The sequence below is a fragment of the Vigna umbellata genome, chromosome 9, assembly GCF_029865625.1.
Source record: "Vigna umbellata cultivar VRB3 chromosome 9, Vumbellata_1.0, whole genome shotgun sequence".
Taxonomy (NCBI): Eukaryota; Viridiplantae; Streptophyta; class Magnoliopsida; order Fabales; family Fabaceae; genus Vigna; species Vigna umbellata.
The window spans coordinates 49,429,443-49,501,531 of record NC_142173.1 but is presented as its reverse complement, the minus strand read 5'-3'; the positions used below and the strand labels follow the sequence as shown (position 1 = coordinate 49,501,531).

The window sequence follows — 72,089 nt, the reverse complement described above, 5'->3', positions numbered from 1 at the left end:
CCACAAAGATGTTAATCTTTGATAAGAAAAATACAATTTATTTTTGTTAACATATCGTTGGTCCCTAAGAAAATTTTTGTTGTTCCTAGGATTTTGACAAATCTCTTTGATGACCTTGCCCATCCGTCTCGACTTTTTTAAACTTTACTTATGGTTCATAAGACAAAGATGGAAACGCCACAGTATAGGTATAAATGTTTAAGACACCTAACAAACCCTAAATTAAATATTTGCCACAAAGATGTTAATCTTTGATAAGAATTAGAGAACCAAGAACCAAAAGAATCCTCTCTCAACATTGCCAAGTCCCTAAGAAACCCTAAATGCTTAAGGCATCTTTGGTCTTATTCTCCAAACATTCATTTTGGGTCAACTAATCTCCACCGTCAAACTTAATCTGCCTTAATTTTCGAACCAAACCATTCTGCTTAATTTTTGGTCTAGATCTGTCTGACTATTCTCCATACACGCGGTCTCTTCTCGATATTTGACATGGTATGATGCATCTATGTTGTTAACTTGTCTAAATATTTTTGGATAATTATACTTTGACAACTTTTTTTTAACAACATTTTTTTCTAACTGACCTATCTTCATTTTTGTCCAAAATGTTCTGTCTTAACACCTTTAGTTTATCAGTCAACTTATTTTTTCTCAAACTTATGGTATTATAATTTAAAAATGAATCAAAGTCTTTTAGTATAATCATACTTATATTTAACCTAAAACATTCATTTCAAATTACTTTAAATAATATAATAATATTTATTACTATTTTAATTATTGTGATCTATAACTAAATTCAATTCTCATAAAATATTATTATTAATTTCCATATGAAATTAAATTAATATTTTAAACAAATAAAATGTTATTCTCTTTAAATTTAACCGACAAAAGCACAGAAAAAGAAGAAAACCTCGAATATCGGTAACGTTGCATTTCTAATGGGAGGTTATCTTAAAATGTAAATATTATATTGAAATATAATGGTAATGGGAGGTTATGAGCGGTTTTATAAAGGAAAAAAGGAAAATAAGATGGCCGGAGGATGAAAAAGAAAACGTCGAATACACTAAACTTCAACTTCTTTTTCTAATGTCTTATGGCCTCCAATTTGTACGTCGATGACCTTTATAATTCGACATCTCATTTGTATTTTTTAAGCAGAGAAGTTATGAAGTTAAGAAGTCGAGATTGTGAAAAAGGTTCCTAGAATTCTATTCAGAAATGCTTCTTCATCGTCATCATCAAGAGGAAAAGAGAAGGTTGCCCGGATTACAAGAAATGCAAGCCCATCTTGATGGATAAGTGATCGAGACACGCGAGCAAAGTTTTTATACTGGTCACATATCAAAAATGTAGTTCCTCGCAAGTATTTGGACCTGCAATTGTTCAAGAACGAAAGGTTCCTTTTTCAAGAATGGATTGCATATCAAGGGCTTATTGATTTTGTGCATATGAAATGACATTGCTATCCAGATTTGGTAAAGGTTTTCTACACAAACTTGAGGGTTGTAAATGGGGTCATTCACTCAAGGGTCAAAGGAGTTAACATTACTATTGACGATAATGTTTGGTCAATTATTGTTGGACTAAAAGCTGAAGGTTTTGATTGTCATATCTGTGATTCTGAGTCAAACAGATTTTTAACAAAGAGAGCTATATATATAAACTACTTAAGATATCCAGGATGGTACAGGGTTGGTAAGTAGTACCTACATGATGGCTTAAACAAGGAAGAGAAAATGATTGCTTATGTCCTGACTTGGCTACTACTGCCTGGAAGATTGAACAAGGAAAAAATTTCAACAGAAGATGTATTTCTGTTGAATGCTATCAAGACTAGAATCCCAACCAACTGGGTTGCGGTACTAAAACACCACATGATCGTTGTAGGAGATGATTATGCACGCAAATTGCCATATGGAGTATTTATCAGCAAGGTGCTGGAACTCCAAGGAGTAGATGTATTTGAAGAAGAAAGAATTGTGTGCAAAAGGTTAGAAGAAATTGGTATACAAAGTTTGTCATCTATTAGGCTGAAAAAGACTGTGAATGGATGGTTCTTCATTGATGAGAAAACTGTTGGAAGTCCACCTACTCTTGATCAAGGTCATACTGAAGATTCTGATAATGAAGATTCATTGGAATCTTCTTGATAATTATTGTAGACCCTACTTTTCTATGTTTTTTGTTTTTTATTTTGTAATCATGGCTAGCAAGCCACCCATGTTTTTGTATTTCTTTCGGTTTTAGATTGAAATGAAATGAAGATTATTTTAGTAAACGATCTGTGAATTGTGAATGTTGATTGCATTGTATGTGGACTAACCCTCAATCTAGTTGAGAATAGAAGATTATGTTGTTCCGATATTGATCAAAAATTGATCACTGGTTAAAAGTGCAAATTTTAGTACCCTAGTAACTTGAATCAATTAAGGAAGAAGTAAAAAGAAAAAATTTCATGTTTGATATTAAAGAAAAAAGAATCATAAGAGCGCCACCTTTTGCTATTGCAGAAGAAGAAAACGTCGAAGCCTATCGAATAAGACATTCTATTAATGTGAAGTTAAGAGCTCACCATTAATGCTCCCATTATATTGCAATTCCCTTCACGTCACTGCCCCGCTGCCTTCGACGTTCTTTGAGAGGGGAAAAACAAAATATATCCAAATATACTTCACCGAAATGTACTTTTTGATCGAGCGAAATGCCGCATTCGATGTTAAAACATCATTTAGTGAAAAAGTAATAAATATCTTTAAATTCATTTTAGATGTTGTGTTTAAGGGGGTATAGGACGTCGATTATCACAAAAAATGGATGTGAACAATGAATCAACTCCAGCTCTTTGCGTCGAGGGTACTCAACATTCGACGTCAACTATGTAAATTGATTCCAAATTTAAATTGTCCATAAGTTGCACCCTCTCTCAACATTTTTATATAATTATTTTAGATCTCAAAATTGTTTCAGCATTAAACATATTGTGAATCATATTCTTTTTCCTAAGCACTTCCCTTTCAGTAAGATATGTTAACCATTTCTGTACTACAAAAACATTTTGTTAACTTGAACTTGAAAGGGCTCCTTCATATGAAATGACGATGAATGAACCACTTTTAAGTTCAAGTTATCAAATTGCAATATGAAGAACAAAAATGCTTAGATATCTAAGGAAAATAAAATGCAAAGGAGATAAAAAAACATGAATCCTAATATGTTCAATATGGAAACAAGAGTCAGGGATTATGTGAAATGCAAGCTATATTTATAGATGAACTGATGACGTACATCGTGTAATTATGCTTAGTAACTGCCACACTTCACCTTCTTGTATGAACGTCGAAGCCCCGCCGAATTCGATGTTCAAACATCATTCAGAAAAAAATCAATAAATTTCGTTTGATTCATTTAAAAACAAAATGACGTCTCGCTCCCAGAAATTGTCTACTTTTCAATCACCCGCGAAGATGGGGAGATTTGGAGGGCTTGAAGTTAAAAAGTTTGATGTGACACTGTATATTCATATAATTCCACTCTCAATTTTGCTAAGTTAATATAATCCATTCTAAGTAATAAAGAATCGATTCAAAGCGTTATAAATTAAGAAATGCAAATGAGTTTTTAATGATTATTTATGGTCATATTAATGACAATGTGGCTGGATATTGATCACACGTTTGTTAAAATACTAAAAAGCAAAGAAATAATGCATGAGAGGGGTCAAATTTGTTTTTCTAATAATGTTAATCATAGTATTTTTTGATATCATAATCATTTATACTAATATAACTAATTATAATTGTCAAATTATTCAAAATAATTTATTTCAATGTGGCCAATAAAAGTTTTTCTAAGAGTTCGTTTGATCATTGATCGTCGTCGACTTTTTAAATTCGAGTTTTTTATAAACGCTTATGTGGTAGTCGTGATCGGCCCGTTTTAAATATACAGATCCATCTCTTTCATGTTCTGGCCCGTCCGTCTCGAGTTTTTTAAATTTTTTCTGGAGGTTCATTAGACAAAGATGGAAACCCCACAATATAGGTATAAATGTTTAAGGCAACCTAAGAAATCCTAAAAGAAATATATTCCACAAAGATGTTAATCTTTGATAAGAATTAGAGTTGTAAACGAAGAACCAAAAGAATCCTCTCTCAACGTTGCAAATGCATAGCTCGTGGACCTAACACTGATGTGATCACTTTCGGCGGCTATTACATAAACAATTACTTGTTCTATTCAAAGGAGGAAGACGATAAAAGTAGAGTTCAAAATAGTGGAGTTACCCTATAAGCTAAGGCTGTATACTTTTCCATTTCCAAGGATAAGAATCCAATTACAGCATGAATAAGTTATTTTGGAATAATACAAGAAATTTGGGAAATTGATTATGTCACTTTTAGAGTTCCAGTTTTCAAGTGTAAATGGGTTGACAATAATTCTGGTGTGGTGACAGAAGACCTCGGATTCACTTTGGTGGATCTTAACAAAATGAGTTACACAGATGAACCATTTATTATGGCTAGTCAAGCAAGACAAATATTCTATGTAACTAACCAAGTGAATCATAAATGGTCAGTGGTATTGGAAGGCAGAGCCATGCACACAACTGATGATGAAGACTCTCTAGATATACTTAAGACAAGCTCATTCTCATCAAGAACCATTGAAAATAAGGTCGATGATGTACCCGATGAAATACATGCAACTCGATGTGATCACAACGAAGGCATATGGGATAAATAGGTGTCTTATCATTGTTTTAATTACTTATACAATTTATTTATTTTGTCTGTTCTAACTATAATGTACTAACACTTTGTAAACAGGTATGACGAGATCTAGATTAGGTCCGACGGGAGGAGGGGGTAGATCTGTGACTCGGATGCCTGATGTCACATCCCGTCGGGTTAATGAGAGACCAGTGACAGTGGAGTTTGATCCCCAAACATTTGTGCCTATTGGGGCACATGCAACATCGTTCAAAAGTTACTTGGACGTGATGGTAAAAGCACATGTCTCTATTGTCGCTACCTGTTGGGATAATGTCCCACAAGTTGACAAAAGTCTACTATGGCAGGATATTTTGGTATGTTTAAGATGTTTTACTTCCATCATTGACTTATTTTTGTTGATCATGCTTTAACATTAATTTTGTTTTTAACAAGAAAATTGGAATATCCCTAATGATGAGAGGATAAGGAAGAAAATTTTATCCCACATTGCAGTCCGGTGGAGGGACTTCAAGACGAGAATGACACCTCAATACGTCTTTGGCTCTAAACAGAACGACACTTCTTCTACAAAATATAAAATAACTGAGGAGGAGTGGGTGTAGTTTAAAGAATCTAGACTTAGTCCTGAGTGGCAGGTATGTTTTTTAATATTTTTCTCTAGTCACACAAGATGTTAATTTGTGATTTATGCTTAATGATTTTCATTTTTTCATAGGTGAAAAGGATAGCCGCCCAGCAGAGGCAGAAGCTTAATGATACACCACACATACTGTCACGTGGTGGTTATGCGTTATTAGAGAAAAAGATGAGAAAACGTCGCGCTGAGGAGTTAGGTCTTTAGCCACATGATCTAGCACCTCCACCAGCCAGACATGAATTGTGGAAGGCTGCACAGACAAAGTCTAATGGCCAGTTTACATCTCAGTTTGCTCAGGAGATATCCCAGAGAATTGTAAGTGGAAACTTTTAATTGATTACCATAGTTCATAAAAAATTATGTAACAAACTTTTTAATGTGTCAAGCTTCATTATGATATGCAGGATGACTTGGTTTACCAACAGAGTCAAGGCACATTTGTGGCACAAGGTAGGGAGGACCTCCTAGTAGCAGCCACAGGTCGGCTAGACCGTCCAGGTCGTGTGCGTGGTGTTGGAGGAGCTATTGGATTGCAGGACTACTTTGGCCCTAAACCAAGAAGCACAAAAGTCGTGACTCAGGAAATGGTTAGTAGCATCAGGCAACAGGTGCAAGTCGAATTAGAGGAAAGCATGGGTGAACGTTTCAGAATGCTCGAAGAAAAACTTACGATGATCACCCAACAACAGCAACAGCAACAACAAGAGCAACAACAACAACAAGAGCAACAACAACAGTCACGGCAGGAGGACGCCCCTACAGATGATCCTACTGCACCTCGTGTGAGCACCAAATGCTTATGCTATACTACAGATCGTACTTATTACAATATTCAGTATCAGTTTTTGGTTGATGCGGATCCTCCGAGCGTAGTGGCCGTGGGACGACAAATTGCAGGAGGCCAGACCATTCATGGTGCTCCTTTATTGCCCACTCACGCGCGGGTAATGATTGATGATCCAAGAGACCCCCAGGCTCGAGTGCCATTGCCTACATCTGAAATCTAATTCGTGGGGGAGGCCTTAGGCACATTTATAGCTTGGCCTAAGGCTATGATCATGCCATATTTTGGCCCACCAGCGGTATTATATTCTTCTTTTTATTATCTTAAATCTTCAAGTTATAATTAAACGATTCCTAACTTTTGTAAATGTGAGTTGTAGGTCTACCGTCCTGAAAAACAACCAATTGCTCAACCTGTGAACGAGGGTCGTGAGGAAGCAGAAGACCATGATGCTATATCCATATTGACCTCCAGATTAAATAAGTTGAGAAAAGGACTGGTAGAGATGTTATGGGAGTTAAGAACATTTAGCCTCGAGTGTCATATTCCATTGTATATTAATTTCGGTGATGCTTATGAGATCATTGGTGGAGAAAAAATGCTCAACATTTCATGCATACAACTATGGTGCATGTAAGTTTTTTATTTGTTATTTTCCAATTTGTATATTAGTATTATTACTTTTTAATAAATATACTTAACTTTATTCTTACAGGTACATGGACACCATCGTAGTTGAATCAGGTCGGGCGTCAGTTTATGGCTTTCTTGAACCTCAGACCATTCAACCATCTGGAAACACATTAGATTTCAGAAAATCATATATTCAAACATGGATGATTGAGTCTAACAGAGAGATATATACCGCGCCATACATTGATGCGTATGTGTTTTCCAATATTGTTAACTTTTATCAAATTTTAATCAATAAACTAACTCACTAGTTGTTGGTACATGACAGGGGCCATTAGCAACTCATGATGATCATTCCAAAAAAAGCACAAGCTGTATGGTTTTGTTCTCTTCATAGGAAGATTGAAGCAGAGTTGAAGTCCTTGATACAAACGTAAGTATTCCATTCATTCTTATCAATTCATTATGATATTAATATATTAAATTATGTTTCTAATGTTTCAAATTTGTTTAGAGTTGTGACTAGGACAAGAGGACAACAACTTGAAATTATATATCCTAAGGTTGGAATTCGTTGATTTTAAACCTTTAATTTTCGTAGTCAAATTTAAACCATTACATTTGACTAAGTTCTTTCACATGTTTAGTGTAATAAGCAGAATGATTCCTGGCCATGTCGCTACTACATCATGTCATGGATGAAGGCAATCATCCGAGCAGAAATAAGAGGGGAATGGACTGAGGTAAAAATTTACATTTGAAAATCTTACAAATATCAATAAACTTTTGACATTAAAATGAATATAATAGTTAAGTTTCATTGATTATGCAACGGTTCAACACTACCTCTCCATTGTCCACTTCAGTAATAACGACGACAAGAGAGGATTGGGCATGATATTTGAATAAACATTTTAAATAACTATAGCTTTAGGATTTTCCTTTCATGATAGTAGCATTTGCTTACTTGTGCATCTTTTAAACTGTTAATAGATTATTGTGAATAGATTAATACTGTGAATAGATGAATGGAAAATTGGGTTCTTTAAAGTTTTGATGATAGCATTAGCGTCTTTTAGTTTTACTATTTAATTGGAATTGATGAATTGATGATAGCATGGTTTAAATTAATTAATTTTGTGAATATATTTGAATTGGAAAACTGGTTTATGTATTTCAGGTTTGGTTGAATGAGCTAAACCGAATCAAATCCAAAAAAAAAACACTGAAGGTAACGTCGAAGTATACACCATTTAACGTTCAAACATCGACAGTAACGTCCCATATAGAAAAATTCGACGTTAACCTTACATACATCCCCTTATACTTGACGTCAAATATTCCTTTAAATATAAATATTTATTCAAATATTACTCAAAAAATGACGTCCTCTTTGAACTTCGACGTGAACATCACTTCCCTCGTATATAAGACCACAAATCTTACTATAAATATAAATATTTATTCAAATATTGAACGTCAATCTCTTTACTAACTGACGTAACCTCACGTCGTTGCACAATGTTGACGTTAGGTTTACGTCAGATCTCGATATAATCGACGTCAAATTGTCCTATTAACGTCGCCTCGTGATATTTGACGTAAAAGTTACGTCACCCGCTTTCGTCGTTAAAAGTCAAAAATAACCGACGTAATACGATGTTTTTACACTAGTGACTCCTTGGAAGATCAACTATAAAGGTAATGAGAATGTCCAACTAAGGAAAGTTGCCACACTAACACAATGGTATGAATCTTTCACCATGAAGGATGGTGAGAGACCATGAGTGATATATTTGGAAAGATGGAAATCCTCATTAATAAGCCCAAACCATGGGATAGATCTTCTCAAAGCTCCGATCAACTTGAAGTTAGCGGACAATATGCCAAAGGTGTAAGAGCCTAAAACAATTATCATTATAAAGGTTGATGGAATCCTGCCTGATGTGTTTTCTCAATGTTCTCTTTTTGTAGTTTTCACATTTTATTGTGCACGTATTTTAGCTTGTAAGGAGCATGGGTTACTATAAATACCCAGCTCTTCTCTTGTATTGGGACTTTTGAGATTAATGAGAATTGAGTTTTCTAAATCAGAAACTATTCTCTCTTGAAAGTCATAGGCTAGAGAGTCCAAAGACTCCCTCTAGCCATCGTCCAAGCACCTTTCTCACTTTCATTTTCCAAATTTCACGGTGCTTCTCTCCTCCACGCTACCTCTCCTTTGCTGCCACCTCGTTAGAGCATGCGTCAGCGCTCTCCATTTCCTTCTTCAACCACGCGTTAGCTCCTCCATTCCACGTCATTGGTTTTTCCTCTCACGCATCAGAAAAGCCACTTCATTTCGCAATTCACTCTCGCGCATCCCTTGCACATCACAGAGCATCTCACTCTCGAGAGAGAGCTCTCTTCGTCATGAGGCATTGCTTCCATCACGGTAATTCTCTTTTTCCTCACAGATCCATCTTCTTCCACCATTTCTTCTGATTTCCACCTATTAAAACCTTGTTTCACCTTCGATCCAGACTTTCCACCGTTTGTTTTCCCTTTTCTACCGTTTAACCCACTTTCCACTGAGCAATCTAGCTTTCCCACCGTTCAATCTTGAGTTTGAACCGATTAATCGGTTCATTTTGAGCTTTCCCCCTTTTCTAGGATTTCCTTCGTGTCTCTAGGGTTATTTACCGATTAAACCTTAGCTCTTAGGGTTTTCTTGAGTCTGTTCATAGTTTAGTAGTTTTCCTTCGAGTCAGCTCCCGATTTAGAGCTTCGTCTACATTTCCGCTGCGTATTACTCGTCGGAGGAAGCCTCGAGGAGTCCGAATCGTGCTCGCACAACTTCTATCGTCATCACCTCGGGTGTTCTTCCATCAGAGGTTTAACCTGAAGAAGCTCATGTGGCATGAGCTTTTAGGAATCTTAAGTTTGCATGAGGTGCATTCCTAATATTGTGAATAGAAAACTGTTGAATAAAACAAAAACGGGTCCTACCGCTTTTGCATATTAAGGGAATCGTCTACCACTTTTGCACATAGTTTCGAAATTCCTTGTTGAATTTCCGTAAAGCTTTGTGCACCATCACACCAATGTTTCCTTTGAATTTTTATGCTTTCTCACTTCATAAATTAACAAGTCAGGTAGCGTGAAAGAACACACCAACAGAGAAGGAGAAAACCATTGTGAGAGAAGTGAAGCTACGGTGAAGGATGAGGAAAGAAAGATAGAGAAATTGTGAGAGAAAAATAGAGTCTGTTTTGTGAGTGTGTAATACAAAGAGAGTTTTTTGTATACCATCCGAGAGGGTGAGATTTATTGAGAGATCCTCAGAGGGTGAGAGAAACACTATAATTCCACTTAATTTTTTGGACAAGGTCCCGTGGTTTTTCCTAAGAGGGTTTTCCACGTAAAAATTTTCGGTGTTATTTTTTCCCTATGCTTTCAATTTATATGTTTCTGCATAGTGCCCGTTTTGGGTTAACAAGGGAACAAATATCGTTGTTTCCCAACAAAAACGACCTCAACATCATCTCACCAAAGTCTTCATTCAAAATATACTTCAAAGTATACCTAACTCAAACGAAAAGGAACTAGAACATAAAAAACTCTAGAGAAAGAAAACAATATACTTTCATAGTTAGGTCTAAAAGTTCAACTGATTAGGAAATATCCAAGCTATCAAGGAAGTTTAAGTGGATGCTTAACAATAGGATCAATACAATGGAAGATCATTAAAAGGTTAAATGTTATAACTTATAAGTGTAAATGACTAGACATAATGGAAAAGTGCCCTAAGCTAAAGAGAAAGTCATGTCCCAAAAAGAATAGTATACTTAGAAAAATTCATACTCTAGCTCTAACTTTATATTATATGCAGAGTAGGTCAATTTGTGTCTCGTAGCAGGTGTAGAAAATCAGGTACAATCTAACAATAATACTTCTTCAATTGAAACCTTAGGCGCATTATATTCATCGACTGATGAAGATAATCTACATTATGAAGATTCTCCCATTGACTACAATAAGATCTCTTGGCAGTAATTGAAATTAAAACAAAATTTTTGTTTTCAAAAAATGAGAAGTTCAAGCTAAGTAAAGCTGAACCTAATGAGAAGATGTCGTATTTTGAACAGACTCATATATTTGATGTTTTAAAAATTAAAAATATGAAGGAAAAAAATCAAATGTTGTAAGCATGACTTTGAAAATTTGACGAGAGCTTGAAAGCTTTAAACCTCGTCTCTTTAAATGATAGACAAAAATCATATAGGTTTGGTTTTGGCTATGACTAAATAGGTAAACACACGTATTCATGTTAAAGTTGTTTGTTATGATTGTGATAAGTCTAGACACTCAAGTGTCAGAAACAAACACAAAAAGTAATATCATTAGACACGAAAAGTAATATCAATCTAATCTTATAGTGTTTATCACTTATCAAGTATGCTAGATACTTTTATATCATTAGACACTCTTGTATCATTTAGACATTTAAAGAATAGCGTCTAACGCTTCTAATTATTTGGCTTAGACCATTAAGCACCGTTCATTTTAAAAATTATGTTAAACTTCAAAACAATATTTATTTAAATAATTTTGTTTTAATAATTTAAAAAAAAAAATAAGATAACAAATTCTTATCTATGAAAGGTAGGAACCAATTTTAATATTTATTCATTATTTTTTGTATTATATTTATAATATTTCACTTCAAAAATATAATAACACATGTAACATCCCAGATTATATAGTAGCATATAATATAGTAAGTCCACATTATAATAAAGGAGAACAGTGAGAGTAGACTCTAAATAAAGTTGTTAAGCTTACAGTCATCCCGAAACCAGTCGTAATTTAAAACTTTAAGTACTAAATAACAATTCAAAATACAAGAAATACTGAGAGAATCCTAAGTAGACTAAGCAATGGCATCGTCTTCCTCCAAAGCCTGCTCCAGAGGCACCTCGTCCGCCTCTACTCATTGCAAACGAAAAGCATACCCGAGCAAACACAAACACACAAGCAAGGGTGAGCTAGATATAAAAATCATGTTATATTAGTCACAGGCAACATGCAAGTAAAGACAGATACATTACACTACACACACATGACTTGTTGCACTTAAACTTGACTCGTCCGGACTTAGAATGATTATCGAGCTATGGCGGGTCATGCACTCGTGGTGGCCTCTACTGCTTTGCAAAGTCATTGCCAATGGGTTTCACCCTACCACACTCACATGGTTAGTCCGTTATCACTCACCTTGGGCCATACTGGAAGAACCCAAGACTAGGACCTCCTACTACTACTCACGACATGATTCAATCGTCTCTACTTGAGAATGATCGACCATTGTAGTTCCAGGATAACCCCCAAGACTGAGCTACCATGCAAATCATTTTAAACACTGAGCGCACCACCATGTATCCCCCTTGAGGATCATGGAATTACATCCAATACTGATACTTTTCACTTTAACACCAACATGATAATGCACACATAAGCTCTTAAAGCAACTGGAACAATTAAGTAAAATAGCATACTGGAATAAATAGGAATATAGGCCGAACGAAAAACATCAACACATAATGAGCAAGACTGAACACCCTGTGAATGGTGGAGACCGAACGATATCTCTCTTCCCAAAGACAGGACCGAACGGTCCATAAAAGGTAAGACTGAAGAAGTGGTCAAACACTATTTAGGACCGACCGTTAAGAGAGACGGAATGCTACTACGACCGAACGCTACTTAAGACCACTCACTAAGATCGAACGCTACTTAAGAGACCGAACGCTACTTAAGAGACCAAACGCTACCTAAGAGACCGAATGCTACCTAAGAGACCGAATGCTACTAAGACCACCCACTAAGACCGAACGTTACTTAAGACCACCCACTAAGACCGAACGCTACTTAAGACCACCCACTAAGACCGAACGCTACTTAAGACCACCCACTAAGACCGAACGCTACTTAAGACCACCCACTAAGACCGAGCGCTACTTAAGACCACCCACTAAGACCGAAGGCTACTTAAGACCACCCACTAAGACCGAACGCTACTTAAGACCACCCACTAAGACCGAACGCTACTTAAGACCACTCACTAAGACCGAACGCTACTTAAGACCACCCACTAAGACCGAACGCTACTTAAGACCACCCACTAAGACCGAACGCTACTTAAGACCACCCACTAAGATCGAACGCTACTTAAGACCATCCACTAAGACCGAACGCTACTTAAGACCACCCACTAAGACTAAACACTTATCAGTTCACGTTCGACGAAACTACATAATTCTTTAGAATTTCTACAGAATTTTGAACAACACCTAACATAACCATTTTTACTAACTTCTAACACCCTTAATTCTTATTTTTTACTTGATTAAACTTATCTAAATGATTCTAAACATTCCTACTACTATTCTAACGTGATTAAAAGCCAATTTCAACTCTGAAACACCAATTTTCCCCAACTTAGGGACCTAGAATCCAATCCCACTTCTTTGCAACTATTTTGATCAATTTAGTGACTCAAACAAGTCACAATCCACTTGTTAAGACTGCCCCAACAGCCCAATTATACCCAGAACCCCTAACTCTCAAATTCACCACCTCACTTCCTCTCAAAATGACCTAAAAACTACTAAAACTCCAAGATTTTTATCCAACCAAAGTTATAACAGATTCCACACTTCAATCACCTCCAATTAATCAATTATAGTGGTTCAACTCATCCAAAACAATTCCAACATTACAACACAGATTCATGGATTTCACTTTTAGCATAAACCACACCATATACATAAGACCCAAAATACCACTCTAAAACAGCACACCAAGTCAAATTTCAGTATACATACATACATACATATATATATATATGTATGTATGTATGTATACATACATATGTATGTATGTATGTATACATACATACATATATATATATATATATATATATATATATCATACCACAAATTTAAAGAGTATTCTAGCTCCCCTTACCTTGGAGTTGAATAGTAAAGCTCACTGGAACTCTTCCATCGTACCTTGAGTTGTGAGAACTCAACAAACCCTACAGGACACCACTTTGGTGACAGAAAGCAGCTCTTAAAGCTAAAATGGAGTGCAAAATTGAAGAAAATGAAGGCACAAGACACATGCAAATAACATATTGCATGTGATAGGTTCAAGAACAAAGATGAACTTGCATGGAGGGACTTACCAGCTCGGAACCCAAAAATGATCGGATGGTTTTGAAGCCCTCTACGTTGCGGACGTTTGAGCACCACCTAAACAGAAATATATTGGTTCAATGTAAAGAGATTGAAGAGAGAAGGAGGTGGGGTTGTAGAGAAAAGACAGAGAAAAAAGGAACTGAGTTCTTAGAAAGAGAGTAGTGTGCTGGAGTTAATGGACCAGGAGATTTGAAAAGTCTTTTTATTTAAAGTGTGGTACAATTAACTTAAGGCACCCCTTAAGCCCTATTTTTAGGTCCTCACAACACATATATATCAAATAACAAATTTAAAGATTAAATATATATTTATAAAATATAACTGAGTTAGTTCAATGATTAATCTTTACTCATCTAAAAAATTTAAACAACCTATTTTATATACCATAAAAATATATATAATAAATTAAAAAAAAAACTAAATATCATTAAATAAATCTGTTCATTAATTCATAATAAATCGAATCGCACTATAGATTTCTTTTCTCTTCAAAAAATAACTCTTCAAAAAAAATAACCAAATTAACCTGACATATTTTTAAATACTAACTCTTGACTCATGATAACATTCCTATTTCTCATATTACTGCTAACCTATAAAATATACAAAAATATTTAAAATATCAATTGACTTATAATTTGTTTTCACAGTTAAAGAAGTGATTAATTTTGTATACTAAAACCTGAACGGTTCACCTTTCCATAATTAGAAAATAGAAGAAAACATTAAAAATAAATATTTTATTAATTAAATTATGAAATCCAATAAACACACCGTAAATTTTACATGAAATAAAAAAATGTATTTGCGTTCTGAGTGCTTTCATTTTCCTTGGTTAAAATATTAATTTAAGTTATATTTTTTTTTAATTTTATCAATTTAGTATTAATATATATATATATATATATATATATATATATATATATATATTTTTCCAATAAGTCAGTATTAATGATAAGTGAATAAAATATATGTTACTCGTTAATTTATGATATTTTAATAAAAAATATAATTGTTCACATATCAATATTATTTATATCAATTTCTTTTTCTATATTTATTAGTTTTGTTAAATTGAGTTCTAATTCTTTCTTTCAAAATAGAGTTATTTTATTTTATTTTTCAACTCGAGACCAAATTTCAATTTTATAAAAATATTATATTAATATTTTAATTAAAATTCACCTTTTTATTAAATATTTATGAAATTATTAAATTCACATTTTTATTAAGATTAAATTTATTTAAAAAATTCACAATTTTATTAAAATTGACATTTTAACTATATTATTATAATTTTAATAAAAATTTAAATTTTAATGAAAATGTTAATTTTAATAAATTTAATGCTATGATAAAAATATGAATTTTAACAAAAATGTGAATTTTAGAAATTGTGAACTTTAAAAAAATGTAAATATAAGTTAATAGAAATATTAATATAATATTTATATAAAAAATAAATTATCTCTAAGTTGAAAAAATTAAAATTACTCAATTTTATTAAAAAATACGAAACTTAATTGAATAAAAACAATAAGTATAGAATCAAATAATGATACGTGATGTCTCGCCACCATGACATGTATAATAATTATATTTTTAATTAAAAAATAAAAAGCTTTAAAAATAATGAAAAAACTACCAAAACATATACTTTTCAACTGCAATTAATTAGTTAAACACCACTAGAAAACCTAAATTAAAAAATTTAACAAAAATCAAAATCTCATAAATAAAATTAAAACTAAATTAACAAAACTAAAGAAGAATAAAGATTAAATTAATATTTTAACCCTATATGCATTCACCGAATATTGTTACGAACTTTTTATTTGTGTGATACCAGTAGTGATGTGACAAATACATACAAGAGGACAAACTTTGAAAAGCATAAAAATAGTTCTTTAATTTATAGAAACTTCATGAAAATGACAATTTATATAATACAACAGACTTTTTAAATTTTAGTGAACGTATACAAAAAGGGAAATTTGAAAATTATGCATAATATTATTCAAAGAACCTTATTCGTGTTTGGTTCTATGGTGTAGTGGTTAGCACTCTGGACTTTGAATCCAGCGACCTGGGTTCGACTCCCGGTAGGACCTAGGACCTCTTTTCTTTTTTGTTACTTTACACTTTTTCTATAATTTGATGACATTTATAAACCATTTTAAAATAATGACTAAATTTTTGGACAGAAAGAATTAAACAACTTATAATAATTTTTTAATAGATATAATTTAAAGAATGAAACTAAAATTTAAAATACAAAGAAGATAATAGTTTAGCCGAATTAAAGAAGTTATTGTTGAAAAATCAAACTCAACTAAACAAAAAAGGTTTGACTGGTTTTTCCGAGTTTCTTTTTCATATCTATCAGAGTCAATTGAGTTTACTTGTTGAGAACCTTCTCTAGCCAACACCTCGATAATGGTCCAATTTTTGTTATAAAAAAAAAGCACTCCACCACCTACTTAATATCCTACACTTTTAATCGTTTTAGTAATAATTTTAAAAAATAAAAATATTCTTATTTAAATTTACAGTGTGTTTGGATAGAAAATTTTAATTAATAAAGTAATTTATTTTTTTAAAAGAATTTGAAATATTTTGTTTAAAAAAAATTAATTCGAATACGAATCATTTTAAAAAGTAAGAAATTAAAATTTGTCACATTCTGAAATTTATATTTTTTCTATCTTTATTTTGTTTTAGTTCGATTTTGGTTTTTGTACAATATGTTTGTACGGGTAAGAGAAACATCGACCAAACTGAACAAGATGGATAAACGGTCTCGAACCATATACATAATTAAGTATAACCTCTAATCAAGTTTATTGATAAGCTTTACTCATTAAGGATTGCGCTATGATTATGGTTTTGTTAATCATAAGGTACACCTTGAAACCTATAAATACAATTTTAAGTTGAGGAGGTAGGTGATTATATTTATTGTGAATTCAAGATTTTACTGTGAGCCTACGAGAAAAGTGTAAAAGATGTTAGATAGAGATTCCCGACCCTACACCCAAAACATTTTGGCGCTCACTGTGAGCCCATGGGATCTAGAAGTAAACTCAATGCTGACCACAAGAAACATGAACTCATAAGACTCAACCGAGATGATTAAAGCCTTACAACAACAGATGTTGGAAATGCAGCAACGCTACGAATGAGAGTTGGCTACCCTAAGGGCTAAGAATGTAGCTAGGACCACTAGAGAGAAAGCCACCGAAGATGAAGATAGGATTATTCGTGTAGAGCAGACAACCCAACACTCTAGGCCGGTGGAAACCGACCAGCTCGCTACTACTAAAGTTAAAGACGATTTTTCGGCCCTACACCCGAAATTATTTCTAACGTTATTGGTTTGACTAAAATCAATACATTGTTAGAATATTATTCAGATTTTTCTTAATAAAAATTGTTTTGTAATTTAAATTTTTATAATAGTTTTTAGACAACTATTACTTCTTAGTTAATATTAGTTAAGATTTTTTATAAGATGATTTTAAAAGCAAATTTTTCCTACTCGTGTCTCAATCATGTAGAATGTTTAAAATCTTTGTAATAAGGTATAATGGGAAGGGCTATAAGCTACTTTAGTTAAAGGTTAGAAAGTGATGACCATGCTCTAGCTAGGACAAGCCAAATCTAGAAGCAACCAAGTCATGTTCATGGTGCTCACGGTTTTGATGAAGGAGTGCAGAATTTGTGGTGGTGTGAATCAATGAAAGTGTCACGGTTTTGGATGGTTATACGGTGAAAGATTAAGTGTTTAAGGGTTCTATAAGAGAGGTTGGACCAACTCTTGGAGGAAGGGGGCAAGAGGAGGTCACTTAGGTTGCTCTAGGTTACCTTAAAAAAGTAGTATGACACAAAAATGACAGCATGACTTTACTCTAAATCAAAGGTGATTACATGATGGAGAACATCTCTATTTATAGGCTAAGGTGTCTCAAAATGGACTGAAACTTTAACCTAAAAGACCCACCTTGGTTGGCTTAGAGAGCAAGGAGAAATCCTCTCCAATAGGACGGAGACAAGTGGCAAAAATCCCCTCAAATGAGATAGTGACAAGTGGCCACTACCTATGGAAAATCTCTTCATTCCTAGAGCGACACATGGCCATTAACTAGGAGAAAAACTCTCCAATGGGAAGCCTTCACATGTCTAGAAAGAAATCTTGCTCCCTTGTTCTCCAAGCTTAGCAAAAATGTTGACCCCATGGTCAATACACCCATTTTGGACGTCCAAGCATAGTCAACTTTGGGCCTTGGCCCTTTGTTGACTTGTTTGGTCAAAATCTTATTCTACTTGGTCCAAAATACAAAGCCCAATTGAAATCCTACACTACTAGGCCCATAATACAAAGCCCAAATAAAATCTAGACTACTTAACCTAAAATACAAGGCCCAAATTTATTCTTACTCTACTAAATCTTCATGATGGCTTAAGATGCCCCAAGAGAAAGAGTCTAGGCTCATCTTTCATAGATGTCTCCAACTCTTCATGAATGTGTTAGGTCATGGCTAGGGGTATGCCATCATCCCCTCCCTCTTGAAAAGATTTGCCCTCAAATCTTCAACATGGGCTAAAGGCAACTTCTTTTTCTTCATAATCTTCAATTATTTCTTATTTTTACACCTGGGTCAAATACCCATTTTATAACACAAGTTAGAATAAGTGTTATAATAGTGAGTAGGTCAAGGATATAGCTCTCAATAAGGATTCATCTTAAATCAAATGAATTATTAAAGTCTTGGAAAGAATGAGCACTTTTCTTGAAAATTTTATTTCCCACACAAGCATGCTTTGGTTTTTTCTTGCCATGCTTCTAGAGGAAGATGACAAGGAGACCTTTACACTTTTACACAAGCTTTTTGCCCTTAACATCATAATTTTCTTGTTGGGGCATTCTTTTGAATTGTGCATCATGTTTTAACACTTAGAACAAAAGGTGTTTTATTATCTTTTTACCTTCTTCTTTTCCTCTTTCTTTTTCTTTTCTTTCTCATTTGTGCTTGGTCCTCTTCCACTTGAGAAGGTGTGAGAGGATGAAGTACAAAATTTCTTTTATTGTGGGTGATGATTATCTCATTAGTGTGGTCATTATGTAGACATTCTCTATCAAAAAGCCAAGGTCTTCCCAATAAAATGTGACAAGCATCCATAGGTACTATATCACATAACACACTATTTTCATAATTCCCTATGGATAGCTTGACCATCACTTTTTGATTAACTTTCAATTCCTTGTCCTCATTGATCCATTAAAGATTATAAGATTGAGGATGACAATGTAGTTAATCCAAACTTATTAATCAACCTAGTGCTACAACAATTTGAACATGAGCCATTATCCACAACAAGGGAACATGTTTTGTCTAAGATTTTACATCTAGTATGGAAGATGTTATCTTTTTGTGTGTGCTCTTGTGAACTAGGTTGATTATGAAGAATCCTTCTTAGCATAAGAAGTTCTCCTTCACAATGATGGACATCCTCACTTGCGCTTCTTGTTTCTTTGTGCCACTTCTCTCACTCTCACTCTCACTTTCCTCATCTTGGCTACTATATACATCAATACCTCTTAAGATCATGGTATTTTTGGTGGGGCATTGTGATGCAATGTGACCTCTACCAATACACTTGAAACACTTAATTTCACTAGTGCGAGTGTAAGATGATGTACCACCCTTGGCCTATCTTTTTCTTTCTCTTCTCTCTTCTCGCTCCCTAGATTCCTAGAGGGTTCTTCTTCTACCACTTGCTTACCCTCCCTCTTGTAGTATTTCTTAACACTAGAGTTAGAGTGGAAAATTTTCAAACCTTTACTTAAGAGTTGTTGTTCTACCCTAATGCAAATTTGTACAAAGTCATTTAAGTCTTGGTAGGGCAACAATTTCACTCTATCCTTAATCTAAAGATTAAGACCACTTAGAAACCTAGAATAGTGGTCTATTCTTCCTCTCTAATCCATGCCCTCATCATGTAGAGCTTCATCTTTTGCCTATGGCTCTCTATGCTCATGTCTCTTTGTTGGAGCCTTTGGAGTTTGTCCATTAGCTCCCTATGATAGTATGGGGGAATGTGCCTTCTTCTCATGACACTTTTCAATTCATTCCAATAGGTAACTTGGACAGCCTTCTTTCTCTCATAAGGGAGGTCCACCAATACATGGCATTCCTTTGGAAACTCAATGTGGCCAATGTGACCTTTCTATCCTTACTCACTTGATGACACTCAAAGAGTTGTTTAACTTTCATCTCCCAATCTAAGTATGCCTCAACATCTTCTTTACCATGGAAATGGATCTCTTGGAGTGTTCTCTCTATCATGAATTTTATGTGGGTAAGTTTGATAGTATTGGTTTGCAAGCCTATTATCTACCTCATGGTGTGTGAGTTGAGTTGGAGTTTTAAAACTCCTCCTTGTATGACTCTTACTTATCTTTATTTACTCTTGGCCTTTTTGTTGTTTCTCATTAAGGACTCTAAGTTCTTCTTACAACTTATCAAGATACTCTTCTCTTTTAATTCTTTATTTTTCTTTGAGAAGAGTTTCTTGCCTTTGCCAAATTTTAAGTGACTTTTGCTAAATTTTTCAAAGTGGGTTTTATATCCTCACTAGAGTCACTTCCAGTTTCACAGGAATTAGTCTTAAACATCCTTAAAGGTTTTCAAAAGGATGCAATGCAACAAACAAATACTTAAATTTCAAATAAAGTTCCTTAAAGACTTAAGGAGACAAAAAACACCCACGTTCACTTCTAGAAAAGGGAGGTGAATCACAATGGATTTCTTAATATCAAACATTTCCTAGCCAAAGTTTACTTTAGGCACACTTGAACCAAATTTCTCAAAGGGAACTAAAGTTGAAATTAAAGTTGATACATACTAAGCTATCACAATTAAAGAAAGCAAATAAACTAGTTATACAGCCTAATGATTAAGTTAGAAGAACTTTGGTTCCTCCAACCAACCAACCAACTAAAAACACAATTTACTAAGAAATAAAGGTTCTTGTTAGGAAATGGGATTGAGCACCAAAGACTACTCCAAAACACCTAACAAGGCCGTGAGTTACAAGAGAAAAAAAGAGAAAGATTACAAAACTAAAAATTACAACCAAATCAAAGTTTCCTCCCAAGGTGTTTCTCTCCTTTCTTTTTGGCTACCACTCTAGACTTCAAGCTCTCTTTGGGTCTCCATCACCTAGAAGACTACCTCTAAGATATTGAATCACCTCTTAAAGAGAACCTACACCACACAAAGTAACTAAAACTGAAATTATGCATGAAGAAAGAGGAAACAAAAGCAATAAAAAGGTCCAAAAACAAGAAAGGTTTTGCAAAAGAAATTTAATTATAAAAAACTAAGAAATCCGAGAAGACAAGCAAGAAATTAAAAAGAAAGGTTAGTACTCAAAAGAAATCTTACTGAAAGGAGCTAGAATAGATTCACAAAACAAAAATTACTAGAAGAAAAGTGGGTGATTCTTGTCTTTTGGCAACTTTGAGCAAAAGGGACACTAAGGTCACTCTTTTAATTTCATAGCCAAGACTTTTAGCCACTGTAAAGTGAAGAGAAAAGCCCAAAATAGTGAAGAAAAACGTTTCAAAATAGATTGCACAAAAACAGTGGTAGTGGTCTAAGCACACAAAATTTTCAGCACTTTTTAAGCTCTCTATTGGTACTTTTTTGAGACCTTTTTGCTTAAAAGCTTTTAGCACTTCTTTTCCACTCTTTTAAGGTGAAAAATAAGACTACCACACACTTGGAACAAAGGTGATATATGGGTTTTAAAAGCAACAAAGACAAGAAACACAAAATATAAGAGAATCCTACTAGAATAAAAATGGAGTTGAAAACAAGAAACATCAATAGAGATATTTTTTTTAAGAGCTTGTCAATGATCTAATGGCAACAATGAACCTAAAACATCAAAGATAAGACCCTCAAATGGTTTTATATGATGCAGTTTTGAAAACTAAATTATATATATTTTTTGATGATTTTTCAAAATTACTAGAGAAAATTGACAAGAAAAGAACTACACATGACTTTAGACAAACATGGATGGATTAAAAACTTCAAATGACTCAATCAATGAAATGCACCGAATATAAATCAATAAAAGACCTAACTAAAGCTTAAAAACACATAAACCAAACACAAACTAGAAACTTAATGGTGAAAATGGAATGGCTCCAAAAGATAGTGGAAACTAGAACCATATAGCACAAAAAATGAACAAGTAAAAGCTAACAAAAAAACAAGAAAGGAAAATATTAAACAACAAGGAAATAACAAAGGATCAAGACCAAGAAACTTAACTCTTTGAAGAACCAAGGCTCTTGATGCCAAATGATGGCAATGCTCTCACTAGTACAGTTAAGGAAAACGACATCGGTTATTTTAGCTCATAAACAGCGGCTCCTGAACCGAGACATATACAGGCGAGACAAAAAGTCTACCCCTTTTTGCCTCGGTTGTGGACGGAGGTAGTATTGTGGAGTCTACTGCCTCGGTTTGGACTTGAACCGAGGCAATAGAGTGTTCTTTTCTTTTGCGCCAGCCTTTCCCCACCGCATCTTCCCTCTCCCGACCACTCCATTCTAATTCATTTCCCCTTCCTCCGCCAGCCAATAGAGTGTTTTCAGAAGTTTTACCGCTTCAGCAGAGTCAGTAGGTGTATCAATTTTTGAAAAACTTTCCTTTATAACTAAGGAAGCTCTTCCCAAATTGTCCGCAACATCTAGTAAACTCTTTGCAAAGTTCTACATCATAACAGTCCCAAAAGGTTTCAGACATAAACCTGTATAACAAACTTTTTCGAAACTCAACCCAAAATCATCCATAATAGTCCCAAAATCCCCATCCCCATCCCCAACTCAGCCCAACTCGGTTGCCATTAGAAGAACCTCTTCATGGCAGCCTCAATCGCCTGCATCGCCTGCAACAGAAGAACCTTCTCGAACACGCTCTTCGAGACGTACAACTTGGTCCAAGGAAGCGACCCTGCATCAACCCAACATAAAGCACACAAGTTTTGAGCAAAGGTGGGAACTTTGTGAAGCGGGCATTGAGGAAAAGGAAGAGGGTATAACGGGAAATGAAAAGAATGATTGAAAACCTAAGGATGCGTTTGATTTGTGGAGCAGAGAAGGAAGCCAAGTCCATCCCCCACTTGACAGCGCGTTTGGCTTCTCGATTCAGCTCGTTCCGCTCATCTTGACCTCGAGATCCGCGTCAGAGGTGGATGATAGTGGAGAGTTGGGTGTTCGAAGTTTCGGACGAGACAAAGCGAGCGTGGCAAACGAGAAGCGGTGAGAGATTGACGATTTTTAGATGTACTAGGTGAGATAGTGGAGGAGAAAGAAGGTGGTTGTGGTGGTGGTGGTGGAGGAGGAGAGGAAGGGTGACACAAGTGCGGTGGTGGTGGAACCATGGGTAACAAGGACGCAGGCGAGACCACTGGCAGCACAGGGGGCAGCGCGGCGAGCTAATGAGTGGTAGTCATGGACGCAAATGAAGAATGAGAGAGCACGAGGAAGAAGAAGCTACACAGAGGAATGAGAGAGCACGAGAGGAAGAAGCTGTTGGGCGGAAATGAAACGTGTGTAGGATTTTCAGAAGATGAATGAAGCTACTACCTCGGTTACTAACGAAACCCGAGGTAATACAACCATATGGCACCGGTTAAGAGCAGAACCCGAGGTATAAAGTGTCACTCAGTGACCTCGGTTCCTTGAGCGTAGGTGTATAGGCATCGGTTGCCTAGCAAACCGAGGCAATAACACTTTTCAAAAAGTTGTCAGACAGAAAAGTCTAATTTGCAGTTTTGTGTGCAGAGTTATAGGTCTCGGGTCTTCTACTAACCGAGGCAATATCACCATTCCGTCTCGGGTCAAGGTGTAACCGAGGTATATAGCTTTGTACGCTTCGGGTTTTGCGTAACCGAAGCGTATATAACGCGTCAAAAGTCACTTTTTTTACTAGTGTCTAGCTAGGACAAGCCAAATCTAGAAGCAACCAAGCCATGTTCATGGTGCTCACGGTTTTGATGAAGGAGTGCATAATTTGTGGTGGTGTGCATGGATGAAAGGGTCACGGTTTTGGATGGTTATATGGTGAAAGATGAAGTGTTCAAGGGTTCTTTAAGAGAGGTTGGGCCAACTCTTGGAGGAAGGTGGCTAGAGGAGGTCACTTGGGTTGTTCTAGCCTAGGGTGACCTTAAAAGAAAGCGTCTCTATTTATAGGCTAAGGTATCTTAAAATGGGCTGAAACTTTAACCAAAGAGAGTCACCTTGGTTGCCTTAGAGAGCAAGGAGAAATTCTCTCCAATAGGAGGCAGACAAGTGGCAATAATCTTCTCTAATGAGAGAGTGACAAGTAGTCACTACCTATGGAAAAACTCTCCATTCTTAGAGTGACACATGGTCACTAACTAGGAGAATAACTCTTCAATTGGAAGCCTCCACATGTCTAGAACGAAATCTTACTCCTTTGTTCTCCAAGCTTAGCCAAAATGTTGATCCCTTGGTCAACACACCCATTTTGAACGTCCAAGCATAGTCAACTTTGGGCCTTAACCCTTTGTTGACTTGTTTAATCAAAATCATATTCTACTTAGGTCAAAATACGAGACTCAATTGAAATCCTACACTAGTAGGTCCATAATACAAAGCTCAAATAAAATCTAGACTTCTTGACTTATAATACAAAGTCCAAATAAAATTTAGACTACTTGACCTAAAATATAATACTCAAAATTATTCTTACTCTACTAAATCTTCTTGATGGCTTAAGAAGACCTAAGAGAAAGAGTCTAGATCCATCTTTCATAAATTTCTCCAACTCTTCATGAATGTGTTAGGTGATAGCTAGAGGTATGCCATCCGAAAGTCATAGGCAGAAGCGGTAGGAAGTAGAATTGACCACCAAAGTAGTTTACGGCAGGGAAGCAAAGGTTGGGGCTTTAAACTAACCCTCTGGTTTATGTAGATTTATCAAAGAAGGATTGAACCACCGATTGCAACAAGATTAACAAGCGAAAGAAGATTTCAGGTAGTACCTATGCAATTAGTGTGTTTCATTCTCCTGTTTTTAGGAGCTGACTACATAAATGCTCTTGTTTTGTTGAAGGTTTTTCCTTGATATACACCTTAGAGTACTTTATGGGGATTTTAAGATTTTTTTTTTACCAATACTATTTCTCTATAAATGTTAGTAATTATCTTGTTTCTCTTTTAATATATCATCAAAAGAGATATTATTTTTTGTTAATAATTTTTATTAGTTTTTTAATGTTAACGAAAAGCTTTCCACTATTATTAGACTTCTTTTTTTCATTAGAAAAAATTTTCAATCAACGTTGATAAAAAAAAAAATTCACAAAAATAACCTTATCAATGGGATCCTAAAATATATAGTTTTGCTCAACATCAACTGAAAAACAATATCAACGGCTGTCACTCATGAAAAAGATTTCAAATATCAATTAAAAAATATTTGATCGAAAAATAATATCAACTAATATCAACTACAAAAACAATCAATTTTATATTTCAAATTTATACCAATCATTTAAAAATTAAATAATTTTTTACATTTGATAATAATTGAAATCTTTTATTTAAATGAAAAAAATTAAAACTCTTTAAATTTAAATTTACTTATTCAAATAAAATATTAACAAAATAAAATAATTTAAAGCCAGCTCAATTCATATTCAATATATTTGAACTTGTTTTTATGAATTATAATGTGAGAACCCCATATTTTTTTTAGAAAATCATTCTGAATAGTCTTTTTTTTTTTTTTAAATACCATCATATTCTCCAACCACAACTCATAGGTCTAGTTTATTTTTCTTCAGCGAGAGAACACAACAAACAAAATCCTCAATTTTCTCTATGTCAATTAGCTTCCACTGAGATCCCATAATCATTTTCATCCACATTAGTATCTATCACTCCAGTTGACCAGATCCTTTTGATAGGAACTGTCATGCATCACTCGTGGCCACTACCTTCCACTAACACACTCACCAGACCAAATCGTCTTCATTTTCGTCCTCAGAATCCTTCAATGTCAGAGCTCGTGCATCTTTTTGTCTTTATCGTTTATCTTGTTGCCACTAAAGTTTTCATCCAGTGATTACCACTGCATCGTCTCATCTTCAACAAGCTCTGTTTGTCATCACCGTTCACTACCAAACCTTCATCAGGTTGGGCCTTCCTTTATTCAACAACATTAGAGTGATGTATGTGAAGAACTCTATCAAAGCCTTCGTCAATTTAGGGTGAGTTCAAATTTATGTTCTTTTCTCTATAAAGCAATATGTTTTCCCTCACATGCAAGCTTCCTTTTAATTACATATTGCCTCTCTTCGTTTTTGATTAAACTCCCTCTAGTTGAGATCCTAAAATTTTACCTTGATTTGTTGTTTGGGCCTGTTGTTGTGTAGATAGAGTTTTTAAGACAAAATTGTCTATAAGACTATATGTCTAAACGCTCTCATGTTTGAAGTTTAATCAAATAACATTAAAAGAAATTAAAATCTAAAAATGCTTAACCAGAAGAATAGGATAGGAAAAAACACAAGTTTTAGGAACAAAATCCCTAATCATCCAACAACATAGAAAAGCCTAACGAAAACACTTAGAAAAACAACTAGGTTAAAGCTTCTAGACATAACACTAAAGGACTTACAATTCAAAGTGTCTAAGAGAGTTATGTTAAACGCGTAAGCTATACTATACCCAATGGTATTCATTTGAACTCTCGAAAAGTAAAAAGGCGTCAAGATAATGTCTTTGACTAAACCCTCTAAAAGCCTTAAACAAATATCCAAAAACTTATACAAGAAGAAACATGCTAAACATTAGCTCTAAAAGGGCAATATCCCAAAAAAATGTTTACAACAAACTAGACGATACCATGAGCTGAAATCTTTACTTCGTCCAACGATAAAATTCTTACACAACGTTTGGTATCTTAAAGAAAAGCTTAAATGATAAAGCTACCTCAATGGTAGAAAATGTAAAAAGCACTTTGTTATTTTAAACACGCATTAAATATCCTTAAATGTTTAATGTTCAGAAACAACAAAAGTAATAAGAGATAAGACATATCTATTGCCTGCACAATCTACTCTATTCTATACATATAACATACTACACACATCCATCAACATGCTCTACTTGAAATATATTAGAAGTGGACGTTAGAGACAAAGAAGACATTCGCGGAATGTTCTCCTCATAAGAAGACATGTCTAAGATAGTAAAACCTACCTCAGGAAAAGTACTGAAAAAGCAAGTCTGCTCTAACAAGTTGACTTTAACCAACGGCTGCTTCACACGCAAGATAGAGAAGACACAAGATTCAAGGCTAAGAGCTCAGTCTAACGAATATCTTTTGAAAAAAAAGCCTTTAAATAGAAGATCATTTAAAGGAAGAATCAAAATGATAGCTTACAACATAGATATCAATCCTACGAAAAGCGTTTAGAAGAAAAGCTTAAGCTCAAAGAGAATATAAGAGAAGAGAAAAGAAAAAAGTCAAGCAATACTTTCAAGCTTCATTGTAATATTTGCTTACTATTGTAAGAAGAGAGAAAATAGAAAAGAGAGAAACACCTAGTGGGTTTATAGACTATATTGTATTGAACACATATCCTTTCTATGAGAATTATTATCTAAACGACTTGTAAGTAATCGTTAATTGAAATTCTGAATAGAATTAAAACACTTATTGTGATACTTATAGAGTTAAGGAAATCTAGGTAGTGCATAAGAGGATACCAGGATTGTCTATTACTAGGAGTGATGAAATGTAACGCCCCAAATTTCAGGGTGTCACGGGATATTAAAAAATTAGTAAAATTCAAAACTTTATCATAGTGCAGAAACATATTTTCAAAAACTCAACATTTAATGTGTATAATTTATTTAAAACGTAATAGTTTCAAAACATTGGTCTAATGGAAATAATGAAAAAAATATGTATTTTATTCAGAATATGTAACATCTTTTATCTTGCTTCGTATAAAGAGTAAGTTTGATGCTTTTAGTCCGAAAGATTTTTCTACATGTTTCATACTAGGTAAACAATTAGGTAAAACTCTCATATTTAGACTTGTGTCCAATCACGAGAAATCTAGTTTATAACTTAATAACTTTGATCATCTCTAACCACGGTATTAATGAGACTAAACCCTTAAATTCTAAGGCTGAATTTAATATACTCCATTGATGAAAGATATTATATGAATTTATAGAAAAACTCTACTTGCAAATAACGCGTTAAAACTTAAGTAGTAAAAATATAAAGTAATATATATATATATATATATATATATATATATATATATATATATATATATATATATATATATATATATATATAAATCAAAAGAAGTATTAATTTCTAAGATAATATTCCCTTAATGATTATTGTTTCGGTTCAATTGGTCCGAGGGTTGGTCGTCCTTCTTTGCTCTGCTCTCTTTTGATCTTCAATCCTCTTCGAGAACGCGATCCACTCTAATGGGTTGTTGACCTGCAGAAGATACTCAGACGCTCAAATCATACATGTTTCATAAAGAGGTCTATATTTTATTATGATAGAAAAATATCATTGTACCTGACATCAGTTGTATTATTTATAGAGTTTGTGGCAGTTAAGTCCATTGATTAGTTAATAAAATGTAAATTGAAATCAATTTTACAAACAATTAAAAACTTGAGAAACAACTAAAACTTTTAATATTTCAAAATTAAAATAAATGAAGTAAAAAAAACATTATCGTGTTCTATAATTGAAACTTAGATGCATGTGTAAAAAATTTAAAATAATTAGTAATTTTAACTTTTGATAATAAATAATAAAATTAAAAAAGGTTTTTATGTTCAAGAATGGAAACATAGAGGGGTGAGGGGGTTTAAAAGGGATTTTCATGTTCAATATTGGTAACTTGTATGTGTGAATATAGCCTTCTAAATATTTGTAATATTAAGTTCTTGAAATATTAGAAGCTTACAGCAATTTTTATTTTAATATTCAAAGAAATTTTAATTTTTATATATTATTGTTTTAAAAAATATTCAGCTATCTAAGTATTCATTGGCATAATTTGTAAAGAAATTTGTATAAAAATAAAAAATCGTATTAAATGAGTTTACTATCAAACGATGACCTTATTTGAATTGTTAGCAAGTACACTATTTATTTGGTCTTATTGTAAGAACCTAGAAAATAAAGTATTAGAGTAGATAGACGAGCATTTTATTTTAAAATAATCTTATAATATAAATAGAAATTTTTAAAGCTCGGTTCATTATCTAAATCACCTCTATCTCTCTAGAACTCTATTCTCCTTGAGTTCTCTGATTTCTCTCTACCCTTTTTTCACTATAGAGTTATCTGTTTGACGATTAGGAAGTGCCTAGACGATCCTTGCGTCAAGGACAACAATCTCTACCGATCAATTTCTTGTTTTGAGACGGTAAGTCGTTTTCCTTTTTCCTTCGTACGTTCTTGGATTGTGATCATGCAATGATTTCTGTTGCATGTATCTGGTTATTATTCTCTTAAATTTTTAGCTCAATTTAGGTTCTAAGATTTGCTTCCTATCACCAATTGGTGAGTTATAGGTTTTTGTAGAATTTCCTTGTGGTGCAAGCAAACTGTCGGGGTTTCTTTGAGCTGTGCTTTTGATCTGAGGTAAGGGAATCTAGAAATGTCTTTAAATTGTATTTAATTGTGTATCTTGTTGAGAATATGATTGTGGAACTGCTTGAGTTGAAATCATGTTTTAGGGTAAATAAATATGATGTAATTTGATTGTTTTGAGTATGGAATGATAAACTGAGAATTTGAATTGTATGAAGTGATGGTTGCTCTGTTATTAAATGTTTATAGTATTGGAAATATGTAATTGTAGGTTTAAATGATGATAAATTTGATATAGTGTTGTATCATGGTAAATTGAAGTGAGTTATTTTGATTTCATAGTTAATTTAGAGGAAGTGAGGTAGTTGAAATGAGAATTTGGAGTTGAGAGCTCATTGGGTCTATTGGGACAGTTTAGGTAAGTCAAATGTGACTTGTTTAAGTCATCAAAATGGTCTAAAACATGTTCAAAGTGGTAAATTGTGATTTGAGTCCCTAAGTTGATGAATTTGATGTTCTAGAGTAGGAAATGATCCATAAACACTTTAGATTGATAGTAGGAAGGTTTAGAATCATTTAGTCAAGTCTAGTTAGGTATATAAAACAAGTTAGGAGGATTAGAAGTTGGGAAAAGTCTTTGGAATTGGTAATTCTAGGTATGAGGGGAAATTCTGCAGATTTGTGATGTAGAATTATGCAGACTCGTTGTGCGAATTCATTCGCACAACGAGTGGTATTGGTGAGTGACTCTCTGTTTGAGCAATTCGCATAGCGAGAGTGCATTGTGTGAATCATCTTGTGTTGTACTATGTTGGGTATTATTTGGTTTGTGAAGTATGTTTGAGAGTGTATTGAATTATATAATAAAGGACAAAAATGGATGTTAACTACACATAAAAGTATGTGATTCAAAGGTATGAATGGTGATTCAAAGGTATGAATGGTGATTCAAAGTGAATGAAAGTATGTGGTTTAACAGTATGGTTGATGGACGTAATTCCATGATCCTCACGGAGAGGTTACATGGTGGTGCCCTATGTTGATTTTCAAAGTAAAAGTGTGTTCCAAAGTGAATGCTCTTGGTGAGGTTCAAGTATGTTTAGAATGAATGCAGGAGCTCAGTCTTGCGGGTTATCCTGAAACTCCAAGGTCTTTCATTCTCAAGTAGAGAGAATTGATTCATGTCGTGAGGAGTATCAGGAGGTCTTAGTCTTGGATGCTTCTAGTATGATCCAAGGTGAGTGATAACGGACTAACCTCGTGAGTGTGGTAGGGTGAAACCCATTGGCAATGGCTTTACAAAGCAGTAGAAGCCACCACGAGTGCACAACCCGCCATAGCTCGACAATCATTCTAAGTCCGGACAATCCATTCATAATAAGTGTTTTATGATTGTGTAGTGATATGTTGGTTGTATATAACATGTTTTAATTAGGTTTATATATATATATATATATATATATATATATATATATATATATATATATATATATATATATCGTTTCTCAATTGTAAAGTAGCTTACCCTTGCATTTCTATGTATGTCTTTGTATGTTGTTTCTCTTTTGCGATGATCATCAAATGGTGTGAGCTTAGGGATTCACCTTTTCAGTTGTTCCAGCTTGAGATGAGGGAGTAGCAGATGAGTTGTTAGATAGATCTACAGAAGTATATCTCATTCTTTGAAGGAGGTTTGTTTTAACTAGTCGTTCTTTTAGCATCTATGTAACGTTTTATTTTGGTAGTTTTATACTATTAAAATGGGATATTACACTTATAATTAATGTCCCGATAAAATAGCCATTTTAATATCCTGATATTTATTTGAAGATAATTTTTTTAATTATAAAATTAATATCAAGTGAAATTTCAGAGCAACAAGTAAATAGTTTAATATCTTTTAGTAAATTATAGTAACTTGTTTATTAACATAGATAATGACATAATAAGAAAGACGTTTAATATTACCATGAATAAATTGGAAATGATTAATAAAATAATGTATATTTACATACTCATAAATGTCATCACCCTAGTAACAAATCTAATTATGCAAACATAAAAAGGGTTATACTTAAAAAAAATGGAAGTGTTTGTGTAACAAACACACATAATATTTTCACACAAACTTTTTATCTTAACATGTAACAGAATTCTGCATCTTTTTTCTAATGCAAAATGAATAAGAATTGCAAACTTTAAAACATTAGTAAAATTATGAGTCCGTACCTGGTTCTATGGTGTAGTGGTTAGCACTCTGGACTTTGAATCCAGCGACCTGGGTTCGACTCCCGGTAGGACCTAAAACTTTTGCATTTAATTAAATTTTGCTGATGTGTATGTGTAACTATACATACACCTATTTCAATAGAACAAACATATTGAGAAGACTCAGCTAGATGTTAGCTAACGTTAACTTGTTCTCCTATTGGTCAACTTTGTAATAATCTTTTATTTAAATGGATATGAGTTGATTTTTTTTCTTCATTAACTTGAATATATTTTATGTTGATTTTTCTTTGTCTTTATCTTTTACTTAATTTCTTGACTGAATCTTTAATTAAAATTGTATAGTATAATTGTTTGGTTAACATTTTCAAAGTTATTATTTAGTCAATTTTTCAAAAGAACTTTGAGATGTTTCAAATATTAAATCCCTATAAATCTAACGGTTTCTCGTTGAGGCTATCAGTAATTCTACAAATTAAGCACAATCATTACAAATCCAATGTATTTATAAGTAAGAACATGTAAAACATAATTATTGACTTTTGGGTTATAATTAGGTCAATCCTAATTAAAAGTCAACTTCGAAACCTGTAAATACAAAAGAAAGATAAGGAGGTAGGTGATTACATTTATTGTGAATTTAAGACTTTACTATGATAACCGATTGGACACATTTAACTGAATTGAGCGTCGGAATGCATTTGACAGATACTCATCCGCTCGGTCTGGAGACTGAAGGTGAAAGGCTAAGGACAATTGTAAGGAGATCTAAAGATAACATTAAAAGGTTAACGTGAAAGTGTGAAGAATAGTTCTCAACCCCTTATCCAAAACATTTTAGCGCAAACTGTAGGGTTCGAGGAAGAATAAAGAAACCCGATGGTGACCACAAGAAACATGGGAGATCAGAAGGATCCAATGGAGCTAATCAAAGAGATGTAATCGCAGATGCAGGAGATGTAAAGGTGGCATGAGACTAAGATAGTCACATTGAGGGTCTAGCATGCTGCCGATCGGCAAGAACAATCGATCCAACACTCGGTGTCGCTCATTCCCTTACACTCGAAGGAGAACGTTCAAGCTGAAGAATCGAGTAGAACCGGTCAAGAGATGAGCACTACAACTATGGCAAACACCTTGGTTCAAATGGTGCAAGAAGAGGGCCTGCTTCCTGATGAGTTATGCCCCAACTATGGGTGATAATGACAGTGGAATGATGGATTGGACTGTGAGAAGAGAGGAGGTATGCTCACTTAATTTAACTGGCAGTGGAAGAATTTGGATTCGGTGGAGGATTTTGGTGGAAGGAAAGCTTAAGGTAGAGGAGATACTAGCTCAGACGACCTTCACTGGAAGGAAGCTAAATGGAGAGGGAAAGCTCAAGAAAGAGGTGACTTTTGGACAAAGTCTTGGGGCTGGAAATCCATCATTCGGATTAAAACTCAATATTCATCAAAAGTGCTTCATACAAGATGATGGGTGTGCTTTTATAAGGTTTTCAAGCCAACCCATATGATAATCTAATGGTGGATGATAATTAGGGTGAAATCTAGAACCTAATCCACGTGTCTAGGTGTGGGCAATGTGCTGGAAGCAGCTTTGAATCATTTCCACGTGTTGCCAAATGTGTTGCTGGAAGTGTGATCTCTTGACGTTGAGCGCTGCAAGGGTTGGCGCTGAGCGCAACCCGTGTGGACTTTCTTGGCTACTCTTTTGGCTATCCCTCTCCATGGGCTGGAATGGGCCTTGTTGGATCCTCTGGTTGGGCTTCGAGCTTCCATTTGGAGTGTGCAAAGAGGTGTTGGCTTGCTTTCAAAATTATTATGAAGCCTTCTTTGTTATTCTTCAAGTAAATGGATCTTTGTTTAAATGATGGGCTTGGACCCAAGTCATCACTTCCTCTCATTGTGACTTTCAAGGAGGCCCCGATGCTCGAGAAGTCAGCCCCTCCTGTCTTTAAGAAGTACGATGGATCTGCAGACCCGAACGATCATCTCTGTTTGTTCGCTAATACCATGGTGTTCTATTCATCGAGTGATCTAGTATGGTGTCGAGCGTTCTCTTTGTCTCTGAAGGAGAGGCGTTGGCGTGGTTCAACACCTTACCGCCTAATATGGTCGATTGCTTGGCCACAATATGCACCCTATTCGGTAGCCAGTACGCTACTAGTAGGGTTCATAGTCTATCACACCTTTTCTTAGTAAGTATAAAGCAAGCAAAGGATGAATCTTTGAAGGCATTTATGGACCGGTATAACAGAACCGCGCAACAAGTGAGGGACGTCAGCTAAGATTTTATCCTCAACAACCTACCAACAACTTTATAGGCAGAACCGCTCGCGAATAGTCTTTGTGCTAGGGCACCGAAGAATATGGATAAGCTGCAGGAGAGAGCGGTCGTGTTTATGCACATCGAGGATATGCATTCTTTCTGTAAGAGGCAGCAAGAGGATGTTACGGCTACAACATCTAGGGAGGAAAGGAATGATGGGAAGAAGCTAATTGTCGAGGAAGACAAGGTGATCAAGCCTGGACCCAAAGACCTTCCTCACACACCCAAAATCAAATAATATACCCTATTAAACGCGCCGAGGTCAACAATCTTGGAGGAAGCGTTAAGTTCAGATCTACTCCCCTCGATCAAGAAGAAACCAACCCCAAGGAACACTAATGGGAAGAAGCATTTTCGATACCATCAAAATCTTGGGCACACCTCGGAAGACTGCTCCGTCCTCCATGATAAAATCGAAAAGGTGATCTGAGTGAATCACTTGCAAAAATATGTGAAGGTTGAGCGAGTAGAGAGAAGTCCCCCTCTAAGAAGAAGTCTCAACCGTCTCCCTCGATGGGATGATCATCGATATGGCGCTCGACATCGCAGAAGGAGCAAGAGTATGAGTCGTGACCAATAGATACATGGTCACATAAATATAATCTCTGAAGGCTTTGCAGGAGGTGGAGCTTCCCCTCTGTGTAAAAAAGGCATCTCAAAAGTCTGAAGACCGTCCACCTCGTGGATAAGAAGCCACAATCCATGCCACCTATCACTTTCTTAGTCGAGGACTTCCATGCTCCTAACCCCAATCAGGATGACCCTATGGTTATCACTATCGAGATCGCTTAGTACAACATGAGCAAGGTGCTCATTGACCAGGGAAGTTCTATGAACATCCTTTACTAGAAGACATTCCAAAAAATGGATTTGTCTAAAGACCTTATAGTCTTCTACAACGAACAAATTGTAGGTTTAACGAACAAACAGGTAGATATGAGGGGCATGTAGATTTCAAGGCCTGTCTCGAAACGGGCCGCGATGCGAAGGAAATGAGGGTGAGATACCTATTGGTGGAGGCGAACACCTCCTACAATGTGTTGATCGAGTGGTTGTGCTTGAATGTGTTTAGAGCGATTACATTCACCCCCTCACTTAGCAATAAAGTTCCCATCTAACCGAGGAATAGTTTGCACCATTCGGGCTGATCGAAAGACAACTCGAGAATATTATATGGCATGACTGAAGGTAGAGCCCTTTGTCCCTCCCTAGAGGGTTAGACATTCGAAGGTAGGTATGGCTGACTTGGACCCCAAAATTATATCGTATGACCGCCCGGTAAACATTCTTAAAGTTGATCGAGCAGTCAACTTTCTAAAAGAATGTTAAGATGTTCCCAATCCCAAGTCTCCGCAAGCCGAATGGCTTCTCATTGAGACAATCGACAAGTATACTAATTAAGCACCATAATCACAAATCCAACGTATTTACAAGTAAGAATAGGTAGAACATACTTATTGACTTTTGGGTCGTAATTAAGTCAATCCTAATTAAAAGCTCATTTCAAAACCTCTTAATACAAAGGTAGGGTAAGAAGGTATGTGATTGCATTTATTGTGAATTAAAGAGTTTACTATGGTAACTGATTGGACACATTTGACTAACTTAAGTGTTGAAGTACCTTTAACAAGTACTCACCTACTCGGTTTGAATACTGAAGGTGAAAGACTAAATACAATTATAATGGAGATCTAAAGATAACATTAAAATGTTAACGAAAAAGTGTGAAGGGGTAATTCTCAACCCAAAATTAACTTAAATGATTTTTTTATTTATACCAATTTAAATCGATTTAATCTTAAACTATTTTTTATTCAACTTAAACACCTTAATTTTATATGTTCAAAATCTAAAAAGTATGTAATTTAAATCTAATTTAATAATTTAAACTTAAAATCCAAATTTAGATTTAAGATAAATTTATTTAGGTAGACTTTAAGTAATATAGAGTAAGATTATTATAAGTCGGATTTTCACAATTTAGATTTTCTTTGTCATTTATTGTATCTACCTGGTCCAATTGATGTGCTAAAGAATGTGGCTCGATAGGGTTCAATAAGTCTATTTATCTTGGAATAATCTCAAACTACATTTATTGGAAGAATATTTACATATTAATGATAATTTTAACTAATTTTGATGGTAAATGTAACTAATCTCGCAAGTTTAATAATATTATTATTATTTACAGTAAGATATGACATTGTTATCATTATCTTTTTTAGGTAAGTGTTATTTTACTCGTATTATTTGATATCACATTACTTATTTTATAACAAAGGCCTAAGGCCCAAAAATCCTATAAATACATTTGACATTCCCTAGGAATACTCACTCACTCTCATACTCATCCTCTTTTTCTCACAAGATCTTAATTCTCTTATTGACTTGAGCGTCGGTGAGCCTTTTGTAGGTGAATCTTCCTTCGCGATCCAAACCTCAAGAGTACACGTCAAAAACTTCAAAGCCACACTGATTACGCCACTTGTACAAAGATCCATGTTCAGGTGGTAAGAATAGTTGGCACTCATCATGAGATCGATAATGAGGTTCTAAAGATGAACCACGAGTTCTTTTAAACACCTTCATTCTCATTAGATCTCGACTTGGGGACTTATGTTCCTACCATTCCCAATAATCTCATATTACTTAGGAGTCAAGACCAATAACAATTTAAATACTTCTTTCATCCTTCAAAGTGATTGTTAAAGACAAAATCGTGATGGAAGACTCCAAAATAAATAATATATTGAATCAAGAGTAATTGATCTTAAAGATATCACTCAACAATGACACCCATCACGAAGTTGTGTACCTATCTATTCTGGTCGATGTAATATTCACAGGAAGAACATTTACAAACTATAAAGATTTGCACTAGAAGTTAATTAACGAAATTATGTAGATATTATTTCTTCTAATGGGAAAGTAAAGAGTTAAAAGATGCTTTAACTAACTCCCTTATCCATTTTTATGCAAACAATACGTTGGAATTATCCATTTTTGTGCAAACAATATGTTGGCATTATCCATTTTTATGCAAACAATATGTTGGAAAACGTACAAACCTAACTGAAGAGATGTGGTTGGAGTGGTCCTTTAATGAGGCCATTGCTTGTACTTTGGGAAGCCTTTCAAAGAATTTATAGTTTTTGGTCCATATGCCTTTTAGGGCAGAAGTGGTCCTTCTTCAGTCATAATTTAAAGTCATGTTGAAGTTATATTGGACATATAGTTCCCAAATAGTTAACATAGTTATGCAAAAAGTGAAAGATTGAACCATCCTTCCAAGCTTGAACAGGTGTTGTGAGAGGAATATAAGCGAGTTATTGTCAATTATAATTTCAGTTGTACCTAATTACATAAAGTTTCAACCGCTTAATCCCAGTATACCTATAGTTATGAGTTAGCCAAATGACATTTTCGTTATTGTGCTTAAGTTTGATCATTCCTTCGCTCTGCTCTCTCCACCTCGCTGAGTGTGTTCAGTTTTAATTTCCTTTGTTTGGACCGGGTGGGGCTGGAAAAGAGAAAAAGAAAAAAAAAAGTGAAAAGTTGTTTTATATTAAAGCAAAGTGTGTGGATTCTAATGGATGGTAAAAGAAATTTTTATTATAAATTTGATTGATGTCACAAAAATATGTAAGAGTTGTTAAATAAAATGTTATTAATAAGTACTTGGGTTAATTTTAGGTTTAATAGGTTCGGAGGTCCCTATATTTGCGGGTTCGTTTCACTTGGGTCCTCCAATTTTAAAAGTGATCAATTAGGTCCCTAATTTAACAAAATTGAGTCAATAATACCCTTTCCGTTAAATGCAAGGGAATCTGAATGCAAATTAAAAATTGCAGAAATTGCCACGTATTAAGCTCAAACTCTGCCACCTGCAAATAAAATGATGCCTCAGCATGTCACCTGATTAATTTGCATTCAGATTCCCTTGCATTTAACGGAAAGGGTATTATTGACTCAATTTTGTTAAATTAGGGACCTAATTGATCACTTCTAAAATTGGAGGACCCAAGTGAAACGAACCCGCAAATATAGGGACCTCCGAACCTATTAAACCTTAATTTTATTAAGAATGTAATTTAAACAGTGAGTAATTAAGTCAGAACAATGGGATGAATTGCAAAAAAATATTTGTTATAATTCTGAGATTATATATAAATATATTATCATTTACATTTGGTTGCACTCAATTCGTACTGAAATGTCAAGAGGATGGTTAGGTAAGGTCAAATACTATAAGTATTGTAATAAAACCAATTTAAATATGGTTTAATTAATACATTGAATGATTGAGTGGTGGAAATAGGCGATAAACAATCAGCAATAAATGTATTGTTCTATATTTAATAGATTACAATTAAAGTCTAAAATATAAATATCCCTAAAGATAGGAATTTTGTTATATTCTAAATATTATATAATAGAGATATTTCTATTGTCATGAATTATAAATATACAGATATATGATGCATTATTAGCAATAAAATTATTCTATTATATCTTAATGTTTGAGATGATACAGTGTTTTATAATACAATGGATTGTGCTCATTCACTATCTCTTTTCGGTGTCTAGTTTTTATTATTATGGCGCTAGTTTTTATCTAATTCGAGAACAAATCAGCTCATTTCTCTTCATGGATGGAGGGCAAGAAACCCAATCTTCCCTCCTTTCCTTAGCTCCAAATCACCTCACTTCAAACACACAAAAATTGATCTGCGCCTCTTGCTATACAAAGAGTACAACAATAAAAGCAAGCATATTGTCTGTGTGGGAATTTGGGGAACCCAATCCCATCAAAAACCTCACAAAAGGGAAATCTCATTGCTCCATCACTGTGCTAGCTAATTTAGTCCACAAAAATACTAATGATAAAGTAGAATATATATGTATAAGTTCCACATATTTAATCAACCTGACTTTTCCCAGCCAAAAGAAAAGATAGCATTAAAAACAGTCACTGTATTTATACATCCAACCTCCCGTGCTCTTCCATTCTTTGAAAATTCTTCCAATTGTACTTCCCAAAATAAATAATCAAACAATGAGATGTTAGATAGATTTTATACACTTGTTCTGGTTTTTGCATCCAAAAAAGAAAAAAAAAAAACTAACAAAACTTCTTCACTTTTATACCCTTGATTGCCAATTTCTCACTCAAGCAAATGCCCTTGTTCAACATTCTCCCAAAGAGAGCTTAATTATTTGAGTTGTGACGGAATCCAAAACTATCTATGTAGCCCAACGGAAGGACAATCGGCTCCTCCTTTGCAAAGCCTATGTATCCTCCAATGGACTTAACATAATATTTCTAAGGTTTTTCATACTATTTTCTTTAGTTCTAGTAGTGTAGGTGGGGTAGATAGAGTAGATAGAAGTGGATGGATTCTAATTGATTGTCCGAGACACGCATGTGATTATTCTACAACCTGTATTTCGCCTGCCATTCGCAAGTCGCTTTTATCAAAACTTCAAACAACCTGAGACAATCTATTGCATCACATCTTCTAACTGTAGTTTCCAACATTTCGGGTCCAATTCAGCCTGTTCATGAAACACAAAGAACTTCAGCAATCAAATAGAAAAATATTCACAAAAAAAAAAGTTGGTTCAATGAACTCCCAATTTGACAGTATCGTGCTAAATCTTAAGACAAGAACGAGACAAGAACAATACCTGAAACTCTTTATCTCTCCATTCAAACACACAGCCCCGTGCTTCTACATGTCTGATAAGTAGCTCAGGTAACAGAGATCTCAGAGAAAGATGAAGCTTCACTTTTGTAAGCCCTCCACATGCTAATAAAGCTGCAGCCAGTCCTCCTGGAACCAATCCTTGCAGGTGAAGCATGGTAAAACTTTGAAGGCAACTGATACTAGCAAGTGACAAAAGACCTACATCTGTAACTGAGCTATACGACAAATTTATCTGCAAATAATACGAGGATATAACAACATCAGAAACTTCACTAACATTCCTAGCATCTCTTATTTTTATCAGAAATGTGAGAAAAAAGAAAAGACCTGTCTAAGATTTTGGGAGAAATGAGCAAGGGGAATCATCCCACTATCATCAATCTCGTAACACTTTTTTATGTCTAGACGGCTAAGTTGTCTGCAATTCATCGCAATAGCTGCCAGTCCTATGGATGTAACAAGAATACATCCACGAATTTCAAGTGTTTTCAATTTTGAACATTTTGACAAAGAGATTAGAGCCTTATCCGTGATGCTAGTACAATAGGATGTGTTTAATATCTCAAGGCCAGGGCAACCGCCAGCAATTGCTGAAATGCCCACATCAGTTACTCCTGTAGATCTGAAAAAAAAAAGAAAAAACAAGATCATGATGACAACGAACAAAAAAGCTCTTGCTTGTATGCTTCCACATATATTTAACATTTCAATTTTATACAAGACTACCATACTGAGACAAATTATATATCCCAAAATTTTATTTTAAACTTGAATCACAAACCTGTAAAGATCCAACTCCTTTAATTTTGAGCAAAACATGCCAACATAGGTTAGTCCTCGATCAGTTATGTTCAGGCATATTCCTATTTTCAAGCTGGATAGCTTAGAACAAGAAGATAAGGACATAAGACCTGCAGAGAGACAACGTAAGTAAAGCAGCTGATATGATAGTAAATATTTTCAAAGAGGGGTAGATTCAAACCTTCATCGTCAATTTCATTATCTGTTAGGTCAAGCTCCTCAAGATAATGGCATTTCTGTCCAACCAAGACAAATGCTTCCTGTGGAACTAAAGTACATGACTCCATTTTCAGAGAAGTGAGACCCGTGCATGAATTTGCAATGCTGGCAATGGAAACATCAGTTATCTTGCGACAGCATGTGATGTCAAGCTTCCTTAAATCTTTTTGTTTTGACACAAGTAACGAAAGAGCTTCATCTGTAACTCCCAAACATTTGCTTAGACTTAGCTCCCTAAGTGAAATGCACAAACTTCCAATGGCCCTTAATCCTTCAGAAGTAACCGGGCATCCATCTAGTACAATTGATTGCAACATGGAAAGTTTATTTAAACCATCAACAAGATCAAGGGTGACCTGGACAATCAAATGCCAAATATTAGGTACAATTGAAATCTTCATCCAGTGTGCTAAACAAAATATACACAGACAACAATAAATAGAGAACGGGAAGAAAATTACAGGAGAACCATCTGCTAAAATGAGTTTCTCTAAACCTCCAGAAATGCTAGTCAGCTTTGATAGCCCCGTGTGACTTATGTTTTGACAACCTGAGATATCAAGTTTCTGCATAAGAGAATTTGTTAAATAACTAGACCAGGAAAACAAGTGTGATCTGAAGACAAGGAATATTAACTATTTACGAAATTAAATAGTTTTGACTAACTGCAAATGACACATTGAAGTTGTAACCAAGTTAAAAAAAAATACAATGACTTCTATCTATGTTCACATTCAACCTATTACTAAAAGGAAGAACATTAAATAAGAAAAAGCTGTACGCCATTAAGTTTATGCTGAAGTTATCTTTGCCATTAAATACATAAACAATAAAAAAGCAAGTTAGGCATCCCCATTATACCTTCAATGTCTTGCACCCTTGTTTTAAGAGATCAACACCGAGGCTGCCATCGTCAATGCCAAAGCATCCTTCAAGGACCAAATCTTCCAGAAGCTGCAATTTGAAGATTGACGGAAGACATTTCTCCGTGATCTACACAACACAAGAAACCAATAACAATACTAGTTATACCCACCAGATCATTTCAAATGCCCAACTCATTCAAGAAACAGCACATTCAGAACCACTAAATCAACAGAACTTCAAAACAGCAGTTGAAACGCTGTAACAAAAAGATGACATTAAACCATCACTGCTTAACAAAAGAGCCAATGAATTTAGACACATGAATACCACTTCGAAAAGAAAAAATTAACTAAACCACCAAAATCATATTTTCTTATCAATTACTCATCTTTACTATTTTCGCCTCAGCCAACCTGGTTCAACACCTTTTGCTACCTTCAGCATTAAACCTCCCATCTTCCCTCCTAGCAACAACCAAATTCTTCCTCTTCAGCCTACCAACCAGTTTTTTCTTTTTTTTACGAGAACACATGTATCTTTCATCTGTAACAAACCTAATAGAAACATATAGAACTATTTATATGTATAAAACTCTAAAACAACCAATTAATGAAAATAAAATGAAAACAGACATGATTCACAACAACAATAAAAAATTAATAACAATTACTGAAAAAGTTACGTCTAGGATAAAATCATTAATAAATGCGAAAACTAAATTCATTCTTAATTTGGAAATATACTAGATAAATATACGAAAACATAACATTTTACCATAATACTAACCCCGCAAAATCATCAATAACACAGGTGTATCAGAGCGCTAATATGAAAATAAATAAATCTTTTCCTTTCTTTTTACCAAAATCTGCCTCATAAAGCTAATTAAAAACAGGAGCCATTAACTATAATTATAACTAGGTTTAAGTACACTTTATTTGTTATACCTACACAATCTATCTGGAATGCTAACAAGTAGTTTTTAGGCACAATGTACTGGTACTAAAACATAAAGACTGCAGATATCTAAAGCTTGTACTCAACTAAAATTATAATTAATTACCAAATATTACCCAATCCAATCGATTAAACCAAACACAGAAAACCTCGCTAACTAACCACCATAATCCATAACCAGATACAATGAATGAACACCATAGAGAAAGAGAGAGAAATTTACAGGTAAATATGAGAGATCCAATGATGTGAGCTCCTTGCACTTAATCGCAACCAAATCCACACCCAAATCCCCAATCCCCACACACCACTTCAAGCAAATCAGCCTCAATTTCCTACACCCCACCGCAATACACCCAATCCCCATATCTGTCACCAGCTTGCATCTTGCCAGCCACAACTTTCGCAAGTTCTTTGCACGCGCCACCGCCGCGACCCCAGCATCCCTCAACTCCGTCGCGTTCGACAGGTCCAGCTCCACCAAATTCCCACACCGCGCGCCCACGTTCAACAGCCCGCTCCCCGTGAACCACCGCGATCGCGACAGGTCCAACCGCCGCAGCGTCTCCCCGTACGCGCCAGCCACGAGCGCGAGCGCCCCGTCGCCCACGCGCGGGCAGAGAGAGAGATCCAGGTCCGTTACGCTCGGGTAGCGGGCAGCGAGTGCCGGAAGGTGCTCCGCCCGCAGCGGCCGCAGCGCGCGGCGGTGCCTGGCCTCCGCAGCGTAGAACGCTTTGCACGTCAGCGCGAAGGACTTCTTGTCCGACGGCGCCGTTTCGAGAAAGTCGAGAATGAGAAAAATGAGCTCCTCCGTCAGCACCTGGAACGGGTTGTCGTTTTGCGAGTCCGAGCGCTTTTGCCTCTTCATCGTCGATGCGGTGCGTTTCGTCCTCTTTCGTCGTTTTGGACGTTAATGGTAAGTAAGAAGAAGAGAGGAAGAAAAAGGGTTTTCGTTTTGCTTTGCAAGGTTGGTTGGGAGAATAACTGTTAATGCGAGATTTTATTGAACGAGTAAGGAAGACGAGGAAAGTCCATTCGGACCAAAATGCCACTGCTGTTTTCTTTCCACTGCTTGCATCCTCTCCTGAAAAGACAGAAAAACCCCTCTTTCTTCTCATAATTACACAAGTTAGGTCAGTGGCATAACAAGAGCATTCCTATAACTGAAATGCAACAATATTTTATTATATATAATAAAACACCAAATTTTAAGAAAATTAATTAAAATAGTATAACTTATTAAAGACAACACATAAAACACTTTAAATTATTATATTTTTAGTTACGAAATTAATGATTAATTAATCAAACATTTCCATTTGGCATAACAGTGATTAGAGAAAACAAGTTGGGGTATTTTGGTCGTAGCACATAGACAGAGTGGCGCGTACGGAGAAGGACAGATAAGGACAGAATTAATAAGGGAGAAGATAGAGGGTATTATGGTAATTTGGCAGTCTTTTTCTTCATCTGATGCAGATGACATATGGTGGAGGACTATATGAGGAAGGACAGATTCAAGTGCGGCCAGTACGAAAGGAGCCATTTCACAAAAGCCACACGCACTTTTTCATCTTTATTTTTTATTTTTTCAAAACAAAATTTTGATAATGATAATTAATTTTGAAAGAGTAAAAAATTGAAAAGGAAACGGAGAGAGAGAGAAAATTTGCCGTACTTATAGATGACCTTGCATAGTACTTGCCTGACTCAGATAAGAACGGTTAGAGAGAGAAGTTAGGTTTTGAAATGATTGAGAGAGAGAGAAAGAGTGCGTCAAAGTTTTACAACATGGATTGATTGATATTTTGAATTTTGAGGCAAAAATTTAGGTCATTACACGGTTCTTACATGTCATTGAAAACCACTTTATATTATTTTAACCATTTTTATTACTAACTGTTGCATTAAATATATTTCCCGAAACCGTACATTAGTAGTAGAGTTAGGTCGTTTCCAAAGTCTTCTTCCAAAAAAAAAAAATAGATATCATCACATCACACTTTGTTGGGTGGAGTTAAATAATGAATCACCACTGCACTTTTATTTTGATCAACCTTATTTATTTTTATTTCTACAAATTATTTTTATTTGTAATATATTTTGAAATTGACTCAATAATAAAAGTGGAAGAAAAATAATTATAAATTCAAATTTTTGTAATATTTTTATGAGATATTTTTAAGTTCTATGATTTAATATTTTGTGAAGCAAATAAATCCAATAAAACCTTTGTTTGAAAGATTCTAACTCTGGCTAAACAACAAGTGAAGTCATTATTAATGGATATCATCTTCACAAGAGAAGTTCGTCTCTAAATATCGTTTTAGCAAGTTGTAATAATAAAGTATATTTTTCTATTTATTAAAATTTGTGCACAAAAATATATTATTAAAATTCTTCTGATATTTTGTCTTGACAAGTATTTTAGGTCTTGAAACAAATAATATTTTTAATAAAATAATATTATTTGCACATATTTGAGTTTTGAGTATTTTTAATTTAATTTTATTGTATTAGTAACTTTCAGAAGTACTAATAATACTTTTATTTATTTTAAATAACTATATATATATATATATATATATATATATATATATAATATAAGTAGCTTGTTTAAGTGTATAGGTGAAAGAGTAAATTAAAAAAAATGAATTGAATTAATTTTGAAATAATTGTGAAATGAAATTAGTATATAAAAAGTTGAAAATCATCAAATTTCATTTCTGAATTAATCACCATGTAAATATCCATTTAGGAAAGTGATGGAAGGAGAAATTTCTAAATTTTGACTTTAAAATACATGGTTTTTTAACTTCTAAAAATAACATAATTATCTATATTTTGTTCTCTTTCTAGTTACATTAAAAATCTATTTAAATAAAGTACTGTTGGAAATTGAGAGTGAAATGAAATTTTGTGGTCAACAATGTGTACCTGTGGGTAGTACTACGGATACATACTACCCTACCATATTTCTTTTCGTCCAATATTGTCAAACACTTAATAAATCTTTCCTTTTGCCTTACTTCATTTTCATTATATAATAAGAGCTGTTTTGGTCCACTGTTTCCCATTTCAAACCAAGTATTATATTTTTTAATATATGTTGTCTTATTTTAATATTTTGATGATATTTTTATCTCTATTACATTAATTTGTATAGTTTGTTATATTGTAGTAAGATGACATTTCGTGTAATAATACGTGTACGAAAGGCAGTATTTATCTAAAAAAACAACTCATTATTTTTCCTGTAATCACCATAAAAAGTTGAGTCACGTCTAACTAATTAGTCAAATGAATTGTAATGCAAATATAATGATAACTATGCTGAGAGTATAATGGTAATTATAAATATAATTAGTTGCCCTTTTTTGAAACTAAATTTATTATTCAATTTAGTTTAACGAATATTTTAGTACTAACGAACGCAATCTTCAGAGATATAAGTGATATGGTAAAAGAAAGGATGAAAAAAAATCAATAAATAGATTATAATAGTTTTAATGTTTACTTTTTTATCTTTTTAGAAATTATATTTTTTATAAGATTTTTGAGTTTTAAAATAATTTGATTTTATTTTAATCTTAAGTTTATTGAGATAGAAAGAATCAATTATTACATTCGAGTTTAAAACTTAAGTTTCATAATGATTTTATTTTTAAAAAGAGTATTAAAAGATCAAGTAAGAAAAGTGTATTTAAATTGTTATTATCTCTACTCTTAAGTGATATCAAATTTTTGAACATATCAAAACAAGTTGCTTAGTTAAGATTTAAGTAATTTTTGAATTAAAATTAAAAGCCCTAATATGTAGATTTAATATAGTGTTAACTTATTGTAATGTAAAAGATATCACTTTTACTTTATTAAATAGATAAATATAAATTATAACAAAAATAAAAATACTAATAAAATCGTCCACCTCATCATGCGTATTCTGGACCACTTTAGTGTAACATCCCAAAATCTCACACTTGATAATTCATAATTGATATATTGTAACATTACATTTAAGGTAACATCCCATAATCTCACACTTGATAATTCATAGTTGATATATATATATATATATATATATATATATATATATATATATATATATATATATATATATATATATATATATATATATATATATATATATATATATATATATATATATATGTGTGTGTGTGTGTGTGTGTGTGTGTGTGTATGCGTGTGTGTTTTAAACTCAGATTTCAACTACAAACTCATAAATATAACTCGAATTCTTCTAATTTATTCTTCTATCTCTTTCTTCATTGGCACTGAATCAGACAAGATTCCTTCATCGGCTCCCGTATAACAAATTATACGATCATTGCACATACACAAACACAAACAAGTAGGGTGAGCTAACATGCAACAAATCATTTATAAAACATGCATAATTACTTTGATACACTCAACAAACATTATATAATAATTATGTCAGACACCCTCATACCATCATACAACAATCGCACCATAGATACTCATCCCATCATACCACAATTCCTAATAGACACTCATCCCACAATACCCCATAAGCACTCATCCCACAATACTCAATAGACACTCATTCCACAATACTTAATAGACACTCATCCCACAATACTAAATAGACACTCATTCGGATGATACATTGATGAGCGGTCACGGGAGGTTATGCACTTGTGATGACTTCTACTTCTTCTTACAAATACACTTTCAAAATACTCCATACCATCCACAAGGTTAGTCCTCAACACTATGTCCAAAACCGGCACATAGACCAGGATCTCCTGCCCCTCTCACCACATAATTCATCCTTCTCTAGTTGAGACTGGATGATTATTTAAAGTATCAGGATAACCTCCAACAACAGGACCCTCAACATCAACATATACACAAATACCATATCATTACAGAATCTCTCCACGAGACTCATACCATGCTCATATTCCTTAACTCATATTATACCATTACAAAATCTCTCCATAATACTCATATCATGTTCAGATGCATAAATTCAAATCCAATATAATAAAATACAATCATCACAGAAATCATACAAAATGAATATATCACAAAATAAATTAACAATACTAAAATATCACCATAAATGGTCATCGGAGAAGAATCAAATGTTTAACGAATCAAACTCAGCATAAACGCTAATACATATGACTAGTCACAACTTACTGGATTTGACTAGGGATGCTCTATGATCAGGGATGTACCAACTTCGGTTTTTAAGATTCCTCTATCCTACCATCACAATTATAACCTTAATATAAACGTTCTGGGGAACTAAGAAGTTGAATCTGGCATAGCCGGTTAGACATCTTCTTATCCTTCCAGAAAGATGAATCAATCACATATTTTATATCAATTGAGTATATTGCATAATAGTTTAACAGTACTTAATCTGTTCAATAGGATTTAAGTTAAAAACCTATCGAATAGACTTTCAGGAAAGAGAGGTGTGTCACCATGGACAACTTAAGTACCAAGTCTTTCCTTAGCCAAAGTGTTGCTCAACTAGTTTTTAACAAATTTCTTATTTACAGATTCAAAACAACAACATATTTAACACAGAAATTAAATATAGATAGATATACACCAAGCACATATGTTTTTCATTAACAATATTCACATAGAATTTCAAGACATGAATAGTAATAAAATAATACTAAATCATAATAAAACAATACTAAATCATAAAACAATACTAAATCATAATATAAAAGCTCCCCTACCTCTATTTCAGACTTAATCTCTTCCTCAGAATTTGTTTCCCCAAAAACCCTCCAGAACCTCTACTCTTCTTGCAACTAAAAATTTCTTCCTAACTCTTTCTTCTTTATTTCTCAAGATTTCTCACTTAATTCTTCCTCTCTTTATGCAGAATAACCTCCCCTCTCATGGCTATTTATTGTCCAAAAATTTTACTATTTAACAATTTTTTAATATTATTTATTATTTTAATATCATTTTGTTATATTAATATTTTAATCACCACTTGACATATCTGATCCCTCAATAATGACTTCAAACGTGGAGTGTTTGTCCACTATCACTATTTTAATTTTTTTTTAAACATAAAGGTAGAAAAGAGTTTGAACCTATGTTCTTGAAATCACCACAATTTTCTACCATTTAAGCTACCAAAATTTCTTATTTAGTTTTCCACATTTTATTTTTACATAAACTTATTAATTATATTTTTCATTCACAAAGAAATTTATTACTACTAGTAATAAAATTGTTACTATTAAGGTAAATATTTTTCATGGGTCTTACAGTTAGCACTCATTGATGTTGTTTATGTCCATTTAACGGAAAAGCTTATTTGTTACACATTTTCAAAATTGAGGACCCAATTTAGATAACTTAAAACGAGAGGACCGAATTGAGATTTCTATACAAATTTGAAGACCATCCGAGAGTTTTAAGCATAAATATATGTTGTTCTCCCGAAAAAACTTGTGCAATACATGGAAATAGTTACAAGTGATAACTCATTTGGATTAAAAGAATATTTTCATAAGTTGCGTTCATGTTTAAGTAATTAAAATTATGTAAACACAACTAAACTCTTTTTTGAATTTTATTGAGCACTTAGAAGCAAAATAAATTAGAAATGATATGGTATATTATTGTTAAGGGTAGACTTCATTGAACTTAGCTCAACTTCTTTCCAATTTAATGCTAAAGTCAACCTATAAGTTTACTGAAACTCTAATTAATTAATATAATGAGTCTAGGTTTCATTATTAAGAGTCAATTCCTTAAGCACTTAATAAGCAAACTTGCTTTCACTACAAAAGTTTAAGATAACTGATGAGTCAAGCTCATTTCTTACATACAAGTTTCATTAGGTACTTTGCTTTAATTTTGTATTACGAAATAAATTTTTCAATACCCTATGAATCAAATATTAAACTATGGATTATCAAGGCACAACAAACATTAAGCATAAAAACAAAATAAGAACATCAAGTAGAAAGACATATATAAATATAAACAATACCAATTACATTATGGTTTGATTGTTACACCTAACCCCAACAAAATGGGTTTAATTATTCATTATCATGAAAAGCTCAAAAGAAGCGGGATAACCAAAGAGGAGAATGAAGAATTTCAAGGCAACCTTAATAGCCCTAAATGTTTTCAAAATACGTTTCTCCGTTTACAAACCCCAAATAATTTCCTTTCTCACAAAGAAACTAGGAGAAATAAGCCAAAGGTATCATATTAGCAAAAGTGGTGTCTAACACCAAACACTCCATCCTAACACATGAACTCAAAGCACTTCTTTGTCCAAATGGAACTCAGAGCAAGTGAAGTGACAATCAACACAATTCACCACTAGGAAGTGGTGCTCAACCTTAGTGACAAATTTTCCTCTCTGTCTTTCGGCGTTGTTCCCTACACCACCAAGTACTGCTCCCAGCACCTCCCCATTCCTATTTTATCCTTTAGTAAAATTAAACTTTTACCCACTCCATCAATAACCTAATAATGGTCTCCCCATATGAATGCATGCGGCGACAACCACACAAGGTCTTCTTCCTCTTTATCTTTGCTTGTTCTGTTGTACTGTGAGAGCGTTGTGGTTTGTGTTGTGAGTGTGGTGGTGATGTGAGTGTGTTTCGTGGTAGTGGTGCAAGGAACTCATCTAGCGGTGTGGTGGTGGTGTTAGAGGTTGGTGGTGGTGAAAAGTCGTGAAGGTACAGTGCAAAGCTTCTTCATCCAGGTACGTAATAAACCCAAAAAAAATATTAACCTTAAACAGATGTTGACATCCGTTGATGGATACTCACATCTGTTTAAGGTTAATATTTTTGTGCTACTGGTACGAGACCAAGCGAGCTGAGAGGGAGGTTTCCAAGGAAATGGCTTCCTTTTAAGAGAGCATGGCAAGTCTGCGCATGCTAATGCTCGTTAGAGTGGTTGACGGCGAGAAAACGGAGCAGCAAGCGGCGCTTCATGAACTCAAGGAAGCGCTTGAGAAGGTTTTTGAGAAAGGCGATGCGTGAAGCGCATCAATGATGAGGAAGGTGGTGGAGATCTCTGTTAGCATGTATTCACCGAAAATATATATCAGACCATGCGCCATGCTTGACGTACGCATCCTATTTCCTATTCGCGCATTTTTTGGCTCCTATTTGTTCTATTTCTTATTCATCCAAAAGGAAAATGAGGAAGAAACAAATGAAGGAAAATAAAAGAAAAGCAAGAATAATGGAGGAGGGGAAGTGAAACGGAGAATAGAGATCCGTGAGATTGGGGGTGCAGGGGAAGTGAAACGGAAATGGAGAAGAGAGATCCGTGAGATTGGAGTGCAACGGTGGAGAGTAAAATAGGAGAAGTAGGGTTTCAAATAAATTAAAATATGGTAAAAGTAAAAAAAAAATTGAGGAGGTGTAGAAAGCATGCTGTGGTGGTAGAGGGAGCAACACCCTTGTTTTCCATGTGTTGAGCTTGATTCATGTGGTGCCTAGTTGGCATAAATTCTTTAGAAATTCCAATTTTAACCTTTTGTCATAAATTCTTTAAAATTTCCAATTTTAACCTAATTTTAACTTTTTGTCTACTACACTTGAATTCCAATCCTATTCAACTATTAGACAAAAATTAATATAATTAGTAATATAATTGATAAAAGTAACCAATTTTTAACTATTTACAAAACAATACTAAGAATGAGGATTGAGTTAAAATCTAAAAAAACAGTTGATTTTATTAAAGTAAAATGACTAACGATAATGATGAAAATTAACATTATCAACCTATTATATTATTGTTTCATTTTTATGAGTGTGTGGTAGGATATCTAAGATGATGATGTGACTTTAGGGTGACAATATTAAATAGGTTTAATAGCCAATTTAGTCCCCACTTTGGTTGAAAAATCTCAATTTAGTCCCTCGTTATAAAAGTGTTTTACATTAGTCCTAACTTTTAAAATAGTGGGTCAGATTGGTCCCTTTCGTTAAATATAAGTTAACGAAATTAATGGATGATGATGTGACACAGCTTAAAGCTGATGTGTTAGATTGGTCCCTCGTTAGCTTTAAGTTGTGTCACATCATCATCCATTAATTTTGTTAACTTATATTTAACAGAAAGGACTAATCTGACCCACTATTTTAAAAGTTAGGACTAATTCAAAACACTTTTATAACGAGGGACTAAATTGAGATTTTTCAACCAAAGTGAGGACTAAATTGGCTATTAAACCTATTAAATATATGAACTTACGAAAAAAAAAATATCTCAATTTCACCTATGATTTAGATTATTTAGATTAAGACATTAGAAGTTGAAAAAAAAGTTTGTGTACTAAACTATTACAAAGTGGGTATATCATACTAATTTCACATTACTTTTTAGTGTTTATGATAGTAATACGTTAGTATATAATGAAACGTACTTAATTCGAGTATTTTGAAAGAACATCACAAATACATAACAAATTACTTTAAATCATTAAAATATAATGAATAATTTTTTTATAATCTTCCATAAAATCAAACCATATATAATATGTTGTATTGTTCTTATTTATGATGTATTCTTGGTTTAGGTATATATTATATAATACAATATTTATGTTGATGTTTTAAATTATTAATTCAATATTGTAATTATAATGTAAATTGTTATGATTATAACAAGTAAAGTTGTAGGTGACTGTAAAAAGACAAAAGAAAGCTCTAAATATGTTTGGTTTTTTACTATCCTTTATAACTTGTTAAAATAATGACAATTTACATTACAACTACAATAATGAGTTAAGAATTTGAAATATCAACATAAATATTATATTGAATTATGAATGAATATATTAATTATATTTTCTAGAGTTTTTCAACTTTGTACCGTTAAAGTATGAGGGAAAATAAATTAAATGTAAAATTTAAAAACTCAAGAAAAAAATTAAGAAATCAATACCATTATTTTATCTATAAGAATATTAATTCTTTAACTTTTGTTTAATATTACAAGTAAAGATAATAGGCATAATGTTTTAAATCACTAGTACAGAAAAAGTTTTAGATGTCTATTATTTTGGCCTTTTAACGTTCGATATGTATTTGACGTCTTTGTGGGTGACGTTACTCAGACGTCGGGTATGCTGCCCCGACGTCTATATAGACGTCGGAGGAGGTATACCCGACGTCTGTATAGACGTCAGAGGGGTACGCCCGACGTCTATAAAGACGTCAAAGGGGTATACTCGACGTCTATATAGACGTCAGTCAGTGCACTAACCGACGTCTATAGGCCCTGAAACGTTTTGTTTACTGTAACTCATTGGACGTCGGTTAGTGCATTGATAGACGTCTACTCGGTGTTTATTTTTAAAAAATTAATTTATTTTTGCAATAAAACCACACCTGAAAAACAAAAAAATGTCCCAGAACAATATAGTATAATATATATATATATATATATAGTATAATATATATATATATATATATATATATATATATATATATATATATATATATATATATATATGCGTTTCATATAAAGAAAGTTCTACTTAATGTAAATAACAATCCAATACCAAAACTATCAAAATATAAACTTAAATTAAACCTAAGTAATGTTCAACAACAAATATAAGTGTTCCTAGCTCCATCTTTACAGAAGATAAGTTGTCCACTCCTGTCTTATTTGCCTAATTGTGTCCTGTGGTATAAGAGATGTACTCTTGAAGTGCTGCAAAATGAAGAAAGATTCATTATGGTTTCATATATGTTTAAAGATGAATTTGATTTGTAATGTATTCAAGGTATGCATCATTATCTCATTCCAGTCATCTGTAGTGACAGCTCGAATGATGGTCTTAATCCAACAAATGACATAGAAACCACATTCCCATGAATCTAGCTGCTGGTTACACTAAAATGACAAACTAAATAGTCAAGAATTTAGATCATTCAATAACATAAGAAAATGAATTAGAAGTATAAATGACTTACAACCTTTGGATACAAAATTTGAACTAGTTGACCTCGAGATTTACCAATAACTCTATTTAGATTGAAAACACAAAGTAAAATTAATATAACTATATTTATCATAAAAGTTTAAGGTGAACATCAAATTCAAAGTCATTTTTGGAGAAGCACTTACTCTTGAAGCATGGTTCTCAAGTCAGTTTTCATCTTCCTGTGCAACGAACAAAACCATATAATTTTACATTGTTTGGAAATGATGACCATCAGCTGTCAGTGTGACCTATCACAAAGGATAAATAGTTATTTAACTAATTAAGGAAACTTTAATAATGAACTTTTACATATAACAACACCTACATCAATGTATGACACAAGGTATATATCTCTTTTTGACTCATCCATCCATGTTTGCAAATAATGTTGTTTGCTTTCAAGTGTGTTACCAGAAGGTTGAATGGTCTGAGGTTCAACAAATTCGTACATGGAAGATCGACCTTGGTCTACAACATTGTGTCCATGTACCTAAAACAACAAAGTTAAGTTGTTAGAAACTAGGAATCTAAATAAAACTAATATGGAAGACAAAATTAACTATCTTACATGCACCACAATTGAATGATGGAAATATTCAACATCCTGTCTCCCCCAATCACCTCCAATGCATTAGTCAATGTGATTAAAGATTAATCGTTTGTGTTAAATTTCAAACGAGAACTAAATTTCACTCAATGACTTGATACTTATAATCTAACATGCCAATTATAATAACATAACTATCACATGCATATTCAAAAGCCAATAACACATGCAAACCTAAAAGTCAAAAACATGCATACGCAAAAGCCAATAACATGTATACACAAAAGCCAATAACATGCATACAAAAAAGTTATCAACAAAGAAGCTAACCTTTTTAGCAGATTAAAAAAGCAATGCAGGGAAATGGAGTAATGCAGGCCCAAAAACGTAGGCCAAAAAGAGTCAAAAGCGCCGCCCAAGAACAAGCCACAAACTGCACCAAAACGTAACCAAAACAAATTTTAATCGGTTCAAATGGAAGATATTTCATCAAAGAGCAATTTAATCGGAGTAAAAGTAAATTTAAACGGTCCAAAAGAGAGGAAACGCACTTGGAAATGCAATGTCTAAGAGAGAAAACGCGGGGAAGATGATGAACAATGAGCGTAACTCCTTGCGGGTTTGCATTTTAAGTATAAATGGCTGTAGAAGTCGGGTGTTGGGGGGGCCCGACGTCTATAATACTATAGACGTCGGGGCCCTAACTAATATGACGTCTTTCTAATTTAAATATTCATATTCGCGAGGCTTATAAGCGTCGGTTTAGAGGTGCCCCGACGTCCAACTGAACGTTTCACATACCCTGTCAGTCATTTAGGCGTCCGTTAGGAGGGGTCCCGACGTCTATACTATTATAGACATCGGGGACCCCTCCTAACGGACGCCTAAATGTTTGAAAAAAATAACTCCTCACCTACCCTGTTAGCCATTTAGGCGTTCGTTAGGAGGGACCCCGACGTTTATAATTATAGACGTTGGCCTCCCTTCTAACGGGCGTTTATATGCCCACTTATTTACTAAAATGCCACCAGTCAATAATTTACGTTGGTTGTTTGGTGGACCAACGTCTATTGGGTGACGTTAAAGGTCAAATCTGCACTAGTGAATTTCATGCAGTTTTGATCCAGACTAAATAATAAGATATAATATAAATTACACGAACAATTATATTACTTATTATTAAAAAAAATTACTTTTTTTTACCTTTTTAATTGATTTATTTTAAATTATTTTGTGTCAAATATTGTTAATATAAAATAGGGTTAAATATGTTTTTCGTCCCTTTAGTATCACACAATTTTGGGTTTAGTCTCTACTCGAAACTTTGATGGTTTTTAGTCCTCATAGTTTTAAAACTCTTAATATTAGTCCTTAAAATTGGACGACGTTAACTTTCAGTAGATGTGGCAAACGGCAAGGTCACATCTTATGCCAGCTTGCCTCTTCACTCTCTGCCACGTTGCTTGTGTTGTTCGTCTTCTTTGGCAGAGCAGAGCCTCCATCGGACCAACCGTCGTGCCAGACCTTTCGCTCAGTCCAAGGCGTCGCCGGCGACACTAATCGCCACCAGGACCATTGCCGGTAACGACGTCGATTTCTCCCTCCTTGCCTTTTCTCCGCGCGCGAGAGAGAAGCTCTCTCGTTCCTCCACCAATCGCCGCTTGAGAGAGTCGCGTCTCCTTTCGTTACGGTTCCACCACTGTCTTCACCGGCCCCGTTAGGAAGTGGAAGAAGAAGTGAGTCCACGTCACTACCTCTTCCTCACCTAGTAACACCAACACCAACAACAACGCTCACGCTCTTGCCAATTCCAACGCTTCCTCTCTTCTCCTCCTGCGCCAGTGGACCCCAATCACCGACGATGACGCTACCGCCACTGATGAGCCTCCTAGGAGGAAGTTTCGTTACACCCCTGTATGTCTCTCTTTGTCCCTGTCTTTTTCTGGTTTACCCTTTTGAATTTTGGGGTGAATATTTAATTGGGGTTTTGTTTTGTGATGAAAATTTTCCAATTTTGTTCCTACGCTGTGTTGATGGGGTGTGGTGTTTAAGTGAGTTTGGATTTTTGCTCTTTAATGAAGGAGTGAGTTGGGGTTTGGGGATGTGATAAAGGGTTTATTAGCTGCCTTATGTGTGAATTTTAGGTCGTGATATATGTGTGACAGAGAGGGAAGAAAACAGAGAAAAGGAAGTACAAATTAAAGATTAAAGTTTGTGGCTCGCGGAGGCTGGGCTCTCTCAAGCAGCGATTGACGGAGGAACGAGAGACCTTCTCGCGCGCGGAGAAACGGCAAGGAGGGAGAAATCGATGTCGCGGCCGACAATGGTCCCGGGTGGCGATTGGTGTCGCCGGCGATGCCTTGGACTGAGCGGCTGGTCCAATGGAGGCTCTGCTCTGCCGGAGAAGACGAACAGCATAAGCAATGTGGCAAAGAGTGAAGAGGCAAACTGGCATAAGACGTGGTCTCGCTGTTTGCCACATCTACTAAAAGTTAACGTCGTCCAATTTTAAGGACTAATATTAAGAGTTTTAAAACTATGAGGACTAAAAATCATCAAAGTTTCGATATGGACTAAACCCAAAATCATGTGATACTTTAGGGACGAAAAACATATTTAACCCTATAAAATAAATGTTAAATAATAAATGAAGTGTTTCATCACAATAAATATTATTGATCCGCAATAATTTTGAAATTTGAATATATGAAATTATAGTTATATCATAAACAACGGAGACTTACACATATCACAATCATTGAAGATAAAATATTCATTTCTTTCCTTATGTAGAAGCCAATTTGCAATGCTAATTGCTAAGGAATTCGAATAGTAAGTGATTGAATTGTATCACTATCATTGAAAACAATATTTTGTTTTTTTTGCTTCATTCATTTCCTTACTTAGGAAAAGGAAAGAAAAGGAAAGTTGCTAAGCTAGTACATATAAGTATACGTGAAGGGGAAATTGAACTTCAAATCACACAAGTTCTAGAAAGAATGAGACATTATTTTTGTTTTCAAGGGAAGTCATAGTCATGGTTTAATTTAGATAAAGTTTTCAGGTATTTGTGGAAAAATAGTAATAAGTCAAAATTAGTTTTTATAAATTAATATTCCTTTTTTATGGACTATTTAATTTTTATCTTAAAAAATTAAAATACTAGAAGAGGGCCGATAACCGAAGTATGCATCAAATAATCACAATGATCTCGAGAGTTCTAGAAGACTATTTTGCACCATGCCCTTATTCTTAATGTCATTATTTATATTTAAATATATTTATAGTGCCAGTAGAGTTATGGAATTTTTATTTTGGTTTATGTAAACTTTATTGTTTATTTTTCATGTCCAATTATGTTTCAATATTTAATACTATGAAACAATGGTTAATTGTTTATGCCGAATAAAAGTTACATAATCAGTTTAAGGAACACGTATTATTCTGTACTACAATTTTTGAGATATTTATAATCTTTCTAAAAATTTTAAAGTAGATATTATTTATTCATCTAAAAATATTTAAAAATTATAAAATATAATTGCATTTATATGTTAACAAATTACTTTTCCCAAAACAAAGTAGTATTTTAAAGGCTTAATACCCTATTTTGTCCCCAGTTTCGCTCGACAATGTCAAATTAGTCCATCCTTTAAAACGTGCGTCAATTACGTCCCTACTTAATAAAATTTATATCAATGAAATCCCTTCCGTTAAATCCGTACAAACGGCGTTAATTATTTCTCTCTCTCTTCTATTAACGCCGTTTGTACGGATTTAACGGAAGGGATTTCATTGATATAAATTTTATTAAGTTGAGACGTAATTGACGCACGTTTTAAAGGATGGACTAATTTGACATTGTCGAGCGAAACTGGGGACAAAATAGGGTATTAAGCCTATTTTAAATCACTTCTAAAAGTTATAATGTTTAACGATTTGTAATCTGTTAAGTTTTTCCTTCTGCTTTAATAGTTTTAGATCTGTTTCAGATTTGACAGATTATACAGCCCATGTAATCGATTATGTTATTCATACAAGCTAACAAAAAATTCATATGATCTTTATAGACAACTAAGGCTTTAAATGAAATTTATTTTCACAAGATAAACAATTTAACATATTAGGAAACTTATGTAATTGGTTAAGTTCAACACTTAAGCAAATTTTCAAATCAATTTCCATTCCAAACATATCAATGCACATATCAAACACATGTTGACATAACATGTTTTAATCTATTATACAGCTTATGTAATCGATTACTACACATTTGTTTTCCCCTGTTAATCATATATTGATATTTGGAGAAATCTAAAGGATTATATACATTGTCTAATCGATTATTTGTACTAGTATTAAATGGTAGAGGTGCTTGCTTTATCCCTCATTTTCGCGGCAAGGTGGTTGCGCCCTTAATTTCAAAGTCACCAAGTTGTGTTGAATACTGATTATCCCGTCCAAAACACTCTACAAAATTTAGACCTGGCTGCGCAAATGTCATCGTGGACAGTGAAACTATCTGAGTTTTCCATTTGGTATGAGTCAAGAGGACCGATAAAAGTGTAGTGTTTAGCAGACTTTGTAGGTGATTTGCAAGGAGACTAAGTCCTCAAAGATGAGTGGTGGAATTTGTATGTTGACCGGTGCTCTAACCTAAAAGAAGCGGGAGCCGATATAGTTCTGGAGGGGCCAAACGACGTCCTAATCGAGAAGTCTTTTCCCTTCGCTTTCAAGACATCAAACAACCAGGCCGAGTACGATACATCATAGTTAGGATGAACTTGGCGAAGGAAGTAGGGACGAGTTGTGTCGTATGCTAGATAAACTCATGCCCGATGGCCTGACACCTGACAGACGACTACTACGTGAAGGTTCCACTCTTCCTAAAGTACTATCATCAGGTGACAATCATACTCAACACCTTCGTCAAAGTAAAGCTCGAGCACATACCTCGAGGGGACAACACGAGAGCTGATGTGCTCTCCAAGCTAGTCTGTAATAAGAAGAAAGGCAAGTATAAGTCTCTATTACAACAAGTGCTATCATCTCTACCCATTGAGACAAAGGATGACTGTATGACTGTCAACTTGAGGGATGCAACATGGATGAAGTTTTATTCTATCAAAAGGCCGAAGACTTCTCGGAAGTGGAGGATAAGGATTGCATGAGAAAAGTCACCTGTTACACATTGTTGGGGGATGAGTTGTATGGAAAAGGGTATAATCAGCCTTTGTTGAAGTGTGTGACCTTGGAGCAAGCCAACTACGTTATTTGAGAAATACACAAAGGGATATATGATTGGGTGCTGATAGGGGGAGCCTAGCTTCTATACATTTTGGTTTTTGATGGTGAATGGATTTAAATGACTAGAAATGATTTTAATCATTCTTGCACAACAAATGTTTTAAATCATTAACATGTTAGTGCTAGATGGTTTAATCCATTCATGATTGGTGAAATAAGCCTAAAACAAATTGGAAAGCTAGTTTCTGGTAATTATAATTGATTACATAAGTGGTATAATTCATTAGAATAAGCCAAAACACTTAGAAAGCTTAACTTGAGCAAATCACTCTACTATAATCGATTACATAAGTTACATAACTGATTAAAATAGAGAGATAGGCATAATATGTTATATAAGTAACATAATATGTTAAGAAAGGCAAATGATGACTAACTAGGCTAAGTGGCAAGATAATAAATTACATAAGTTTTATATTGATTAAAATTGTAAGCAAGGTTTAATCCATTATACAGATAGCCTAATCTGTTAAGTCTACTAGAAGAAGCAATTATAGGCATAAGTGTTGAAATAATCGATTATACATGTGTTATAATATGTTAAAACAGAGGCAAAAGAATAATAGATTATGCTGATAATATAATCGATTAAACAACGTCAACATTTGAATTTTGTATATAAACCTGACCCGAGACATATTTCATTAACGCTTTATTTTTCAAATACTGACATACTTTTTGAGTTTTGTGTAAAGGGTCTCTCAAGAATAATTCTTGGAGGATTTCATGCTTCATTGGTGATCATACATTCAAAGATTCATTCAAGACCAAGTGGACTTCATTGTTGCTGATGCATCTACACTTGAAGAGTGTGTTCTAATCAGTGTATCATTGTTTCTACATTGTGTAGCACCTGTGCAAGTAGGCTAGGTTGGAGATTGAAGGTTTTCATCTCTTGTATTGGGTGAGAGTGAGAGTTTTCCTCTCTTATTTGTGTTGTAATGTGATTTTAGAGTGGTGAGAATAACAATTGAGAGTTTCATTGTATTCTCAACTCAAATTTGATTTAGTGGAAGCCTCTTAACTCAGGTTGTTGTGAGAAGACTAGATGTAGGCATTAATTTGTCACAAAGGAAGTATGCTCTAGAGTTACTAGAAGATGCATAATTGTTGGGGTGTCAACCTATTTCTACTCCCATACAACCAGGCACAAAATTTTCCAAGACAGAAGGGAAACCCTATTCAGATGTGCATGCTTATAGAAGACTTCTTGGCAGGTTATTATATCTAACCAACACAAGACCAAATTTATGTTTTGTTGTTAGTACTCTCAGTCAATTTCTTTTCAATCCTTTAGAAGATCACTATGCAGTAGCAATAAGGATCCTGAGATATATCAAGAACAATCTAGGACAACGATTATTCTTTCCCTCTAACACAGAACATGCTCTCAAGGCTTTTAGTGATTCTGACTGAGCTGTTTGCCCTGACACTAGAAGATCTTTGACTGGTTTTAATGTGTTCTATGGTGCATCCTTAATCAGTTGGAAATCCAAGAAGAAGGATATTATATCTAAATCATCAACCGAAGCAGAATATAGAGCCTTAGCTTCCACAACATGTGAAATTCAATGGCTTCTGTATTTGCTACATGATTTGAAACAACCTCTACCACAACCAGTTCCTCTGTTTTATAACAGTCAATCTGCTATACAAATTGCACAAAATCCAGTCATGCATGAGAGGACAAAACATATTGAAATTGATTTTCATCTCATAAGGGATAAAGTTTAAGCTGATGTAATTAAGCTCCTGCCCATTTCTACTTCAGCCCAACTTGCAGACATTCATACTAAAGCTTTGCATCCAACACAATTTCAATCTTTGTTGTCCAAGCTGAGCATTGAGGATATATATGCTGCAACTTGAGGGGGGATATCGAATTTAATTTATTTTTCGTTCATATTTGTGCATTTATGTTCATATATTTATATTCTGTTTTTATATTTATATTCCCTTTTTATATTGTTTTAAACAATTATATATTTCAATTGTACTTTCTCCTTATATGATAGAATTATATACAATTTTCATCCTTTCTTTTCTTCCAACAAGTGAATTTGGAAGTAAATTTTTTTAATCTGTCACATCAATCAAATCCTACTCTAATTCTCACAAACTTTACTTCCATAAATTCATTCAATCATTCTTTCCAAAATCCATTCAAGTAAACAAAGTCTTAGTTTTCTAGTACTTCGTTTGACGATGCAGAAGATAAGATGAAGGTTTAAATCCTTTAGTTGTCCCTATTTATGTGGGGTTTTCACATTTTGATCCCCTTCTTATTAGAGTCCCCAATTGAGTCCTTAAAAGTGTTAATTTGAATCAATTGAGCCCCTGCCGTTAAATTTACTTAACAGGGTTAAGTTTGTGCACAAGTGGAAGGTTGATGTGTTTATTTTTTAAGACGTGGCATGGTGAGAGTTGGAACGTGGCATGGTGAGACCTGAAATTTGGTAAAATGTAATAATTTAATATTTATGTGGGTAAATGAATAAAAGTTATCTTCCCCAACAACACAAACCATTTTCAATGGAGAAAAGTCCAGCAGGGGAGCTCTTTTGCCTAAAGAGAGTGGAGCAATTCCTGGCACCCATTTTAGATTGAAGAGGATTCTCAGAGGCCATGGAGTTCACCACATCAAAAGAGCCACCAAAAGCATTGTCAGAAGCATTGGAAGAACCATTTAACATTCAGATCAAACTGATCCGCCCATAAATTCTCTATCCTAAAGAAACCCAGCAACCCCATTTCACATTCAAATCAAAGCCCACAAAACTGTTCTTCTTCAAGACATTCTCAACAAAAGTAGTTAACTTTTTTCTTCTGATCTGTATTTTAATCCACTCACATTGGTTCCAAATCTTCTACCATACCTATTATCCTTCTTTGTTTTAATTTTCTCTAACTAATGCTAATTTTAAAAAAAGATACCCTCTTTAAGGTGAATCGATTGAAAAATTGGAACCAAAGGTGAACGAAAAATGATATCTTGGAGTTGAAGGACATTAAGGTAGAAGGTAAAGATGTCAGTTTCAGTATTGCAGTGACTGAGAAATTATAAGAATGGATATTGATTTTGTTGTTGGATTGTTGATGATGAGAACCACCATAAGAATATTCATTGAGATGCGTCGGGTTGCTGCACGAGACTGATTTCGGCTCGGATCTCGTTATAGGCGTATTCGATACTGGAATCTGGCCAGAGCTCTAGAGTTTCAGCGATCGTGACCTGGGGCCCGTTCCTGCCAAGTGTAAGGGTGAGTGCGTCGCTGGGAAGAGCTTCCTGGCTACCTCATGCAACCGGAAAATCATCGGAGCCAGGTACTTCTCCGAAGGGTACGAAGCCACCAACGGGGAAGTTGAACGAGACCGTGGAGTTCCGCTCGACAAGAGACTCTGACGGCCACGACACTCATACGGCGTCCATAGCCGTTGGAAGGTACGTGTCGCCGACGTCAACGTTGGGTTACGCAAAAGGAGTCGCTGTCGGCATGGCGCCAAAAGCGCGATTGGTGGTGTATAAAGTCTGTTGGCTCGGCGGGTGCTACGACTCCGACATTCTCGCCGCGTTCGATGCTGTCGTGGCCGACAGCGTCGACGTGGTGTCGCTTAGCGTCGGAGGAGTGGTGGTGTCGTACCAGCTCGACGAGATTGTGATTGGCGCCTTCAGCGCCACCTCGACTGGCATTTTTGTGTCCTCCTCAGTTGGCAATGGTGGTCCCGGTGGCCTTACAGTGACGAATGTGGCGCCGTGGGTTACCACTATAGACCACTAAACTCCTTCAACATCAAGGCGCAATGAGATGGTGGATGCGTGAAGAAGGTGGCGGTGCAGCGAAGGCGCTACTGGCGTTCTCACGATGGCTTCACGGTTGCGGCGTAGCAAGGTGGTGACAGCGAGACTGAAGGCTTCACAGCGGCTTTACGGCGCAACGCTAGGGAAATTATGTTTATGCTGTTGGAAAAGATGACTCTAATGTAGTATGAGTGATGTGGCAAAAACTGACCACGTCAATATTCTAACACGTGCACAAACTTAACCCCGTTAAATAAATTTAACGGCAGGAACTCCATTGATTCAAATTAGCACTTTTAAAAACTCAATTGGAGATTCTAATAAGAAGGGGTCAAAAATGGAAAAAACCCACATAAATAAAGATAACTAAAGGATTTAAATCTAATTAAAAAAAGTGACATTTTTAATTGAAATGAAAAAAATCGAAAAGAAATTAAGTGACAAACGTATAATTATTAAAGAATGATAACTTTTTTTTTTTAAATAAACAGATACATTTTTATATTTTTCACTTATTTATTTTCTTTTCTGTCTTCTTTTATTTAAACAAATAGTTTTACTTTTCCACTATTTCTCTCATGTTACTCATCTTCTGTCTCATTTCCTCACATTTTGTTTTCACAACCAAACAAAAGTTAAACTAATGTTGGCGAGAATGTTTGATATTGTGAACACTATCTTTTAAAATTCATAATTTTATATTTCGGTGTTAATTATGTATGTACAGTTTAATAATTAAAATGTATTTCCTATGCTCTTCCAATAAATTATTCCTCTTGTTTGATACGCCGCCACGATTCGGTGATATGCAGGTACGATAACAGCTTAATATATAATTTATAAAAACTTCTCTGATATGATATCAAAGTTTTTTTTTTATATATATCATTTTTAATTTTAAAAAAGAACAAATATAACTACAGTACAGTATCCCATGGAAACATAACTCCACCAGAAGACAAAAAATAAAAAATAAAAAAACACTAAATGAAAGATATGATATGAAGCGTGGGAATTTTATTTTTGATATTTATGTGATAGAAAGAAAATCAGAATCAAATCAATCACCGAAAGGAGATGCATCTGATGGGCAATCAGCAAAATTATTTACAAAGTACTGTTGTGGCACATGGTATTGCAATCTACTATATTCTTCGTACCATTTTATTTATAACTCATATTCTTCACAAAAATGTATATGTTTCCATTTTTTTAAATATTTTTAAATAATTTGGTTAAGATCAATAATTATATTTAAAGGATTGTTTACTTTAAAATTTAAATATTAAAAATATATATTTAAACTAATTTTAACCTTAATTTTTGAATACTTAATATAGTTGTATATTTAAAAATTACAATTTAAAAATCAACAATTATGTTAAGATTACTTAATGATGTTAGATAAATAATTATTATGAAAACGTTTTTTATTTTGAATATTTAATATTTATATACTCTATATATTCAAATTAAAACAACTTTTTTAATTAAAAACAATTCCTATCAATCTTTTAATTGTTGGAAGAAACAAATACGTAGCAACTTGGAGACCAGATATTTTTATTTTCATACTATAACGTATAAAGTCCAATTTATCAAAATAGTCATTATTTTGAATACTAATGAATGGTTCTACTTTAAATAAGTATCCAATTTGAGTTTTTTGTTCAGAAAACATTATTCAGATGAAACATTGCACTAAAATAATTAATACCCAAATAAAATACATATACATATACATATAGAAATACAATTTTTTTTATTAAATCAATAAATTATATATTCTTAATTATCATAGTTATTTATATTAAAAGTTGTTACAATAAAAATAACAATTAAATAATTAAATTATTATTATTTTAGTATTTTTAACATTAATCAATACAAAACAAGACATTAAATAATTTATAACAATAAAAAATTTGTATGTATAATTTGTATAAATAAAACTTTCTATTTGAATATTTTACATATTATATCTATATATATATATATATATATATACACGTGTGTCTGTGTTAATTTTAATTATTAAAAATATTATCTACTTTTATCTCTCTGGTTAATATCTAAGCCACTTTTTTATCAGTATTAACTCTGAGATAAGTAGTAATTTATGTTTCTTAATCAAGTGGTCAAGCATTTTAAATTCCGATGATATTGTCTTAAATATAAAATAATACGCACATAATTTAAAGTATAAGTTTTTCAAGAAACATCTTGTAAAATAAATAGTATATTTTAGTTTTAAATACAAGAAAGTGAGATAGATTTTGAAATCATATTTTACAGACAGCAAAATCACATGTTATGGATCACCTTCCCTACCCAAAGTGCAGGGAAGAAGACCAAACTCAGATACGACCGCCACTGAATTGAACTGTAATATACTATTTATTATTTATTTATTTATTCATATATTTTTATTTATTTGTTTATTTATTGTCATTTCCTTGTTGGGCAGGTAATGTGCGCGCAATCACAGTTTGCTTCAAAAAGAAAATGTAATAAAACAAAATTTATACAATATGTAACAAAAAATTGTGATTTAATGACTTTTAATTTGAAATTTATTTTGGATTAAATAAATTATTTTGTGTCTGTGTAATTTAAATATAAAATTAGATTTTTAAAAATAATTTAGTGATAAAAAATATTTAATCTTATTTTTTTATTAATGATGCAGATATTATGTAATAGAAAGTTAATTTTGAATGTTAAATAAATAAAATGTGAAGACCATAGTTTTATTTAACACTCGAATCTGGAAATCCCATTCGATGGATTGAACCTAAAAGCAGTTTGGTCGCTACTGAGAATAAATCCATAAAACTAGTGGAGTAGAGACAAAACTAGTTAACCAGTGATAAAAGTTTACAGGTCTTTTTATAGTTAATTTATTTTACTGAAAATAATATAAAATTTATCTTAATATAAAATTTTTCTGAAAATATTTATAATTCCGAATTCAAACATATCCCTTATAAATAAAATTAGCTTTAAACATAATAGTTGATTTCCAGAAATATATTTGCGGGGAAAAGAAAATCCTTCTAGTTTAAATCATGCAAAAGCATGCATAGTTAATTAATTTAAAATCTTTAAAGTGTATATTAAAGGAAAATTTTGAACTGTGATCATTTTTTAAAATAAAAATTAAAAATAACATATGCCATTTTACCTCATAAAAAATTGAAGTTACATTCATTTAAAGTATAAAATTGACGTTAAATGACTTTTTAAAAGCATTTTTTATATTTCTTTTTTTCATCCCTTCGAAAACTTTTAATAACTATCTAATAACTTTTATTGTTATCTTTTATCATAATGACGTTGTTTGGTGGTATTAGTATTTAGATGTTTGTATGCAAATTAGTTTAATCATATGTATATATGTGGATGTAACCTTCACAAAGAACCTTCACCAAGCAGAGGCAAAATACAGATACGACCATCACCACTGAATTTCTCAGACTAATATCTTATATTAAAGTTTTGATGGAAGAGGAAGTTAAGATCAAGAATCACAACTACATATATATGCTCCACTATTTATGTCAGATTATAAAGTTCCAAAGTCTCAGGCTTCATCTAATATGCAATCTGTTCCATTATTCTCCATTTTTTTGGTCATTAATATAATATATTAGAAATATAAGTATCAATATAATATTATATATATATATATATATATATATATATATATATTTTATAAGACTCATGAAAAATATTTACCTTAATAATAACAATTTTATTACTAGTAGTAATAAATTTCTTTGTGAATGAAAAATATAATAAGTTTATGTAAAAAAAAGTGGAAAGCTAAACAAGAAATATTGGTAGCTTAAATGGTAAAAAATTGTGGTGATTTCAAGAACATGGGTTCAAACTTTTTTTTACCTTTTTGTTTTAAAAAAAAATTAAAATAGTGGATAAACACTCCCGTTTGAAGGCAGTATTAGGGATCAGATATGTCAAGTGGTGATTAAAATATTATATAATAAAATAATATTAAAATAATAATAATATTAAAAATTTGTTAAATAGTAAAAATTTTGGACTATAAATGCCATGAGAGGGGAGGTTATTCTGCACAAAGAGAGGAAGAATCAAGTGAGAAAGCTTGAGAAATAGAGAAGAAAGAGTTAGGAAGAAATTTTTAGTTGCAAAAAGAGTAGAGGTTCTGGAGGGTTTTCGGGGAAACAAATTATGAGCAAGAGATTATAATTGTGATGGTAGGATAGAGGAATCTTAAAAACCGGAGTTGGTACATCCCTGATCATAGAGCAGCCCTGGTCAAATCCAGTAAGTTGTGACTAGTCATATGTACTGGCGTTTATGGTGAGTTTGATTCATCAAACATTTGATTCTTCTTCGGTGACCATTTATGGTGATATTTTAGTATTGTTAATTTATTTTGTCATATATTCATTTTGTATGATTTCTGCGATGATTGGATTTTATTGGATTTGAATTTATGCATCTGAACATGATATGAGTATTATGGGGAGATTTTGTAAGGGTATAATGTGAGTTGAGGAATATGGGCATGGTATGAGTCTCGTGGAGAGATTAAGTAATGATATGGTATTTGTGTATATGTTGGTGTTGGAGGTTATCCTGATACTCTANTTTCACACTTTCGAAATTTCTTTCTCTAAACATAGACCTTCAATTACAAATCCGATCGGTCAAATTGTATTAATATGTCCTAAGAATCATATATCAAATTTTGAGGTTGATCTAACAGTCCCATAAGTCCGAATCTATACTTTACTAAGGGAACTCAGTAATAGAACTACAGGGGTAATTAATTCACTCAAACATGCAGGATATATATCTCCAAGTACAGACTACTAATTACAAATCCGAACGGTCAAAGTGTATTAATATGTCTTAGGGATCATATATCAAATTTTGAGGTTGATCTAACGGTCCAATAGGTCAGAATCAATATTATACCGAGACAACTCAGTAACAGAACTACAAAAGTAACTAATTTACTCAATCTTGCAGAATTTATTTCTCCAATTACAGACTTCTATTTTCAAATCCGAACGGTCAAAGTTTAGTAATAGATCTTAGGATTCACATACTAAAATATTAGCTAAATCCAACGGTGAAAACAATGAATAGAAATTTTTCACCACAGTAACTCGAAAATGAGAAATTATAATCTTGAAAACCAAATTTTACACAAGTCAATATATAACTACCATTACCAATTTTAACACATGCATACTCATATTCATGATCATAATCAAGAAAGGATTAGCTCCCCTACCTCTTCTCCTTGCAAGAAATTCTTCACTCTTGATACACCTAGACCACCACCCTTGCTTGCTCTCCTTCTCAAATGTAAAAGTATTTTGTAACTTAAATCTTATTTCTCTTTCCCTCTCTTCTGGCCGTATAGGTGCTATATAAGGAGAAATAAATTCTCTTTGGCAGCTGGCTTAGCAATCATTCCATAAGAAAATAATGGAAAATGAAGGGTCCCATGTAAGAAATTTTTACACCCATGATTGAAAGCCTTGCACTCATGTTTCACGGAAAGCCAATTTCCATAATTCAAGTTTTGTCTTCTTCTTCTTTTCACATTATTATTTTATTTTATTTATAACCCTCCTTTGATCAAACATGGACCACACAATTTGCATTAAAATTTAAATAACTAATACAAGACAATCAAGCTAAACAAAATGGTAAAAAAATACAAACAATAATCTTTATCTTACATATGAATGCACATCATAATTAATTATTCAAAACCACAATATTCATAAAATTATTTTGATTTTTCTATGGGTCTTACACTACCTCTTCTTCTAATTTAAGGTAATTTTCTTTCCACTATTTATTTTTTAATCTCAAGATTTTATGTGTTCTTATTAGGAGAAAAATAATTCTAGAATTATTTTTTTAGTATATTACTACCAAATTCTTCTAAAAATAAGGAAGCTTGACATGATATTGTAAACTTCATCTTTGTGATTTTATTTTGTAAATTTTGAATCTACCCTATTTTTTTTTTTTTTTGTAATATTGTGATGGCTATTTGAAATTTAGAATCCAAAAGTGAATTTGGGTACCAAAACTTGTAATAGTTTGTTAAGATATAAATCTAACAAAATTTCTTTTTTTGGAATAAAAACGCTGTATAGATTTGCTATAAAATTATTATATATACATATTTTGAAAAGGTTAAGCTACATCAATTTGATAATTGTTTCGGTATATATTTGTGTAGGGCTGAGAGACTAACCTTCCATACGTGCGCTTCCTTCTTCCAACCTCTAAATCTCCTACCACACACTCTTCGACTCTTGATCGGGGGGAGGTACTTGGAAAATGTACTCTGACGCTCAAGTTAGGCATGAGCTTAGTGATTTGTTTATCACAATGGATTGTTTTGGATCTAGTTCAACGTACCTTACTTTCGGCATTGTCACTGTATTTATAAGTGTTTCATAAATAAAATAAAAACAAACTTATCTTTTGTCGAGTCGGTTGTTCATAAATAGCTTATCAATATCTTCAATCAGATATTGTTAACATCATTAAAATATTATTTTATTACCTACATAATCATATCATTGACTCATTGACCCTATCCTGTTCGATTTAGCCCAATTAAACTTATTAGCCCATTCCTACGTTAGTCTTGTTACGACCTAATACGAGTCACTCAACATTTGGCCTAATTACGGCTCAATATAGACATAATGTTTAACTGAACTGATCGGCTCAATACTCCAATAGCTCGGTCTAGACCATGTAACATACAATAATTATATAACATATTCTTTATGATGAATTATATAACATATACTTTATGATCATATTGATGAGAATTATGAGATTTTGGATTGAGTTCGAAGTTCTGTTTGTGATAATTGTAAGCTAAATATGTGAAATATATTGAAATTAATAATTGTTTTGTTGTTATTACTCGAAAATAATCGTATTTAAATATAAAATGTTGTGTAAATTGATTCATTAGTTTATTTAGTTGTGTATGTGTGCATTAAATTCACCCTCATAGTCATTTATCAGGAAATGGTTACGACGACTCAATGTAGAAACAAAAATTTAACTAAATCACAGTTTTCCATAATATCCATTGATGTTAATATATCTTATGGAGCTTCTTTTAACCAGCGTACGTGATGGAAATGTTGTTTCCGCTTAATACTTAATGAGATTGTTGTTGTTCTTTCTTGTTATAAATGCTATTCATATTGTAATATAACTACTATTTCTATTTTTTATTAATTAGTTATTCTAAACAAATAAATTTAAAATAATAGCTAACAACGAGTTAGGATGTTATAACTAAGCATATTGATGGTTCAAATTACGTGAATAACAAATTAATTTAGAAGAAAAAATATAATCAATAATATCTCAAATCAGATTATTATGTATCTAGCTTTTTAGTTAATTATAAATTAATTATTCTATAATTAATATATCGGCAAACTGTTATCGTAGGTTAATATCGAATGAATTTTATTTTTGAAACTTAAACTTTTTATTATATTTATATAAATACAACAATTAGTTTATTTTTTTAAACTGTAATTTCAAACTCTTTTGTCAAAGGAATATAATTTCAAACTTAATATTAAACGTTAATGTCATCATTGGTACAGTTAAAAATGCAAAATAATATTATTTATTTACTTAATAATTTATTATTTTAGTAGCCAAATTTATACTTGTGCGTTAACTTTTTAAAATAACATTACATATCTCGTACGTTTATATTTTACATTTATTATGCTATTAATATTTTATTTTAAAATCAAATGAGCTTCTTTATTAAAATAATATTAATTATTTATTAAAATACAATATATATACTTTTCAGCGCAATATCATCTATACTCTGTTTGTGGCAGAAAAGAATAAATACTTTAGTAAACTCTCTTCGTAAAACTCAGAAAAAAAAAATTAAAAGGATTTTTGGGTTAAAGTAATAAGAAATAAATAGTTAAAATTCAGTTATTCTAATTTTAATTATTTAAAAGTTATTATAACCAACTACTATAAATAATACATTTTAAAAAATATCAGAATTTTTTAAACTTTTGAGAACAGTTCGAGTTGAATTAATGATAAAAAATATTTATTTTTATAAAAAAAGTAAGCATGATTCATATGGTAAATATTATTAAACTGGGCATAAAAATTATTTCATACAGCACAAAAATTTAAAAACTATTTTCTACTTTATAAAAAAACTAATTATGTATTACGGGTTAACTTACTAGTTTTAACTTGTAAAAAAGAAAACATTTTCTTTTTTCTTTTTGGTTACTTGTCAATTCGGATTATTTGTAAACTTACTCACAAAACAACTGAAATATAATTGTCAAATTAGCTTTCAAATCCATATTATCCTCAAATAAAGAAAATACAGTGGATAGATTAGGATGATATTGATCTAAATTAGAATTGAACCAGTTCAAGTAATCAACTCATAATCCAAATTAAGTTCATTGCGACAACTTAATACGAAAATTAACAGACTAAACCAGTGCGGATAAAAGGCAAAACACCAACATTTTTTTCTCATTCGAATTCAAGG

At 33.3% G+C, this 72,089-nt stretch overlaps 1 protein-coding gene, 2 non-coding genes and 1 pseudogene across 3 annotated transcripts; 2 read left to right on the top strand and 2 right to left on the bottom strand.

The window, feature by feature from the left end:
* The first annotated feature begins 16,079 nt into the window (after positions 1-16,079).
* On the top strand, positions 16,080-16,151 carry TRNAQ-UUG (transfer RNA glutamine (anticodon UUG)). The gene has a single exon. It is a non-coding gene; the product is annotated as a tRNA-Gln (tRNA).
* Positions 16,152-18,783: 2,632 nt separating this feature from the next.
* Positions 18,784-20,716, bottom strand: LOC148193765 (uncharacterized; annotated as a pseudogene).
* An 11,244-nt stretch (positions 20,717-31,960) lies between these two features.
* Positions 31,961-32,032, top strand: TRNAQ-UUG (transfer RNA glutamine (anticodon UUG)). Its single transcript has one exon. It is a non-coding gene; the product is annotated as a tRNA-Gln (tRNA).
* Positions 32,033-39,193: 7,161 nt separating this feature from the next.
* LOC148193763 (F-box/LRR-repeat protein 3-like) lies at positions 39,194-43,818 on the bottom strand. Its single transcript, XM_047318708.2, has 8 exons — positions 43,065-43,818; positions 41,879-42,010; positions 41,479-41,583; positions 40,980-41,373; positions 40,779-40,908; positions 40,325-40,619; positions 39,978-40,229; positions 39,194-39,845 (listed from the first exon to the last, which is right to left on the bottom strand). The coding sequence occupies exons 1-8, from the start codon at positions 43,707-43,709 to the stop codon at positions 39,792-39,794; spliced, it is 2,007 nt and encodes a 668-aa protein (XP_047174664.1). The 5' UTR covers positions 43,710-43,818; the 3' UTR covers positions 39,194-39,791.
* Between the last annotated feature and the right edge of the window lie 28,271 nt (positions 43,819-72,089).

Bases quoted from the DNA above. Each gene is read 5' to 3' on its own strand.
- LOC148193763 (XM_047318708.2), bottom strand. From the start codon at position 43,709: ATGAAGAGGCAAAAGCGCTCGGACTCGCAAAACGACAACCCGTTCCAG. The intron at 41,584-41,878 runs GTATAATGGGGA...TCTCTTATGCAG, and splicing joins AAGGGTGCAAGACATTGAAG to AAACTTGATATCTCAGGTTG. The intron at 40,909-40,979 runs GTTTGAATCTAC...GTCTCTCTGCAG, and splicing joins TAATGAAATTGACGATGAAG to GTCTTATGTCCTTATCTTCT.